At 46.4% G+C, this 60,775-nt stretch overlaps 2 protein-coding genes across 6 annotated transcripts; both read left to right on the top strand.

The window, feature by feature from the left end:
• Positions 1-8,432: 8,432 nt before the first annotated feature.
• On the top strand, positions 8,433-31,730 carry nsmce1 (NSE1 homolog, SMC5-SMC6 complex component). Of its 3 annotated transcripts, XM_023952488.1 has the most exons (8): positions 8,433-8,543; positions 15,183-15,309; positions 15,894-16,015; positions 17,080-17,157; positions 24,899-25,045; positions 30,398-30,514; positions 31,324-31,450; positions 31,633-31,730. In XM_023952488.1, exons 2-8 carry the CDS (start codon positions 15,192-15,194, stop codon positions 31,665-31,667), a joined length of 744 nt encoding a protein of 247 aa, XP_023808256.1. In that variant the 5' UTR covers positions 8,433-8,543; positions 15,183-15,191; the 3' UTR covers positions 31,668-31,730. The 3 variants fall into 3 exon arrangements, with proteins under 3 accessions (XP_023808256.1, XP_023808291.1, XP_023808223.1); XM_023952523.1 differs by lacking the exon at positions 31,324-31,450 and having other exon boundaries at positions 31,633-31,726; XM_023952455.1 differs by having other exon boundaries at positions 31,324-31,726.
• Positions 31,731-37,118: 5,388 nt separating this feature from the next.
• On the top strand, positions 37,119-44,600 carry LOC101155740 (neuronal vesicle trafficking-associated protein 1). Of its 3 annotated transcripts, none has more exons than XM_011492604.3 (5): positions 37,119-37,293; positions 38,086-38,268; positions 40,832-40,936; positions 41,861-41,974; positions 44,028-44,600. In XM_011492604.3, the coding sequence occupies exons 2-5, from the start codon at positions 38,140-38,142 to the stop codon at positions 44,229-44,231; spliced, it is 552 nt and encodes a 183-aa protein (XP_011490906.1). In that variant the 5' UTR covers positions 37,119-37,293; positions 38,086-38,139; the 3' UTR covers positions 44,232-44,600. The 3 variants fall into 3 exon arrangements, with proteins under 3 accessions (XP_011490906.1, XP_011490905.1, XP_004084421.1); XM_011492603.3 differs by having other exon boundaries at positions 37,125-37,293; positions 38,102-38,268; positions 44,025-44,600; XM_004084373.4 differs by having other exon boundaries at positions 37,126-37,293; positions 44,025-44,600.
• Positions 44,601-60,775: the final 16,175 nt, after the last annotated feature.

Here is a 60,775-nt window from a genome sequence, read left to right as displayed (position 1 = left end):
CAAACCAGTTGACAAATCCTTAAAAGTTGTTTCTACAGGAGGTCCAACTTTTTGTGTTGACCTACAGCCCCTTCTGTCTGCATGGAAGCTGGTCTGGAACTGTGGCATCAACCCTTCATGAGCTGCAGCTGAATGTCGTGTCGTTAAGAAGACTGACCGTCATCATGGTGGTCATTCTATCAGAGGAGCTGCAGAGAAGGCGGAGGTGTCTGAGAGTTCTGTCTCTGTCAAGAGGAACTCAGAAATGCAGTCAGAAGGAGGTCTGGCAGACCCAGACTCCCTGACTCAGAGGACATGTTTCTGAGGATAAAGACGCTCACAGGACAGAAGGTTCATGCTCACATTCACTGAGAACAGAGGCAGTCTCCATGGAAACTAGATAGACTGAACTGACGGGTAGACGGGATGATCTGCAGCTGGAAGCCTGAAGAAGGTCGAGACTTTTCTGGACCGTGAAACCCTGGACCACTGAAGACTGGATGAAGGTGACGGACCACTGAAGACTGGATGAAGGTGACGGACCACTGAGGACTGGATGAAGGTGACGGACCACTGAAGACTGGATGAAGGTGACGGACCACTGAGGACTGGATGAAGGTGACGGACCACTGAAGACTGGATGAAGGTGACGGACCACTGAAGACTGGATGAAGGTGACGGACCACTGAAGACTGGATGAAGGTGACGGACCACTGAAGACTGGATGAAGGTGACGGACCACTGAGGACTGGATGAAGGTGACGGACCACTGAGGACTGGATGAAGGTGACGGACCACTGAAGACTGGATGAAGGTGACGGACCACTGAAGACTGGATGAAGGTGACGGACCACTGAGGACTGGATGAAGGTGACGGACCACTGAAGACTGGATGAAGGTGACGGACCACTGAAGGACTGGATGAAGGTGACGGACCACTGAAGACTGGATGAAGGTGACGGACCACTGAGGACTGGATGAAGGTGACGGACCACTGAAGACTGGATGAAGGTGACGGACCACTGAGGACTGGATGAAGGTGACGGACCACTGAAGGACTGGATGAAGGTGACGGACCACTGAAGACTGGATGAAGGTGACGGACCACTGAAGACTGGATGAAGGTGACGGACCACTGAAGACTGGATGAAGGTGACGGACCACTGAAGACTGGATGAAGGTGACGGACCACTGAGGACTGGATGAAGGTGACGGACCACTGAAGACTGGATGAAGGTGACGGACCACTGAGGACTGGATGAAGGTGACGGACCACTGAAGACTGGATGAAGGTGACGGACCACTGAAGACTGGATGAAGGTGACGGACCACTGAGGACTGGATGAAGGTGACGGACCACTGAGGACTGGATGAAGGTGACGGACCACTGAGACTGGATGAAGGTGACGGACCACTGAGGACTGGATGAAGGTGACGGACCACTGAGGACTGGATGAAGGTGACGGACCACTGAGACTGGATGAAGGTGACGGACCACTGAAGACTGGATGAAGGTGACGGACCACTGAAGACTGGATGAAGGTGACGGACCACTGAGGACTGGATGAAGGTGACGGACCACTGAAGACTGGATGAAGGTGACGGACCACTGAGGACTGGATGAAGGTGACGGACCACTGAAGACTGGATGAAGGTGACGGACCACTGAGGACTGGATGAAGGTGACGGACCACTGAGGACTGGATGAAGGTGACGGACCACTGAAGACTGGATGAAGGTGACGGACCACTGAAGACTGGATGAAGGTGACGGACCACTGAAGACTGGATGAAGGTGACGGACCACTGAAGACTGGATGAAGGTGACGGACCACTGAGGACTGGATGAAGGTGACGGACCACTGAAGACTGGATGAAGGTGACGGACCACTGAGACTGGATGAAGGTGACGGACCACTGAAGACTGGATGAAGGTGACGGACCACTGAAGACTGGATGAAGGTGACGGACCACTGAGGACTGGATGAAGGTGACGGACCACTGAAGACTGGATGAAGGTGACGGACCACTGAAGACTGGATGAAGGTGACGGACCACTGAAGACTGGATGAAGGTGACGGACCACTGAAGACTGGATGAAGGTGACGGACCACTGAAGACTGGATGAAGGTGACTGGATGAAGGTGACGGACCACTGAAGACTGGATGAAGGTGACGGACCACTGAAGACTGGATGAAGGTGACGGACCACTGAAGACTGGATGAAGGTGACGGACCACTGAAGACTGGATGAAGGTGACGGACCACTGAAGACTGGATGAAGGTGACGGACCACTGAAGACTGGATGAAGGTGACGGACCACTGAAGACTGGATGAAGGTGACGGACCACTGAAGACTGGATGAAGGTGACGGACCACTGAAGACTGGATGAAGGTGAACGGACCACTGAAGACTGGATGAAGGTGACGGACCACTGAAGACTGGATGAAGGTGACGGACCACTGAAGACTGGATGAAGGTGACGGACCACTGAGGACTGGATGAAGGTGACGGACCACTGAAGACTGGATGAAGGTGACGGACCACTGAAGACTGGATGAAGGTGACGGACCACTGAGGACTGGATGAAGGTGACGGACCACTGGAAGACTGGATGAAGGTGACGGACCACTGAGGACTGGATGAAGGTGACGGACCACTGAAGACTGGATGAAGGTGACGGACCACTGAGGACTGGATGAAGGTGACGGACCACTGAAGACTGGATGAAGGTGACGGACCACTGAGGACTGGATGAAGGTGACGGACCACTGAAGACTGGATGAAGGTGACGGACCACTGAAGACTGGATGAAGGTGACGGACCACTGAAGACTGGATGAAGGTGACGGACCACTGAAGACTGGATGAAGGTGACGGACCACTGAAGACTGGATGAAGGTGACGGACCACTGAAGACTGGATGAAGGTGACGGACCACTGAGGACTGGATGAAGGTGACGGACCACTGAAGACTGGATGAAGGTGACGGACCACTGAAGACTGGATGAAGGTGACGGACCACTGAGGACTGGATGAAGGTGACGGACCACTGAAGACTGGATGAAGGTGACGGACCACTGAGACTGGATGAAGGTGACGGACCACTGAAGACTGGATGAAGGTGACGGACCACTGAAGACTGGATGAAGGTGACGGACCACTGAAGACTGGATGAAGGTGACGGACCACTGAGGACTGGATGAAGGTGACGGACCACTGAAGACTGGATGAAGGTGACGGACCACTGAAGACTGGATGAAGGTGACGGACCACTGAAGACTGGATGAAGGTGACGGACCACTGAAGACTGGATGAAGGTGACGGACCACTGAGGACTGGATGAAGGTGACGGACCACTGAAGACTGGATGAAGGTGACGGACCACTGAAGACTGGATGAAGGTGACGGACCACTGAAGACTGGATGAAGGTGACGGACCACTGAAGACTGGATGAAGGTGACGGACCACTGAGGACTGGATGAAGGTGACGGACCACTGAGGACTGGATGAAAGTGACGGACCACTGAAGACTGGATGAAGGTGACGGACCACTGAGGACTGGATGAAGGTGACGGACCACTGAAGACTGGATGAAGGTGACGGACCACTGAGGACTGGATGAAGGTGACGGACCACTGAAGACTGGATGAAGGTGACGGACCACTGAGGACTGGATGAAGGTGACGGACCACTGAGGACTGGATGAAGGTGACGGACCACTGAAGACTGGATGAAGGTGACGGACCACTGAAGACTGGATGAAGGTGACGGACCACTGAAGACTGGATGAAGGTGACGGACCACTGAGGACTGGATGAAGGTGACGGACCACTGAAGACTGGATGAAGGTGACGGACCACTGAAGACTGGATGAAGGTGACGGACCACTGAAGACTGGATGAAGGTGACGGACCACTGAAGACTGGATGAAGGTGACGGACCACTGAAGACTGGATGAAGGTGACGGACCACTGAGGACTGGATGAAGGTGACGGACCACTGAAGACTGGATGAAGGTGACGGACCACTGAAGACTGGATGAAGGTGAGGGACCACTGAGGACTGGATGAAGGTGACGGACCATTAAAGACTGGATGAAGGTGACGGACCACTGAAGACTGGATGAAGGTGACGGACCACTGAAGACTGGATGAAGGTGACGGACCACTGAAGACTGGATGAAGGTGACGGACCACTGAGGACTGGATGAAGGTGACGGACCACTGATGACTGGATGAAGGTGACGGACCACTGAGGACTGGATGAAGGTGACGGACCACTGAAGACTGGATGAAGGTGACGGACCACTGAAGACTGGATGAAGGTGACGGACCACTGAAGACTGGATGAAGGTGACGGACCACTGGAAGACTGGATGAAGGTGACGGACCACTGAGGACTGGATGAAGGTGACGGACCACTGAGGACTAGATGAAGGTGACTGACCACTGAAGACTGGATGAAGGTGACGGACCACTGAAGACTGGATGAAGGTGACGGACCACTGAAGACTGGATGAAGGTGACGGACCACTGAAGACTGGATGAAGGTGACGGACCACTGAAGACTGGATGAAGGTGACGGACCACTGAAGACTGGATGAAGGTGACGGACCACTGAGGACTGGATGAAGGTGACGGACCACTGATGACTGGATGAAGGTGAACGGACCACTGAGGACTGGATGAAGGTGACGGACCACTGAAGACTGGATGAAGGTGACGGACCACTGAAGACTGGATGAAGGTGACGGACCACTGAAGACTGGATGAAGGTGACGGACCACTGAAGACTGGATGAAGGTGACGGACCACTGAGGACTGGATGAAGGTGACGGACCACTGAGGACTAGATGAAGGTGACTGACCACTGAAGACTGGATGAAGGTGACGGACCACTGAAGACTGGATGAAGGTGACGGACCACTGAAGACTGGATGAAGGTGACGGACCACTGAAGACTGGATGAAGGTGACGGACCACTGAAGACTGGATGAAGGTGACGGACCACTGAAGACTGGATGAAGGTGACGGACCACTGAGGACTGGATGAAGGTGACGGATCACTGAAGACTGGATGAAGGTGAGGACCACTGAAGACTGGATGAAGGTGACGGACCACTGAGGACTGGATGAAGGTGACGGACCACTGAAGACTGGATGAAGGTGACGGACCACTGAGGACTGGATGAAGGTGACGGATCACTGAAGACTGGATGAAGGTGAGGGACCACTGAAGACTGGATGAAGGTGACGGACCACTGAAGACTGGATGAAGGTGAGGGACCACTGAAGACTGGATGAAGGTGACGGACCACTGAAGACTGGATGAAGGTGACGGACCACTGAAGACTGGATGAAGGTGAGGGACCACTGAAGACTGGATGAAGGTGACGGACCACTGAGGACTGGATGAAGGTGACGGACCACTGAAGACTGGATGAAGGTGACGGACCACTGAAGACTGGATGAAGGTGACGGACCACTGAAGACTGGATGAAGGTGAGGGACCACTGAGGACTGGATGAAGGTGACGGACCATTAAAGACTGGATGAAGGTGACGGACCATTAAAGACTGGATGAAGGTGACGGACCACTGAAGACTGGATGAAGGTGACGGACCACTGAAGACTGGATGACGGTGACGGACCACTGAGGACTGGATGAAGGTGACGGACCACTGATGACTGGATGAAGGTGACGGACCACTGAGGACTGGATGAAGGTGACGGACCACTGAAGACTGGATGAAGGTGACGGACCACTGAAGACTGGATGAAGGTGACGGACCACTGAAGACTGGATGAAGGTGACGGACCACTGAGGACTGGATGAAGGTGACGGACCACTGAAGACTGGATGAAGGTGACGGACCACTGAGGACTGGATGAAGGTGACGGACCACTGAGGACTGGATGAAGGTGACGGACCACTGAGGACTGGATGAAGGTGACGGACCACTGAAGACTGGATGAAGGTGACGGACCACTGAAGACTGGATGAAGGTGACGGACCACTGAAGACTAGATGAAGGTGACTGACCACTGAAGACTGGATGAAGGTGACGGACCACTGAAGACTGGATGAAGGTGACGGACCACTGAAGACTGGATGAAGGTGACGGACCACTGAAGACTGGATGAAGGTGACGGACCACTGAGGACTGGATGAAGGTGACGGACCACTGAGGACTGGATGAAGGTGACGGACCACTGAAGACTGGATGAAGGTGACGGACCACTGAGGACTGGATGAAGGTGACGGACCACTGAAGACTGGATGAAGGTGACGGACCACTGAGGACTGGATGAAGGTGACGGACCACTGAAGACTGGATGAAGGTGACGGACCACTGAAGACTGGATGAAGGTGACGGACCACTGAAGACTAGATGAAGGTGACTGACCACTGAAGACTGGATGAAGGTGACGGACCACTGAAGACTAGATGAAGGTGACTGACCACTGAAGACTGGATGAAGGTGACGGACCACTGAAGACTGGATGAAGGTGACGGACCACTGAAGACTGGATGAAGGTGACGGACCACTGAAGACTGGATGAAGGTGACGGACCACTGAAGACTGGATGAAGGTGACGGACCACTGAGGACTGGATGAAGGTGACGGACCACTGAAGACTGGATGAAGGTGACGGACCACTGAAGACTGGATGAAGGTGAGGGACCACTGAGGACTGGATGAAGGTGACGGACCATTAAAGACTGGATGAAGGTGACGGACCATTAAAGACTGGATGAAGGTGACGGACCACTGAAGACTGGATGAAGGTGACGGACCACTGAAGACTGGATGACGGTGACGGACCACTGAGGACTGGATGAAGGTGACGGACCACTGAAGACTGGATGAAGGTGACGGACCACTGAAGACTGGATGACGGTGACGGACCACTGAGGACTGGATGAAGGTGACGGACCACTGAAGACTGGATGAAGGTGACGGACCACTGAAGACTGGATGAAGGTGACGGACCACTGAAGACTGGATGAAGGTGACGGACCACTGAAGACTGGATGAAGGTGACGGACCACTGAGGACTGGATGAAGGTGACGGACCACTGAGGACTGGATGAAGGTGACGGATCACTGAAGACTGGATGAAGGTGACGGACCACTGAAGACTAGATGAAGGTGACGGACCACTGAAGACTGGATGAAGGTGACGGACCACTGAAGACTGGATGAAGGTGACGGACCACTGAGGACTGGATGAAGGTGACGGACCACTGAGGACTGGATGAAGGTGACGGATCACTGAAGACTGGATGAAGGTGACGGACCACTGAAGACTGGATGAAGGTGACGGACCACTGAAGACTGGATGAAGGTGACGGACCACTGAGGACTGGATGAAGGTGACGGACCACTGAAGACTGGATGAAGGTGACGGACCACTGAAGACTGGATGAAGGTGACGGACCACTGAGGACTGGATGAAGGTGACGGACCACTGAGGACTGGATGAAGGTGACGGACCACTGAAGACTGGATGAAGGTGACGGACCACTGAGGACTGGATGAAGGTGACGGACCACTGAAGACTGGATGAAGGTGAGGGACCACTGAAGACTGGATGAAGGTGACGGACCACTGAAGACTGGATGAAGGTGACGGACCACTGAAGACTGGATGAAGGTGACGGACCACTGAAGACTGGATGAAGGTGACGGACCACTGAGGACTGGATGAAGGTGACGGACCACTGAGGACTGGATGAAGGTGACGGACCACTGAGGACTGGATGAAGGTGACGGACCACTGAGGACTGGATGAAGGTGACGGACCACTGAGGACTGGATGAAGGTGACGGACCACTGAAGACTGGATGAAGGTGACGGACCACTGAAGACTGGTTAATGCCACATTCACTCTACAATAGAAAATGAGTGCATGCAGGCAGGACTAGAGCATTTACTTGGACTATTAATATGTATAGCAGGAAATTAGGTTACTGGTATAAGTTATGTAAATAAACAGGTTTTTTTTCATAATAAAATGTTGAGATATAAAGAGAAAATAGTTTTATTTACAATACTATTTTAGACTACTCAAACTTAGTCTTAATAATTCTTCAGTTAATGTATTTTCTGTGTTTTAAATTGTTTATTTTGTACAGTATTTTAAAAAATAATATTTCTATAACTATAGCTAGTATTGTAACAACCCAGATGGTAAGTCACTATAGCCAAGCTGCTTATTAAGTGGCTACATGAGAGAGCTGACCATGTCCCACACACCACACAACCCTGGATAGTTTCAGAGGGGAAGAAAGAGGCTAAGAAGATAAACCCCTAACCCCCAGGTCGCTACAGTATTTATATAAATTATGTATTAATTTTTCTAATAAATTGTTTGTTCATTTAGTGATTATGGTGTTTCTCGTTTTTTCTTGAGCTGTCGGTGAATTTGTGTGTGAAAACAATGTGATCTGCTGTTCTCTTCCCTGACGGCAGGTGGCAGTAATCAATAGCAATAACTCTCTGAAAGGCGGGAAGAAGAAGAACCGACACGGAAGTGCCTCGTGCTGGAGCGGGAAAGGTAAACATCTGTAAACTCTTGTGGATGTATGTTTTTCTGTGTAAATATTGTCAAATGAAGCGAATAGAAAGCAGAAAAGTCGCTCTGCACATTATTTAACAGAGATTAATTACATTTGATTTCAAACCACAAACCCAATAAGTTAGTTAACGGGTTTCCAAACTGCTAAACACATCCCAGTTTTTTTTTATCTTTGACATTTTGCGAGTTTATGCTGTTTGTGAAACCATATTTTACATTTGTATTTAAATAATGGTGATAACATTCAACTCTCGTGCCTTTTTTGTCATGCAAGCGTCTAGCAGTAGCTTTAAAACACTTTCAGAACATTGACATAGAGAACAAAGAGTAAATCCGTTTAACAACGACTTAGGTTACAAAAGTAAAAAACAACAAAAATTAACTTTAGGTTATTCTTTTAAGCTGAGACAAAGGTTTTTTGTTGCAACTGGGACAAATATTGTTTAATGTCTGGTATATATGAGTAATTAATTCAAACATTTTTTATTAAACTTCAGGCTGGTATTTCCTTCAACACATCCAGCTAATAATCACATTGAGCATAGACAGACACGTGTAGATACAATATTTTATTTCAGATGTATGCTATAAGGAAAAATAGATAGGAAAAGAAAGATGAATGTTTGAAGAGGATTGAGAACAAGTAAAACACTTATAAGTGTCACCCCCCCTAAATACTGCACCCACTACCTATGATAGCCCAGGGGGGTATTCCAGAAAGCAGGTTATGCTAGCTCACACAGTAATGTTGTCTCATATTGTCTCATGTTGTCTCATATTGTCTCATGTTGTCTCATATTGTCTCATATTGTCTCATGTTGTCTCATGTTGTCTCGAGTTGTCTCGTGTTGTCTCATATTGTCTCATATTGTCTCATGTTGTCTCATATTGTCTCATGTTGTCTCATGTTGTCTCATATTGTCTCATATTGTCTCGTGTTGTCTCATGTTGTCTGATGTTGTCTCATGTTGTCTCGTGTTGTCTCATGTTGTCTGATGTTGTCTCATGTTGTCTCATGTTGTCTGATGTTGTCTCATGTTGTCTCGTGTTGTCTCGTGTTGTCTCATATTGTCTCGTGTTGTCTCATATTGTCTCATGTTGTCTCATATTGTCTCATATTGTCTCGTGTTGTCTCGTGTTGTCTCATATTGTCTCGTGTTGTCTCATATTGTCTCATGTTGTCTCATATTGTCTCATATTGTCTCGTGTTGTCTCGTGTTGTCTCGTGTTGTCTCATATTGTCTCATATTGTCTCATGTTGTCTCATATTGTCTCATATTGTCTCGTGTTGTCTCATGTTGTCTGATGTTGTCTCATGTTGTCTCATGTTGTCTGATGTTGTCTCATGTTGTCTCGTGTTGTCTCGTGTTGTCTCATATTGTCTCGTGTTGTCTCATATTGTCTCATATTGTCTCATGTTGTCTCATATTGTCTCATATTGTCTCGTGTTGTCTCGTGTTGTCTCATGTTGTCTCGTGTTGTCTCATGTTGTCTCATATTGTCTCATGTTGTCTGATGTTGTCTCATGTTGTCTCATGTTGTCTGATGTTGTCTGATGTTGTCTCGTGTTGTCTCGTGTTGTCTCATATTGTCTCGTGTTGTCTCATATTGTCTCATATTGTCTCATGTTGTCTCATATTGTCTCATATTGTCTCGTGTTGTCTCATGTTGTCTGATGTTGTCTCATGTTGTCTCGTGTTGTCTCGTGTTGTCTCATATTGTCTCGTGTTGTCTCATATTGTCTCATGTTGTCTCATATTGTCTCATATTGTCTCGTGTTGTCTCGTGTTGTCTCATGTTGTCTCGTGTTGTCTCATGTTGTCTGATGTTGTCTCATGTTGTCTCGTGTTGTCTCATGTTGTCTCATATTGTCTCATATTGTCTCATGTTGTCTGATGTTGTCTGATGTTGTCTGATGTTGTCTCATGTTGTCTCGTGTTGTCTCGTGTTGTCTCATATTGTCTCATGTTGTCTCGTGTTGTCTCGAGTTGTCTCATGTTGTCTCATGTTGTCTCATGTTGTCTCATGTTGTCTCGAGTTGTCTCGTGTTGTCTCGTGTTGTCTCGTGTTGTCTCATATTGTCTCGTGTTGTCTCATATTGTCTCATGTTGTCTCATGTTGTCTCATGTTGTCTCGTGTTGTCTCGTATTGTCTCGTGTTGTCTCATATTGTCTCGTGTTGTCTCATGTTGTCTCATGTTGTCTCGTGTTGTCTCATATTGTCTCGAGTTGTCTCATATTGTCTCATATTGTCTCGTGTTGTCTCGTGTTGTCTCATATTGTCTCGTGTTGTCTCATATTGTCTCATGTTGTCTCATATTGTCTCATATTGTCTCGTGTTGTCTCGTGTTGTCTCGTGTTGTCTCGTGTTGTCTCATATTGTCTCATATTGTCTCATGTTGTCTCATATTGTCTCATATTGTCTCGTGTTGTCTCATGTTGTCTGATGTTGTCTCATGTTGTCTCATGTTGTCTGATGTTGTCTCATGTTGTCTCGTGTTGTCTCGTGTTGTCTCATATTGTCTCGTGTTGTCTCATATTGTCTCATGTTGTCTCATATTGTCTCATATTGTCTCGTGTTGTCTCGTGTTGTCTCATGTTGTCTCGTGTTGTCTCATGTTGTCTCATATTGTCTCATGTTGTCTCATGTTGTCTGATGTTGTCTGATGTTGTCTCGTGTTGTCTCGTGTTGTCTGATGTTGTCTCGTGTTGTCTCGTGTTGTCTCATATTGTCTCGTGTTGTCTCATATTGTCTCATATTGTCTCATGTTGTCTCATATTGTCTCATATTGTCTCGTGTTGTCTCATGTTGTCTCATGTTGTCTCATGTTGTCTGATGTTGTCTCATGTTGTCTCGTGTTGTCTCGTGTTGTCTCATATTGTCTCGTGTTGTCTCATATTGTCTCATGTTGTCTCATATTGTCTCATATTGTCTCGTGTTGTCTCGTGTTGTCTCATGTTGTCTCGTGTTGTCTCATGTTGTCTGATGTTGTCTCATGTTGTCTCGTGTTGTCTCGTGTTGTCTCATATTGTCTCATATTGTCTCATGTTGTCTGATGTTGTCTGATGTTGTCTGATGTTGTCTCATGTTGTCTCGAGTTGTCTCGTGTTGTCTCATATTGTCTCGTGTTGTCTCATATTGTCTCATGTTGTCTCGTGTTGTCTCATATTGTCTCGTGTTGTCTCATATTGTCTCATGTTGTCTCATGTTGTCTCATGTTGTCTCATATTGTCTCGTGTTGTCTCGTATTGTCTCGTGTTGTCTCATATTGTCTCGTGTTGTCTCATGTTGTCTCATGTTGTCTCGTGTTGTCTCATATTGTCTCGAGTTGTCTCGTGTTGTCTCATGTTGTCTCGAGTTGTCTCGTGTTGTCTCATATTGTCTCATGTTGTCTCATGTTGTCTCATGTTGTCTCGAGTTGTCTCGTGTTGTCTCATGTTGTCTCGAGTTGTCTCGTGTTGTCTCATATTGTCTCATGTTGTCTCATGTTGTCTCGAGTTGTCTCGTGTTGTCTCGAGTTGTCTCGTGTTGTCTCATATTGTCTCGTGTTGTCTTGTGTTGTCTTGTGTTGTCTCGTGTTGTCTCGTGTTGTCTCATGTTGTCTCGTGTTGTCTCGTGTTGTCTCGTGTTGTCTCATGTTGTCTCATGTTGTCTCATGTTGTCTCGAGTTGTCTCGTGTTGTCTCGTGTTGTCTCGAGTTGTCTCGTGTTGTCTCGTGTTGTCTTGTGTTGTCTCGTGTTGTCTCGTGTTGTCTCATATTGTCTTGTGTTGTCTTGTGTTGTCTCGTGTTGTCTCGTGTTGTCTCATGTTGTCTTATGTTGTCTCATGTTGTGAGTTTTGAACCATGTCATTGGTCACCTTTCAGGGGTTGCTACAACCAATAGTCTTTCAGGGATTCTCACAGGTGGTTTGGCAGATTTTCACGCCGGATGCCCTTCCTGACACAACCCTGTATTTTATCCGGACTGGGGACGGACACAGGGAGACCCACACTTGGGCCCCTTTGTAGCTACCAAGGTTATTATAGTTAACGAAAACGAACGAAAAAACTAAAACTAGAACTGTAAAAACATTTTCGTTAACTAAATAAAAATAAAAACGAGAGTTTTAAAAAAAACGAAAACTAACTAAAACTGTTTGTTGTGTGTATAAAACGAACTGAAACTAAATAATATTAACCCCAAAAAATCCTTCGTTTTCGTCTTTGTTAATACATAAGTCTTTTGGGTCGAAATAAAATCTATTTACTTCACGCTGCTAGTTTTACTATGTATTTGGCCCCTACGGTAGAGGCCTGCATTTGGATTGGGTCCCGCCGGGTCCCGCGGGACCCAATCCAAATCTCGCGGGATTGGGCGGTTTGAAATGTGCTGCGGGCGGGAGCGGGCGGCAAAAAAAAAACCCGCGGGACGAGTGCTGCCATGAATATCTCATGAATATATATTAGCGGACTGCGTTAGGCTGTGCGGCTGTTGGATTCTTATGTACTGAAGCTCGGTGAAGGCACCAGGTAGAGACGCCCAATGGCCACTGTCATCTAACCTGTTGTTGGGGCTGTGCAACGCCCCGCCCCGCCTCTTAGTGTGTTCTTTAAAGCCTGATACCGCGGTCGCGTGTAGGCGGAGCTACCAGCTAAAGTTATGGTCTGATCGCTGCATGGAGCGATGTGTTCATCAATGCATGGTAGACACGAAGAATGTGGAGAGATCAGGTTTATTATTTTGAAGAGTTTTACATGGTAATCATGTTTCCATGTTTGATTTCATAAAATCATCCGAGAAATTCTCTGCTTCAACTCCTGCAGTCAAAACTGCGTCTGAATCTGACGCCATGTTTTCATCCCCTCTGACAGAGTTTGAAACCAAACCCCCCCCCCCACACCTGCTTTTCCTCTCTACCTGTTCACCTGCTCATCCTCTGTAGCTGAGAGTTATTTATCCCCGCCCTCCCAATGTATCCTACACAGAGAGCGCAAAATACGGTCACCGTAGGTTGACACGATAGTCCGGGCGCCACAGCGCAGCACACGGATGACAGAGCTGTCAATCGATCCGGCAACACTGCGCAGGTTTCCTGGCAGGGACATGATGTCAATGGATGAAGTAGAAAAGAACCTCAAACGAGGTTCATCCTGAGTCACGCATGGTTCTCAGATCTGCGAATCAGCAAAACTGGAAAAGGCTGAAGCTAAAAAAAAGTATTTTTCCGTCAGGAAAAAATTAATTCATAAATTTTAAGCTCTGTTGAACCATTACAATGTTTTTCTTCCATCCATAAATTCAAATGACTTTGACCTGCATCTTTACCAGCTGGTTCAGTCTGTCTGCGCGCGCACACACCCACACTTTTAACCGAACAGGATTAGTGAAAATATATTTAATAATTAAGTTGCAAATTACACAAAAGAGGAATGCATGAAAAGATGAGGCTGGAGGAGGGACATGAATCTCTTTAATAATATCAATACAAATATGTGTTTTTTTCCTGCGGGACGGGAGACATTACAAAATCAATGCATCTCTATTACTGTGCGGGAATAAATTCTATGAGTTTTGCGGGTGCGGGCGGGAGTGGACATACATATTGCGGGTGTGGGCGGGAGTGTAACGCATACGTTGCGGGAGCGGGCGGGATTGGTCAGAAATTCAGCGGGCGCGGGATGAAGAAAATAGTCCCGCGCAGGGCTCCACCCTAGGGCATCACGTAGTCTGTGACGTCACATGATGTCTGTCGGACACTGCCGGCTAGCGTGGTCATAGACATTTACATGAGCGTGATGGCTGCAGTAAAAGTTGGGAGAAAGCGGGAGAGTCCTATTTGGGACTTTTTTGAATATAACAGCGTCGAAAACTAAAGTAAGTGCCTTGTACTCGAAGCAGGAGACAAAATTTGTGGAACGCTCCTCAAAGGGAAAAACCCTACGAAAAGTACATTTAAAAAGCGCACACAACAACGCAAATCAACAGTACCTAGACAAGCTAGCCTGTCTCCCGCCCTCCCCCGAAAAAGAGGCGAGAGCAGGTAACGTAATGCTGTTGTATTTTAATTTAAGGATGGTTGTCCTTGTGTCCTCTGAATAATAAGTGTTTCAAAATGGATCTTTGATTGAGTTTTTATTATACAATACTTATTCTGGTGATTTTGAATCATGCACCTGACAAATATCCTAATTTACAAAAAAAAGAGAAAAGACTAAAACTAACACTAAAACTAATAAAAACTAAACTAAAACTAATCAATTTCAAAAAATAAAAACTAATAAAAACTAGTAAAGCTGCCTCTAAAAACTAATTAAAACTAAATAAATTTAAAAACAAAACTTCAAAACGAAATAAAAACTAAAACTAATAAAAAATCCGAAACTATTATAACCTTGATAGCTACATAGTTAGGCAGCAGCATGAAGGGTCTTACCCACGGACCCAGACTGGATGAAGCTTATCACATCTCCAGGGAATCGAACCCTGGTGGTCCTACACACAGCCCACTGGGCTTTCAGCCTCTATTGCGTTTTGAATCATGAATTTGTAGAGTTGAAAGGAATCAGCGTTTAGGGAGAACATGGAAAGAGTTAATTAATAATAATTAAAGATGGGATTGGGCGTGTTTGTTTGTCAGATCAGGAACATGGCGCGGCAGATGGGAGACAGCCATCGGAGGTTCCTCCAGACCATGATGATCAACGGCATCACGGATGAGCATGCAGTGAAGACGCTCCACCAGCACTGCTGTGAAGTCAGCAAGAGTGAGTCTCATTATTCACGGATTTCAGTCTCATTACAGTTATTTAATAGCAGCTTCCCATGTCTTTACCCCCAAGGACCAGATGGAAAAGCATCTCCATCTGGTCCTTGGGATGGATTGGAACCAGACAGGAGGAGAAGTGGGTGTCAGAGGTCTAGGCTAAAGGTGGGATGTTAAATGTAAGACATGATCTAGAGCAGACGAGAGGAGGGCAGGTGGTGGTGGACTGAAGAAGTTCAGGAGTGTTTGTAGAGGACAAAGGTCGGCTAAGAACCAACGGGGACACTGAGAGAAGACTTTAAAGAGGCAGTTAAGAAAGGCCTAACTACATTTTACAGAAGTTTGTTTCACTTTTTTAAAGTCTTTTCCTTCTTTCCTAAGATGAATGACACGTCAAAGGTCGGGCTTTGACAGTGGAAAGAGATCAAAACGGAAACTTTCCATTCTGTTTAAGAGTCTCTAGATAAAGTCAATGTTTGGATGAAGCTTTACCCACTGGTGGTTTTGTTCATGTCGCCCTTTCCAGAGAGGAGTCATAAGCAAGTGTTGGAAACTGATCCCAAGTCTGTTCTCCTTCTGTTGCAGCGCCTCATACTCCTGACAAACTGGATGAATTCATTGATACCATCAACTCAAAGCTACAGCCACTGTTCATGCAGATCAGAAAAGGCATGTCTGAGGTCAACGGTCACCAGTACTATGTCCTGGTCAGTGTCTCTGCCTTCAGTCAGCATGAATGAACTTTCACCAAAACGGAGGGTGGCAAATATCTGTCCAGGGATCAATGCAACAGGAGGAATCTTTGATCATTTTATCCGACCAGTTTCCACCATAGACATGTATACATCACTGGACAAAGCGGGCGAGGCGTCATCCGTAGAAAATGTCTTACTTGTGGATTCAGCAAAATGAAGCCAATTTAGTCGCCCTTTGTCCATGAAACGGGGCCGCCATTTGGAGCAAGACGACACTGATTGGCCCCATTCGGCCAACTGTCTTGTTTCTATGACAACTACTGTCGGCAATTCATGACTAAGCTTGTTGGAAGTCCACACCCCTTTCACTGAAAACGGCACGGGAGAAGCTGTCAATCAAACGTTTGAGGTGGGGCCAGCAGGCTCCACATGCTTTTACTGAGGCATCTGATTGGTCAGTGGAAAACACTTGAATAACACAAGATAAAGAAAAAATATCATGAAATTAAAGAGTATTAGCAAGAACATGTGAAGAAAAAGGAATCAGATCCAGAACGGTTCTTCTGATCAACAGAATGACAGCTGCTTTATTCTCTATTGAGTATATGGGAATTTGACTTCTTGGGACCAGCAGGTACTTCCTGTTTGGAACGCCAGGGGGAGGAGTTAGTATGTCCAGTGAAATTTTCTGTCAAGGGTTTTCACAGAGGGAAGTCTGGCCATGGATGGATGGGTGAGTGATAGATGGACAGACAGATGGTTGGATGGACAGACGGATGAGTGTTTCCACATAGTTTTAGGTTCCTGCTGCTAAGATCCACATCCACAGAAATGGTTCAGTCCATGGAGGTCATTCTAGACTTTACCGTAGTTTTACAGCTGGAATGAAACAGAGGATTCAAACCTTACAGCAGTCAGAAAGCTGCTCCTCCATCATCATGAAGCAAGAACTGCATCTGCAGGCTGTGAGGCCTAACTATGGTGAAAGGTTAAACGGTCAAGCTTAAGCCTCACCTTTTGGTTAGACAAAGCAGATTGTTGACGTCTTCATTAGCGTGCTGCTCTCGTTTGTCCAGGTGAACATGGCTGAGACCGACGTCACAAGGATGTCTTCAGATTATGCCGACAATGAGCTGGAGCTGTTCAGAAGAACCGTAAGGCTGCTTCTCACCTTCTCTCTACAGTATACTGCCCATAGCATTAATACCTGAGCTTTAGCTCCACTGTTGACATCCTTTGATTACCAGAAGTCTTCAACCGTTAACACAGATGACATAAATCCTGAGTGACACTCAATCGGTCAGAGAGCTTCAGTGGTTCTCAGATGTGTGCTATGTAGGTGCTGCCATGCTAAAGGGTCTATATCAGCAGTGCTCAAAACATAGATCGGGGGCCATCAGAGAAAAAAACGTCAGCGAATCACCATCCTCAATGTGAAATATGTCACTTGATTGACATGCAGAACGGCCAATCGAACATCCTCTGAAACACACGTCTCTGTGGTTAACTACACTAAGGTGGGGCCTGCAGGACCGTTTAGAGGCCCGGGCCGGCCCGCGTGCGTCCTTAACCCTTTATAGGGCACTCAATGAAATACTCTAAAATTCAAAAATTCAACCTTAGAGTGTTATTGGAGAACATAACAAGACTTCATATCATTGGTGACGTTTTTCAATTTTTTTTATTTTCATGTAGAAAATCAATGCCAATGAAGTGACCATATTTGGTCACTTGCCCGTGAGTGGGAAAACAAATTCCAATAAGTATACATATATATATAAATATAAGAAAAACACATATTATGTATTTGAACATTTGAACATCACTTTTAGAACATAAACGTGCTAATAACAAAAAGTGCTAATAACAAAAGTGTTGAATAGACCTTCACACAACTGTGTGTGAGGGTCTGGGAATGTCCTGATTGTTGGTGGGTGGGGCGAAGTCGGGGTCTGACACGTCATCATCTTGATCCTCATCAACATCACTAATGTCAGGGTGGAGTGGCACAACAGCAGTCTCCCTCCTCTTGCCATAAAAAATTGATGGAAGTTAAAAATTAAACACATGCAATAAAACAACTTTCATAACATCATAAACTGACAAAAATCACTCTTTATCACTATTCATAAACTAAAAACAGTATTTAAATTCTCCCTGAATCACTGTATAGTGATATAAAACATTTGGCAACATTAAAACATAATATTCTAAGTTGTATTTCTTTATTTGTAAAGAAAATGCACTAATATGGTTTGTTAGATGCATAGGGCATATGTCCAAAAACAGACATACCAAGTAAAATTTTCTTTTTAGTGAATAGGGCGTATGATCAAATATGGTGCCTGCATTTTTCATGCCGTATTTTCACTCATTTCAATAAATTCTCTGCAAACAACTTATATGTCAACACTTAACACAACTATTCAACAATAAAATGTATGAGTTTCATCAACTTACCATGGTTAGTTTTGACGATTCCTTTGAAAATGTCCAGTGAACTGAGCTGCAAAAGCAACTTTTTCTGATTTTGCAGAAAAAGGGAAATTTGATGTGACCCTGCTCTCTGCTGATTGGTCAAGTTGCACAATTGAGTAACCTATAATGTAGGATGATCTTTGCTGAGTCATGGGTAAAGATCCCATGACTCTTGAACTCACTTAGATGGGGGAAGGGCGTGATAAGTAACAGGTGCGGAAATTACCAAAAACAGTCACTTGCCCTATAAAGGGTTAATCAGAAACGAGTCTGAGACGCCCCGTATGACCCAGCTGTCCTGCCACAGCGCCTGCTGCCGGGTCCGCGGTTTGAAACCTGAGAGACCTGAGCCTGCTCAGGCAGCAGTGCAGTCAAGAGTCACGCGCTTCTCAGGCGCTGTCCACAGAGCAGGCGCCGCTGTCCACCTGGCCGCTGCAGTTAATCCAGCCACACTTTAGAAACGTCATGTTTCGGCGGCAGGTATGTGCCGATCTATCAGTCTGGCTTAAGGTTTCAATCACAGCTTCACCGTCACTTTGTGTGCTTGGTGACATGAGTGCCATCGATGTAGAAGGAGGATTAGGCTCCAGGGGTTGACATAGCCCAGAAATTTGCACTGGCCCACAGGGCCAGTAGTTTTTGAAACTTACTGGCCCTGCCTGAAAGTTACTGGCCCGACACCGCGCATAGCGGGACCCGCCGCTCCGCAGGTGCTTGCAACTTTAGGGGGGTCCGGGGGCATGCCCCCCCGGAAAATTTTAATATGGTGCAATTTGGTGCATTCTGGTGACATCACTTATTTCTACACTTTTCAATGACTGAAAATAGACCACATCAAACTTAAATCTGCTCTAGTCTGTTTCAGATGTTTTGAAGAGAGCACTGCAGTGTAGTAGGTAACACTAGTTCAGAAGTTTTCATGCTGCTTCTAACGGCAAATATCGCAATAAATCATAAACCTTAAATGTGTTAAAACAATCTAATGGCAGCTTGAACCATTTAACGAATCAAATAAATCCCTTAATGCATTTGACCAATCGGATGGACGCCTTCACATTGTTGACCAATCAGATGGAGCCCTGTTATGTTAGATGTTTGTAACCTATGTCAACGTGGGTCATTTGGAGTATAATTTTTAAACTGGGAATGGTTATTTGGTTATTTTGCTGTTTGTTTATATACCGCAAATTATATCGTTATCGCAATTTTAATCTCTGATATCGCATATCGCGAGTTTTCCTCATATTGTGCAGGTCTAACTGAGATCATTCAGCTAACTAGAAATACTTACTGCTTACAGTGTTGTAAAGAAAAACAAAATTAAGTAGTTTAACATTCTACTGCATTTGAGTCTGAGATTCAGGTATTTGGAGTTGCCTTTGATTCTTTGACATTCAGCTTAAAGCTTAGTGCATACAGTTTCATCTTCAATGCATTCATTAAATATCTTGCTGTCCATACTACTAATTATACCCACTACTCCATCCAACATATTCCTATCTATTCCTGCCATGTCTTCCACATCTCTGACATGCTTCAGTCTCTCTTCAGTGACGGTGTCGGATTTATAATCAAATGTAATAATAACCCACTGGCTTGTGCCTTCGTTGTTGCTGTTTAACATTGTTTTGTATTGAATTGTTACATTCAATAAAGTTTGAAAAAAAAAAGTAGTGAGCGCGTGCCGCGTGGTGCTCGGCAGTGAATGCCGCGCGCGCGCAGGCAGGAGAGAAGGAGAAGTGATCAAAGGTTTCCCATAGAAACCCTTGAAGTCTGAACACAGGACTAGCAGAAAAACTAAATTATGAAGACGAGGTAAATCTACACGTTTTCGCAAAATTTACTTTATTGAAAAAGGTGAAGAATTTATAAACCGTTAGATATTTTAGTGGCCCGAGCGGACAAGTGAAAAATAAAGTCTTGTGGTCCGCACTGCTCGAAAAACAGGACCGGGCCAGCGGACAAATGGCTATGTCGAGCCCTGGGCTCTATCATTTTCATAACTCTTTGCATTGCTAAAAAAACTATTTTAATAAATTGGAACAGCAAAAAAAATATAAATATAAGTCAACACAGAAATCTGCTGCTTGATCATATCAGCTTGGAAAAAATGTCAGCCCAAAGTTCAAGTAACTTCGAAAGAATTCGGTCTCTCTGGTCTCCCATAGCTAACTCCATGACTTAGGGGGTGGGGGGGGGCTGGTCGTCGCTGCTCCTTGCCCTTCTGCCGTGGGCCGGGGTGGGGGTCGGGGCCTCCGGTGCCTGGCGGGGGTTGTTGGGGGCTCCGTTGGTCGGGGGATCGGGTCCGGCGCCTGGGTGGGGCGGGCTGGGGCGCTGCGTGGTCCTTTGGGCTTGGGTGTGGGGGTGCGTGGTGGGGGGGTGGGTTGGTGGTCTGGCCTGGCTTGAGGGGGTGGTCCCTTTGCCTGTGCTGGGGGGGGTTGGCGGGGGGCGCTGCTCGGGGGGGGTCAGCGGCGCTGGATGGGCTTCCCATCTACGCTTGGGGCTGGGATCGGCCCTTCCCTGGCTCTGGGGCGGGACGGGACAACCCTCTTGGGGCCCCCGGTCTCTCTGGGTGTCCTCCGCTTCGGCTGCGGGGTCTGGGGTGGGGTGGGGGGTCTTGTCGGCCCTGACCTGTGGGGGGGCATTCTGGGGGAGGGGGGGGGGTCCACTATTGGTACGGGGCAGGGGGGTTGACGGGTCGGGGTCTCCGCTGAGGCCATCGGCGGTTTCCCCGGCCGGTTGGCTGCCTCGGTCCCGTCGAGGCCTGACCAGAGCTCTTCTAGGGCCGGCGTTTGGGGGTGGGGGCCTGGGCTTGCTCCGGGGGGGGCGGCGCTTTCTGGCTCCTCTCTCTCTGTGTGGGGGGGGGGGTGCTGGGCCTGGGGTGTCGGCGCCTCCGGGGGTGGGGCCCCTGGGCTGGGTGGGCCTGGCCCCCTTGCTGGGGGGGGGCGGGGGACAGCTGTTTGACCACCGGGGGACAGTCTATCAGCTGTCCCCAACTTACCCCCTTCCTCATATAACCTCATAATAGGGTGAGGGGGTGGGGGGCTTAGCCTGCGATGAGCCTTGGGGGGGGGTTTACGAGGCAGTGGCCCCCCTCCTATGGTTGCCGTATGGAGTGGGCCCCCCCTCTTTCGGTTTTATTTGCACCTTAGACATGTAGAGCCCTTGGTAGGGGGGGTGCTTGGACATCACTGCCAGCAAGCAGCGGATGTCCTCCTAGCACCCTACCCGCCAATTTTAACCGCACCTTAGACATTTAGGGCCCCTTGGTGGGGAGGGTGAGGGGACGTCACTGTGAGTAATCAGGAGATGTCCCCTTAGTGCCCTACCCGCCAATTTTAACTGCACCCCCCTTAGTACACACACCCCTCCCCCCTCAATATATACATCCCAACATAAACACACACACATGCACACACACACCATCTCAAACACACATACACGCACACACATTTTGCAAGGAAGGTGGGACCTGGGTCCATCTGTCCCCTGCCTCTTCCCTGGTGGGGGGTGCGGGCCCCTTTGCAACGGCGGCCGTGTCCCCGGGGTGCCGGCTTCCTGGGCCCGGCGGTGCTCTCTCCGCGCGGTGGGGGAGTTCACATTACATCTGTGCCGGGGGTATCTGGTCCCTGGGGGGTGGGTTCTGGTCCTTGCTCCTGAGTGCTGGGCCCCGCCAAATTTCCAACTGTGGCCGAGCCTGGTCGGGCCATATTTATAACACCCCTTGTGGGCCCTCTTTTTTTCCCCGCGGTTCCCCCCTCCTGGGCGGGGGCGGCGGGCCCCCTGCCTCGCTCCTCCCTGGACCAACCGTGGGCCGGGCGGATGGCTGCCTGGAGTGCGGAGCGGGTCTCCCTTGGGGGGTCCTGGCTCGTACCTGGGGTTGGGGCGGGGGGATGCCCGGAACTCCTGGGTGGTGGTGGGGTGCTTGTTTGGGGCTGTGGGCGTCCTTCTCCGGTGGGGCTCTGCGTTGGGTTCTCCCGGCGCGGCGGGGGGGCTGCTCTCCTGGTTGGGCTGGGGCGGCGCTCTCTTTCCCTCCGTGCTTCCCTGGCCTCTGGCTCTGGGGGCCTTGCGGCGGCCCTGCTGGCCCTGGCCTGGGTGGCGGGCTTGGTCGACCGGGCGGCGGTTGTTCCCTGCCGGTTCCCGTGTGGCGTTGGGGGGATTCCGGCTGCCGCTGCTGCTGCGGTAGGGGTCTTGGGGTGGGGATGGCTGGGCACTCTCCCTCCTTCTTTTCACGTTCCACCATCCATTTTAGAAGAACATAAAACCTCACCTGAGCACTGGTGTTAGCTCACCTTTGCACTAATAGCTTGCATGACTGAATGACTGAAATATTTCACACTAGTTGGTTTTAAGGCATAAGTATGCGTGTGAACACTATCTGTTTTGTGTACATGTCGACAGGTGGACATTTTTGCAGCTAGCAGGTGTGTTTATAACATTTGAGTGTGTGTGTGGACGGGCCCCGCCATTTTTGTACTGCATTTGAACCTTACCATAATGATTAACAACCAGTAAACCTGTCTGCTCTATGCTGCTTCATAGTCTTATCCCCCTTCCCCTCCTATTATCACCCCCTACCGCCCCCTCTCTCTAGCGTCCCTCTCTCTTCTTCCCCTCTTTCCTTTTCCGTCCGGTCCAACACCAAAGATTTTCAGACATGATTGAAATTAATAAAGTTTGGCCTCAATTACAAAAGGGGTTTATTCAGACATACCTTTGGTTTGTCAGAAGATTAATAACCCCTCTTGTTAAAGCAAAATATGTCCAACACAAGAGGCCCTCAGCTCTCGTCTGTCTGCCCAGCTGTTGGACAGGACAAGTTAAAAAAAAAAAAAAAGAAAAAAAAAATTCACAATAAAAGCTGTAAGGTAGAAATTATGTAAATTCAAAGTTGAAGTGCTTATTAACTTCACTTAATGGAACTTATTAAAGTTGTTCAAATGAATGTGCTTCTCACATTTCCTACCTAAATAAAGATTATAAGGAAAAAAAAAATAAAAAAAATAAAGAAACGTCATGTTTCCCCCATGACACGGTTTACAGCAGAGCTGTTTTCAGAACAAAATGCCTTATCTGTTCTAATGATGTGTTACTACAAAAATAAGAATTCACACGACGAAGAAATCTCATCACAAAAATTTGTGTAGTTATTTTGGAGTTATTAGTACATAAACATAGTATTTTAGACTGAAAATACTATACAAGTCTTCAACTTTGAAGTTGGATGGATGAATGGGTGGATGGATGGATGGATGGATGCATGGATGGATTGTTGGATGGATGGATGGATGGGTGGATGGATGATGGATGGATGATTGGTTGGATGGATGGATGGATGCATGGATGGGTGGATGGATGGATGAGGGGTGGATGGATGGATGGATGGATGGATGGATGGATGGATGGATGGATGATGGATAGATGGATGGATGGATGAATGGATGGATGGATGATGGTTGGATGGATGGGTGGATGGATGGAGGGAGGGAGGGATGGATGATGGATGGATGGATGGATGGATGATGGTTGGATGGATGGGTGGATGGATGGAGGAAGGGAGGGATGGATGATGGATGGATGAATGGATGGATGGGTGGATAGGTGGATGGATGGTGGGTGGATGGATGATGGATGATGGATGGATGGATGAATGGATGGATGGATGATGGTTGGATGGATGGGTGGATGGATGGAGGGAGGGAGGGATGGATGATGGATGGATGGATGGATGGATGGATGATGGTTGGATGGATGGGTGGATGGATGGAGGAAGGGAGGGAGGGATGGATGGATGATGGATGGATGGATGGATGGATGATGGATAGATGGATGGATGGATGAATGGATGGATGGGTGGATAGGTGGATGGATGGTGGGTGGATGGATGATGGATGATGGATGGATGGATGAATGGATGGATGGGTGATGGTTGGATGGATGGGTGGATGGATGGAGGGAGGGAGGGATGGATGATGGATGGATGGATGGATGGATGGATGATGGTTGGATGGATGGATGGATGGAGGAAGGGAGGGAGGGATGGATGGATGATGGATGGATGGATGGGTGGATGGATGGATGGATGATGGCTGGATGGGTGGATGGAGGGAGGGAGGGATGGATGATGGATGGATGGATGGGTGGATGATGGATGGATGGATGGATGGGTGGATGGATGGATGGATGGATGATGGATGGATGGGTGGAGGAAGGGAGGGAGGGATGGATGGATGGATGATGGATGGGTGGATGGATGGGTGGAGGGATGGATGGGTGGGTGGATGGATGGGTGGAGGGATGGATAGAGGTTTGACATGACAGACGTCTTTAACAGACCCCCCTCCCTCATCATTTGTGTCCTGGTAGTGTTCAGCTTCTGGTAACCAAGACATTTGCTGGGACTTTGGTTCCATCCAGGTGGATCTGATTGTGTGTTCTGAGAACGGAAAGGCGTCTTCCACCGACATCCTAAACAGTACTGACACCATGACCACCAAAAAGCTGAAGAAGAGCGAGACGGAGCACCTCCTGAGCCGACTCGTGCACGACAAATGGCTGTGTGAGGTAAGCCGACAGGATCTCCACCCGCTCCCAGAAAAGGTGGAGATCTATGGATAGATGTAAGTTGTAGACCCACTCTGATGAAAATCCTGTGTTTGGTGTTTTTTACATGTTCTTTGAACCTTTTTCTGACGATGGAGGACATTTAAGATTGTAACTTCTCCAATGATTTCTAATGAACTCCTGCCACTCTGCAGAAACTATGTCCTAGGTCTGTCTTAGTTTTTTGGATTTTGGCTAAAAACCACATCATCGTTAAAAGACCACTGGGAACACTTTAAACAACAGATCAGGAAATGATCAGTGGAACATTTATCATATCAACAATGATAGAGAATGTGTGCTGACGTCACACATCCATACTTTGAAATAGTCACATGATGCAGATCTGGGGTGTGTCAATCATGATTGCAAAGGAGTTGTGGGTAGATTGCAGGTCAGCCTCTTGGCTGCATCTCTGATCAGTTTTCTCCTTGTTTGAGCTGAAAGTTTAGACGGACGGCCGGGTCTTTGTCGATCTGCAGTGGTCTAATACTCATTCCATTTCTAGATTGTCACTTGCACAGTTCTGCTTGGGATGTTTAAAGCTCGGGAAATCGTTTTGGATCCAAATCCGGCTTTAAACATCTCCAGAACAGAACCTCAGACCTGACGTGTTCCTTGTTCTTCACGATGCTCTCTGCGCTTTAAACAGACCTCTAAGACGATCACGGAGCAGCAGCATTTATAGACTTGATGACATTCAGGTGGATCTATTATCATCATTAATCATTCAGGTCAACATTGGATCATTCAGATCCTCACTGAACATTTGGAGAGAGTTTGTGGCACTGAAAGGAAATGGTTTGAATACATTTGCACGCCTAACATGTCAGTTTTTTTATTGGTTAACAAGTTTGAAATATCCAATAAATTTCTTTTCACTTCATGATTGTCTCCCACTTGTTGATTCTTCACAAAGAAATACAGTTTTGTATCTTTATGTTTGAAGCCTGAAATGTGGCAAAAGGTTGAAAAGTCCAAGGAGGCCAAATACTTTGGCAAGGCACTGTAGATGTAGAGATGCAGGCAGATAGACGTAGGTAGATCGGATAGATGTAGGTAGATCTGGTAGACGTAGGTAGATCTGGTAGATGTAGGTAGATCTGATAGATGTAGGTTGATCTGATAGACGTAGGTAGATCTGATAGATGTTGGTAGATCTGATAGATGTAGGTAGATCTGATAAACGTAGGTAGATCTGATAGATGTGGGTAGATCTGGTAGATGTAGGTAGATCTGATAGATGTAGTGTAGGTAGATCTGGTAGACGTAGGTAGATCTGGTAGAAGTAGGTAGATCTGATGGATGTGGGTAGATCTGATAGATGTGGGTAGATATGGTAGACGTAGGTAGATCTGGTAGATGTAGGTAGATCTGATAGATGTTGGTAAATCTGATAGATGTGGGTAAATCTGATAGATGTAGGTAGATCTGATAGATGTAGGTAGATCTGATAGATGTAGGTAGATCTGATAGATGTGGGTAGATCTGATAGATGTGGGTAGATCTGATAGATGTAGGTAGATCTGGTAGATGTTGGTAGATCTGATAGATGTGGGAAGATCTGATAGATGTGGGTAGATCTGATAGATGTGGGTAGATCTGATAGATGTAGTGTAGGTAGATCTGGTAGACATAGGTAGATCTGGTAGAAGTAGGTAGATCTGATAGATGTAGGTAGATCTGGTAGAAGTAGGTAGATCTGGTAGAAGTAGGTAGATCTGATAGATGTAGGTAGATCTGATAGATGTTGGTAAATCTGATAGATGTGGGTAAATCTGATAGATGTAGGTAGATCTGATAGATGTAGGTAGATCTGATAGATGTAGGTAGATCTGATAGATGTGGGTAGATCTGATAGATGTGGGTAGATCTGATAGATGTAGGTAGATCTGGTAGATGTTGGTAGATCTGATAGATGTGGGAAGATCTGATAGATGTGGGTAGATCTGATAGATGTGGGTAGATCTGATAGATGTAGTGTAGGTAGATCTGGTAGACATAGGTAGATCTGGTAGAAGTAGGTAGATCTGATAGATGTAGGTAGATCTGGTAGAAGTAGGTAGATCTGGTAGAAGTAGGTAGATCTGATAGATGTAGGTAGATCTGATAGATGTAGTGTAGGTAGATCTGGTAGACATAGGTAGATCTGGTAGATGTTGGTAGATCTGATAGATGTGGGTAGATCTGGTAGAAGTAGGTAGATCTGGTAGAAGTAGGTAGATCTGATAGATGTAGGTAGATCTGATAGATGTAGGTAAATCTGGTAGACGTAGGTAGATCTGGTAGAAGTAGGTAGATCTGGTAGATGTTGGTAGATCTGATAGATGTGGGTAGATCTGATAGATGTGGGTAGATCTGATAGATGTAGGTAGATCTGATGGACGTGGGTAGATCTGATAGATGTGGGTACATCTGATAGATGTAGTGTAGGTAGATCTGGTAGACATAGGTAGATCTGGTAGAAGTAGGTAGATCTGATAGATGTAGGTAGATCTGGTAGAAGTAGGTAGATCTGGTAGAAGTAGGTAGATCTGGTAGAAGTAGGTACATCTGATAGATGTAGGTAGATCTGATAGATGTAGTGTAGGTAGATCTGGTAGACATAGGTAGATCTGGTAGATGTGGGTAGATCTGATAGATGTGGGTAGATCTGATAGATGTAGGTAGATCTGATAGATGTGGGTATATCTGATAGATGTAGGTAGGTCTGATAGATGTAGGTAAATCTGGTAGACGTAGGTAGATCTGGTAGAAGTAGGTAGATCTGGTAGATGTTGGTAGATCTGATGGATGTGGGTAGATTTGATAGATGTAAGTAGGTCTGATAGATGTTGGTAGATCTGATAGATGTGGGTAGATCTGATAGAAGTAGTGTAGGTAGATCTGGTAGACATAGGTAGATCTGGTAGAAGTAGGTAGATCTGATAGATGTAGGTAGATCTGGTAGAAGTAGGTAGATCTGATAGATGAAGGTAGATCTGATAGATGTAGTGTAGGTAGATCTGGTAGACATAGGTAGATCTGGTAGATGTGGGTAGATCTGAACGATGTAGGTAGATCTGATAGATGTTGGTAGATCTGATAGATGTAGGTAGATCTGGTAGACGTAGGTAGATCTAGTAGACGTAGGTAGATCTGGTAGAAGTAGGTAGATCTGGTAGATGTTGATAGATGTGGGTAGGTCTGATAGATGTAGGTAGATCTGATAGACGTAGGTAGATCTGATATATGTAGGTAGATCTGATAGATGTGGGTAAATCTGATAGATGTAGGCAGATCTGATAGATGTAGGTAGATCTGATAGATGTAGGTAGATCTGATAGATGTGGGTAGATCTGATAGATGTAGGTAGATCTGATAGATGTGGGTAGATCTGATAGATGTTGGTAGATCTGATAGATGTAGGTAGATCTGGTAGACGTAGGTAGATCTAGTAGACGTAGGTAGATCTGGTAGAAGTAGGTAGATCTGGTAGATGTTGATAGATGTGGGTAGATATGGTAGACGTAGGTAGATCTGGTAGATGTAGGTAGATCTGATAGATGTTGGTAAATCTGATAGATGTGGGTATATCTGGTAGAAGTAGGTAGATCTGATAGATGTGGGTAGATCTGGTAGATGTGGGTAGATCTGGTAGATGTTGGTAGATCTGACAGATGTAGGTAGATCTGATAGATGTGGGTAAATCTGATAGATGTAGGTAGATCTGATAGATGTAGGTAGATCTGATAGATGTAGGTAGATCTGATAGATGTGGGTAGATCTGATAGATGTAGGTAGATCTGATAGATGTTGGTAAATCTGATAGATGTGGGTATATCTGGTAGAAGTAGGTAGATCTGATAGATGTGGGTAGATCTGGTAGATGTGGGTAGATCTGGTAGATGTTGGTAGATCTGACAGATGTAGGTAGATCTGATAGATGTGGGTAAATCTGATAGATGTAGGTAGATCTGATAGATTTAGGTAGATCTGATAGATGTAGGTAGATCTGATAGATGTGGGTAGATCTGATAGATGTGGGTAGATCTGATAGATGTAGGTAGATCTGGTAGATGTTGGTAGATCTTATAGATGTGGGTAGATCTGATAGATGTGGGTAGATCTGATAGATGTGGGTAGATCTGATAGATTTAGGTAGATCTGATAGATGTAGGTAGATCTGATAGATGTGGGTAGATCTGATAGATGTGGGTAGATCTGATAGATGTAGGTAGATCTGGTAGATGTTGGTAGATCTTATAGATGTGGGTAGATCTGATAGATGTGGGTAGATCTGATAGATGTGGGTAGATCTGATAGATGTGGGTAGATCTGATAGATGTGGGTAGATCTGATAGATGTAGGTAGATCTGATAGATGTTGGTAGATCTGATAGATGTAGGTAGATCTGGTAGACGTAGGTAGATCTAGTAGACGTAGGTAGATCTGGTAGAAGTAGGTAGATCTGGTAGATGTTGATAGATGTGGGTAGGTCTGATAGATGTAGGTAGATCTGATAGATGTAGGTAGATCTGATATATGTAGGTAGATCTGATAGATGTGGGTAAATCTGATAGATGTAGGCAGATCTGATAGATGTAGGTAGATCTGATAGATGTAGGTAGATCTGATAGATGTGGGTAGATCTGATAGATGTAGGTATATCTGATAGATGTGGGTAGATATGGTAGACGTAGGTAGATCTGGTAGATGTAGGTAGATCTGATAGATGTTGGTAAATCTGATAGATGTGGGTATATCTGGTAGAAGTAGGTAGATCTGATAGATGTGGGTAGATCTGGTAGATGTGGGTAGATCTGGTAGATGTTGGTAGATCTGACAGATGTAGGTAGATCTGATAGATGTGGGTAAATCTGATAGATGTAGGTAGATCTGATAGATGTAGGTAGATCTGATAGATGTAGGTAGATCTGATAGATGTAGGTAGATCTGATAGATGTGGGTAGATCTGATAGATGTAGGTAGATCTGATAGATGTAGGTAGATCTGATAGATGTAGGTAGATCTGATAGATGTAGGTAGATCTGATAGATGTAGGTAGATCTGATAGATGTGGGTAGATCTGATAGATGTGGGTAGATCTGATAGATGTAGGTAGATCTGATAGATGTAGGTAGATCTGATAGATGTTGGTAGATCTGATAGATGTGGGTAGATTTGATAGATGTAGGTAGATCTGGTATATATTTTGGAGCTTGTTGACATTAACCCCCCCCCCCCCGGCTGTAGATCATCAGATGCAGTTCAGTTGCAAATGTGTTTCGGCGTTGAAAGACGACTAGGTTTCAGGTTTCTTGTCTTTCTCAGAAACGTGGGGAATACACGCTGTCCACTCGGTGTATCATAGAGATGGAGCCGTATATTCGTAGCATGTATCAGGAGCACCTGAAAGTCTGTCACATCTGCCACAGCGTTGCCTTCCAGGTAAACCCGAACCTTCTGACTCACACCTGAAAGTCAAAGACGTGTTTGTTTGTGAGTGTGTCTGATTTCTGCTTATTATTTCTTCACAATACAATGTTCTTTACCAAATATGTTTTCACATCTTCTCTGCAAAAACTGAATCTTTGGGAAGTTAAAAGAACAAAAATATTCTGAGAAGGTTTTTCAATAGAAAAACACTCTTAGTTTGAGAAAACGCATGAGTGACAGGACTGTTTTACTTTAAATAAGAATTCTTGGTGAAACCATTTTTCTGGCAGATGTTTTTTGCTCATTTGAAGAGAATCAGGTCAGAAGTTGTGACTGATTTCTACAGGAAGTGTTTTTCTAGTGCAGGACTGGAAAGGAGCTGAATTTCTCATTTTAGTTCTGCCTTTCCCAAAGCCTGCCGGCAAACCCAACTCTGACCACACAGACAGACGGTTTCTTCTTTACAAATGTTGTCCTAAAAACATTTATTAAACCAGCTTTTCAGAACTTTTACCCCAACAACCCTAACTTGAAACTTACATTTTCTTCTGCTGAAGTGAAAACAAAAACTTTCTGAATCTCGTTCTAAACTGTTCCACTGAATCTACAGCGGAAACAGAAAAAGGCATTTCTGTGTCTTCCTATGCAGTGAAGTGAAGACGACTAACATGCTTTCATATCTGTAACCCAACATCATGCAGGATTATAGAAACATGCAGTATTCTCAGCACACAACAGAGTAGATAATACTGATAGTTTAGCCACTTTCCTTTGAATATGTGATGAACGAGGCTTTCAGGACCAAACTCTTTTTTCCTCAGTGTCAGATCTGTGAGAATCCCACATGTGGAATCAAAATTCATAATCCGTGTGTGGCGAGATACTTCAAAGGCCGGACGGAGCCTCGCTGTCCAGCCTGTGATGACTTCTGGCCTCATGAGATCCCAGGTCCTGTTGCTTCCTGCAGACGTCGTCTGCATCCTTCTTCTGTCACATTTATGTCAGCAGACGATTCAGTTCCACAGCTGAAGCCAGCAGCAGTGCATCTGGACAACCCCATTGTGTGTTTGTGTAGTTGGTGTGTGGTGTGTTGGCTGGAGGTTGAACTCTGCATTCTCTCTCTTTCACAGAAGTGAGACGACTTCATTCTCAGTCTAAGAGATGAGGATCACATCAGCGCTTTCAGACTGTTTTATTTGTCTTTTAATAAACTACATTTCTACAGTGACGTCTCTTAGATGTTCTTTTGGGTTCTGGTTCTGCAGGAGACCCTGTAGACCAGCGTGGGGTTTGGGTTTACATGACATTTGCCTGAGAGAGTTCTGCTTCAGGATCTGCAGAGTGATGATCAGAGAGACGGCTTTCCTGAACCAGGGGGAGAAAAAGGCATAGATGAGTGGATTCAGAGCCCAGTTCAGACACAGCAGCCAGGACCCCACGGCCCAGGACGAAAGACTGTTGGACATGTCCTTCCCTGCTAGAGACAGACAGTAGTATGGAAGGAAGGTGAGGAAAAACATGACTATGCCCAGAGTGCTGGCTGCTTTCCTCTCAGACCTCTTTGCTGTGATCTTCACTCTGCCGCTGTGCCAGACTGCATGGAGTGAGCCTGGGACACGGCCACAACCAAAACCCTGACGTAGAGAACCAGGATGACCGTGCACTGCCCCACAAAGGTACAGGCCAGATCCACGGCCCCCCCAGACACTCCCCGTAGCAGGCGCTGTGCCTGCCGGAGGTGCTCCTTCAGGATGAGTCCGTTAGAGAGCAGGGAGCAGAACCAGCAGAGGCTGACGGACGCCTCCGCCCTGCTGGGCGTCACGCTGCTGCGGTACCGCAGAGGAAAACAGATGTTACGATCCACGGAGATGAGCACCATGCTGCCCACCGAGGTGGAGGTCAGGGTGAAGCCGGTGATGTCGGACAGAGCACACATGACATCAGCCAGCAGGGTTGAATGAAGCGCACCGTCTCCACCGGCATCAGCTGCAGACCCACCAGGAGGTGGGCGATGGCCGGAGAGAGCAGGAGCTGGTGGGGCTTTGGAGCTGTTTGAGGTAAGAGATGGAGATGATGAGCAGCAGGTCCAGAGCTACGGTGAGGAAGGACACCGAGAAGAACAGTGTAGAGGAAGAGGGCCTGCAAGGGACGATGCATCCGCCCCCGGCAGGACAAGTTCAGCAGAGCTCTGCTCCCCCACAACCTCCGTCTCCCAAAGCGGGGGCAGCTCAACTCTGGACCCCATATTTATCTGTGATGGTGCATCCCGTCCATTTCCCTCCACCCCACAATCTCCCAAACTTGCTCTCCTCCTCAGTTTTTGCCTTTGTTGTTGAGTTAGGATGATGCAACATCAGCTGTTTGTTTCAGGCTTCACGTCCCCGAGTACCGGTGAGTTCAGAGTTCAACGGTTTGATCCCAAATGAGCTGAGGTCAGGCACACGACCAGCAGGTTACCAGTACAGGTTAGTTGTTTTCCTCTGAGCCTCTGATGAAAGGAATTCTTCTCATCAGTCCTCTGAAACCCTTTTTCCAAAAACTTCCCAGGTTTCATTTAGGCAATCCTACCTAACAGCTGCAGTGAAACAAAATGAAATCTGTTTAATGGAGGGAAACGTATAAAAGCAGGTTGGAACAGCGGGAGCCAAAGGAAAAGGTGTACAGCTCCTTCCACATGATGCTGTTTTCACTAGGATTGTTCTAAATCCTCAGTCAGCATCATTTCCACGTCACTAACCATTAGAGTTTATATTAAATGTTGTAGAACAAACCTCCTAAAGACAACAGTTTCTTCTAAACTAGAAACCTTCAAAGTCTCTGTTCCACATTATTTCAGATTGTAAAGAAGTGAAAATGGTCTTTTGTTGGATTTGCTGCATTAGGAGGTCAGATTTACTGAAATCCAAAGCTTTTCTGATCAAAAACATCTTCAGAGTTCAGGTTCCATTTGAACAGAGGACTTCCTTATTTGGAGCAATAATTCTGGCATCCACTGAACTCCTGAGTTTCTGCTGGCATTTCTTTCAGGGTGTCAGAATAGCCTCCCAGAGGGAGGTCTATGTGCCCCCCACCCTGCTCCAGAGGTTCTCAATAGGGTGGAGGTCAGAGGATGCTGGGGGCCACAGCATCAGTTTATCCCCAGAGGATTCCTGCAGCAGGAGACGGTGCATCGTCATGCATGAAGATGATTGGTCATGGAAAGCACGCTTCCTCTTTTTGGACCACGGTGGTACAAAAAGGCCATTTTCTCACCTTCGGGGGACCAGCTCTCCCCATGGTCCTGGCCCAAACCATGACCCTGCCTCCTCCTTTCTGACGTCACAGCCTTGTTGGGACATGGTGGGCATCCAACCCCCACTGCTCCATCCATCTGGACCATCCAGGGTTCCACTCATCAGAGAACCAGACTGTTTGAAACGGAGTCTCCATGTGCGTCTGGAGCCACTGCAGCCGTTTCTGCTTGTTTGGGGGGTAAATAGAAGGTCTGGATAGAACCGCAGGCCTCTGGAGGATCCTAAACATTGATGTTGGTGGGACTCCAGAGACTCCAGCAGCTTCAGATCTGTGCTTTCTGCTCTGTGGTGGTCTTTCAGCAGCTGCTCTCTCAATGGGATGGATTTGTCTGTCAGAGTTCTTCCTCATTCCACCTTCATCTCCTCCAACCCGTGTCTCTGAATCAGACACAGATCTCTTCACGATGATCACGCTTGTCCTGAAATATCCACGGTCTTCATACATCGTCCAAAGCGTTGAACTATTTCAGGCTTTTCAGCAGCAGAGATCCTTTTTCTTACCCATATTGATTGAAAATGTCTGCTTAATAATGTGGAACTTCCTTCTTCAGTAGTTTTACCTTTACCTGAACTCACCTGGAAACTAATGATCACAGGTGTCTGAGATGGATGTCAGAGATCCAAAGAGCCCAGAGACACAATGTCATCCAAGAGTTTCATTGAAAGACAAAGAATTTGATCTTTTTGACACTTTAATACGTTTACATGATCATTTGGAACCCCCTGTAGCAGACTGTGGTGAGAGCAGCCATGATGCTGGAGGCAGAGATGAAGATGCTGAGCTTCTCTGAGGGACCAGGATGGATCCTTGAATCCACCAGAGGAGCAGATCATGGATGTTCTGGATCCACGCAGGGAAGCAGAGGGAGACGTTTGGACACGAGGAGAGGAGGAGCAGTGATGATGATGGTAGAAGGATGCTGAGGGTGGAGCTACAGGAAAGAGGAGGACCAAAGAGGATGTAGAGGTGGATGGTGTGAGGACTACTTCATCCAAAAAGAAGAAACATGAACTCCTGATCCACTTCAGAGTACTGAAGCCTAAAGTTCTGGATGATGTTTTCTGAGAATCCTCCATAAATCCAGTTTAAAATGATCACTGACTGATCCTTCACCAAAACCACAGGAGCTCCTGGGGTCAAGACGCCGTCCTCTGCTGTCAGCCGTCCCTGCAGAACCTGCCGGAGCAGACGCATGCAGACGGTCTGCTCTCTGTGGCTGCGTCTGCCATGGCAGTCGGTCTGTGGGACCAGAATGCTGCTGCTGGTCCTCAGAGGGTGGGGGGACAGGCCCCCCCAGAGGAAAGGTCGCAGCATTGACCTTTGTTAGGATCCCATCTAGTGACATAAACGTGAGGAGAGAACGTAGTTGTTCTGAATGTTCACATGTAAATAAAGACGTCTAGTTAAGTTTCATTTAAACTATCAGCCACTTCAGAACATCAAAGAATTATCAAATATCTCTGAAAACTAAAGGATTAGGAATTAATGTAGCAACAAAATGTAGAAAAATGTGAGTTCTTATAAAGTGATCAACCAATGATCTTAAAATTGATCATTGAAACAGAACATTTAAGACATTTGTGACCAGAACCTCTGGACGAAACAAGAACAACAGAAGCTAAACAACAGGAGTCTTTAAGAGAAATCCTGAGAATCTTCTCACTGGAGCAGAAAATAGAATTAGTTTAATACGTCATTCTGCATAAACGCACAAATAAAATGCGTAACAATATACAGCATGAAAACTTAAGCCTAGTTTACCCCTTTTGTTATCCTAGGCACTTTAACGTTGGGAGTGGGGTCATCTAGACCCACTAGACAGAGCTCTGAACCTTTTTTCTTCAATGATTTGTGATCTTCACTGGTGTCCATGGATTACATGAAATCTTTCCACCTTTATCCACCTTTGTCATGGTAGGGAGAACATCTAAGACAGCACACGGGTTACCCAGAAACATTCATTTAGCTGTGATTTAATATAACCAAATCTAAACTGCTAAAGGTGTCTTTGTTTTTCAGCAAAGGTGTTTTATATTTACAACAAATGCATTTGATGAGGTTAGATCATGAATGTTGATGTTGAAACTCTGCTCATCATCTTGTCTTGATCTCTGTGAATGGAGGCGTCTCCATGCAGCTGCAGCTCAGACAGGATAGACATGCTTTCGCTCTTTCCAGCTGCTGCTTTTCCAGCTGCTCTTTCCTTCAGCCAAAATGCAGTGAGACACTAGAGGGCGCTGTTGGAAAAGCGTCTTCTAGAGCTGCAGAGGTTTCAGAACCAGCATCATGGAAGCTCTCCTGGCTGCTGCAAGGAGAATGAACTTTTTCCTCAGCTCAGACAAAACAAAGAGAAGAAAAGGATGGGTCCGGAGGTTCTTGTCTGTGACCTTCAGTCAGAGAGGAACAGGTCTGGGCTTTCTGCTTCAACCTGGACCTCATGTTCAGACGCTCAGTCTTAGGTCATAATGTGAACTTTGTAGAAAACACCAGTGCTTGTTACAGTTGAGTCAGTGATGTCCCATCACTCCCTTCAGCTTCAGCTCAAATCCTCCACCTGCAGAGGAGCAGAACCACGTGGTGCTGGTCCAATGGGAGCAGAAGGTCAGTTGTGGAGCAGTGAGCTGAAGGGGGGCAAGCTTTGGTGGGTGATCCCTAAAAGGCCATGGAGATGGCGTATACTTGTATAGTGCGTTTCTACCTACAAGGTCTTCCTGCAGTCACACACACATTCACACACTGGTGGCCGCTCCGCTGCCAAACACAGGCGCCCGCCTACCACCAGAGGTAAGGTGGGGTCCAGTGTCTTTCCCAAGGACACTTCGACTCATGGGCGTGCAAGGCGGGAATCAAACCTGCAACCACCGCCCTGCCGCTGCACCACGGCCGCCCCCCAGAAGGCCATGGTGACTTCCTTTAGGGCAGAAAGATGCAGATGAAGGCGGCCTCCTTCACTCATGGTGTGACAGTGGGCTCCAGGCCGCGGTTCCATTCCTGGTTCTGAATCTTTGAGCATTTGAACTTTGATGTGAGAAGCCGACCCAAAGCTCCACTGAGCTCCGGTTCTTCTTCACAGCCAGGCGTCTTTGAAGGCAGACTCATTGATCCAAACCCTGAAGCTGTGAAGACTCACCGGGTCATCGGGGTCAGGAAATGTGTGTCAGTGGGTCAAAGGAGATCAAAGCTCAGCAGCTGTCAATCATCTTCTGCACAGGAAGCTGCATTCTACTTTACTTTATTCATTCAAAAACGAAACGACTTTATTTTTTAATGTTTTACCGGGACAGGCTCCAGCGGCCCCGTGACGGTTGTTGACGTTCGCTTTGATCTGCTGACGGTTCCCGCGCAGAGCGGAGCAGCTCCGAACTGCAGTGCGCTGCGCGCGCAGTCCTGCGCTGACTCACGCGTCACCACGGCAACCGGCGCGAGGAACTGAGTCCCGTCAGCATCCGTGAGACCCGATTCCGTCCGCAGACAGCCGGAGACCCCGCAGGACCACGGTAAGTTTGATTTAATGCCCCCCTCATCCCGCGCGGTGGTGGGGGTGGGGTCAGTAATCGATAGATGCTTTAATAAATTAAACCATCGAATAATTTTGTCAACAATTTGTCGCATTTGCCGTTAAGCGCGTTAATGAGTCAAGGAAGTCTAGTGGAACCGTGTGTGTGTGTGTGTGCGCGCGTGCGTGTGTATCCTTAGGCTGCACATGTGTTTCTTATATCGTTGACCACAGAAGCATCTTAATTGTATTTACTCTAAATATCTGCTGTCATGAGACAAACGGCTCAAATCCTGGAAACTGAAAAAGATCCATGAAGGTTTTCTGACTGTTGGTGAAGCAGCTGCTGCAGCCGCAGCCGCAGCTGCAGCAGTCTGTCTCTGCACCTCAGTACAGGGAAACAGAAGTTTCATGAAGAAAACTGAAAATGTCTTGCCTGATATTTTCCTCCCTTCATAATCTCCTTCAGCCTTTTCCTGGTCAGACGCTCCTCCTTTCAGAACATTTCTTCCTGTTCCTGTTGTGAATTCTCCAGAATGTCGATGCTGCATTTCTATACACTATTCTCTCTACAGATCAACATCAAGCAGACATAAAGTGAAGAACAGCAGCCGCTTGCAGTGATCTGTTTCCATCTTTGCCACAGATTTACATTTTCTGGATTGTTTCAGTCTCCATGAGTTTAAGAGTTTTAGTATTTTTTTCCAAAGACGTTGTTGACTTAAAGTAAATGTTAAAGTATCACCGCTACTCCTCATGGAGTCGATTCTGATCCCATTTTCCCTCATCGCAGATATCATCAAACTCAGTTTCAGCCCCCCCCCCAGGCCTTTCCAGACATTCAGCGATGGTGAAGCTGGGCTCCAATCTGTCTGATAAACTGGAGAAGCAACAATCAGCAGAGGACGGCTTTGATAACGTTCCCCTGATCACCCCGCTGGAGGTCAGCCAGCTACAGCAGAAGTTTGCAGAAAAGGTCTGAAAACGCGTTCTTTGTTTGGCTTCACCTGTTTGTGCTACAATTTGGTCAGAGAAGTAAAATCTACAAAGTTCCAGCTGTTTAACGAGAGTGACACACAGCTGCTCTGATTGGTCCAAACACTGACGTCCATTTGTCCTCACAGGACAAAGTTTTGAAAGAATCAAATAAAAAACAGTTTTACCAAAGAGAACAAAGTCTTCCAGAGGTTCTAGACCGGGGGTCGGCAACCCGCGGCTCCGGAGCCGCATGCGGCTCTTTAGCGCTGCCCTAGTGGCTCCCTGGAGCATTTTCAAAAATGTTTGAAAATGTAAATAGATGGGCGAGAGAAATATATTTATTGTTTTAAAATGGATTCTGTAGGAGGAAAAACATGACACAAACATTCTTAACGTTTTCCAATGCTGTAATGATTGTGTAGAATAAATATTGTAGCGCTCGGCAAATACGTCACTTGCAGCGGGAAATACAGGAGCCAAGCTGTCATAATCAACTGGCTGCGCTGGAGAACTGTCCGTGTTCCAAACAACACACGACTGCATCAGTCTCAGAGAGAAGGAGGCAGATAGAGAAGCTGAGAGTGCAGCCTCCTGTCCAACATATCAAGCCCATACAATTTGAACACACATCTCATTGAACGTTGCACAGGGGTCATCAACCTCTCCCCCTCCCACACTCATGGTGCAACATAAAGAAACAGCACAACAGGAAGAATAAACTAAGGTGGAACAACAAAACTGCCATATGAAAAGAAACGTGGGCAAACAGTTACGCTCCTTCTGAGCCTTAATTAGATCAGGGGACCACATCCCACAATCCCCTGCTGCTAACAGACCTAAAATGCACATGACCGCCACAACAATATTACAACATTTCTGTCAACGAAAATTTGCGTCATAGCCTGCGACACACGTTTCTACCAGCAGGGCTTTTTTTCTTTCTTTCTTACTTTTAGCGGACCGCTACAACTACTCGACCGCTAGGCAGGTGGCTGACGGAAATCGAACCACCGTCAGTTCTGAGCATTGCTTGATGAAGTTGAAAGGAAATATTCTGATCTCCTGCTACACAACACAGTCTGATGGATGTCCAGGGGGGACGTTTAGCGTCACTTTGTCGTCTGTTTAGAACACGTGAAAACATTCCTGAAAGGCAAAGACCTGAACTACCCGCAACTGGAAGATGCTGAGTGGCTGGAAAAGCTGCACGTTTTGGTGGATATGACTGTGACAAACACCTAAAGGAGCTGAATGAAAGTCTGCAGGCGCCACAAATGCTTGAAGCTGTTCTGTCATTAGAGCCAAGCTGACTGTCATGGGGAACGTCGTCACGCACCTTCCATTTTATTGGTTTGTGTTCGAATCCTCAGAATAAAAATGACACCAAAAATCGGATTTCTTTACAGTAAACCCTTGTTTTTCGCGGGGGTTACGTTCCAGAAAGAACCTGTGATAGGCAAAATCCGTGAAGTAGAAACCTCTATTTTTTTTCAATTATTATACAATTAAATACTCTATTATACATTGAAAAGACAGAACAAACCATTTTACAGGCTCAAGCATTTGTTTCACAAATAAAAGTACTTTAGAAACTTTTTTTTTTCAACAAATAACTCTGTACTGTACTGTCAAATAATAATTTGAATCATCAATGTGAACAGTCAGAAGGCTTCAAATTGCGGAGATTAGCCCCGCCCACCACGACCCGAGTAATTGGATTAAACGGGAGAAAATTTAAAAAACAATTATGAAAAAAATACAAAGTACAGTAGGACAAATAGTAACTCAGGTGTATTTCACTGCTCTACAGACTGAGCCGCTGCATCCTGACTCCGCTCTGCAGTGTTTTCTTCTTTTGAAGCCCGCAGTGCAGCTGTTTGTTCAGGAGAAGAAACATAGTGATTGGCAGTTGTTGCTCTTTTTTCTATGGGTTTTAGAGAAACTCGAAATTGCAAGAGAATTTGCACATACATGCTGTTAATTTAGCAAGCTGTTTTACGTACGTGTAGATATTAAACTGCAGCGTTATTGACACACAGGTAGAGAAGAAGCGGAGTGACTTTTTAGCCAATCAGAATGCAGAACACAATGCAAATCCGTGAAGTAGCGAAACCATGATAAGTAAACCGCATTGTAGCAAGGGATCACATTATTACATTTCTTTAATTCTATCAAAGCAATGAAACATAATTCACTGATATTGTAATGAAGTTAAACCTCCACAACAGAGCAGTCACATGACGCGTCGTTCTCCCAGAATGCACTGCAGGGCAAATAAACATTTAATCGTTAATAATAAATATAGCTAATATAGATACACATCGCATGTGTTGCCTTCATTATAAGGCTTAAATAGGGCTGTTAATATTTTGCGGCTCCAGACATTTTTGTTTTTTGTTTTTTTCGTCCAATTTGGCTCTTTCAACGTTTTGGGTTGCCGACCCCTGATCTAGATGAACGTCAGAGCTTGCTCTGTCGGTTTGGAACCACTGAAGACGGAGCTAAAGACAAACTCCTCTGGAAGTTCTGGTGGGAACATTAGAACATTGTTCTTTCTGCAGGTCATGGTCAGAACCTCAGCCCAGTTTCAGCTGCAACAGAAGAGAAAGACCAGGCGGAAGAAGCTGAACATCAATTTCTACCGCAGTGTCTCGGATAAAGCCAAGGTTTGATTTACATAAAACCTGTTCGTCTCATGGATGGTCTGAGGGATCAGGTCAGCTTCTGATTGGCTCAAAGCTGATTCCCACCCAGAGCGCAGACAGACGCAGACGAACCACAGACAGACAGACAGCAGACAGACCGCAGACAGACCGCAGACAGACCGCAGACAGACAGCAGACAGACCGCAGACAGACCGCAGACAGTCCGCAGACAGACCGCAGACAGACCGCAGACAAACCGCAGACAAACCGTAAACAGACCGCAGACAGACCGCAGACAGACCGCAGACGAACCACAGACAGACTGCAGAAAGACTGCAGACAGACCACAGAAAGACAGCAGACAGATCGCAGACCGACTGCAGAAAGACTGCAGACAGACCGCAGAAAGACAGCAGACAGACCGCAGACAGACTGCAGAAAGACTGCAGACAGACCACAGAAAGACAGCAGACAGACCGCAGACCGACTGCAGAAAGACTGCAGACAGACCACAGAAAGACAGCAGACAGACTGCAGAAAGACTGCAGAAAGACTGCAGACAGACCACAGAAAGACAGCAGACAGACCACAGAAAGACAGCAGACAGATCGCAGACCGACTGCAGAAAGACTGCAGACAGACCGCAGAAAGACAGCAGACAGACCGCAGACAGACTGCAGAAAGACTGCAGACAGACCACAGAAAGACAGCAGACAGACCGCAGACCGACTGCAGAAAGACAGCAGACAGACTGCAGAAAGACAAAAGACAGACCACAGAAAGACAGCAGACAGATCGCAGACAGACTGCAGACAGACTGCAGACAGACTTGTGGTCAGATAGCTTAGACACTGCTGGAAAACCTTCCAAAAAGAAGCTTCCTTCTTTGTGTATTTTGGGTTTTCCATCTGAATCCAACTCATGCATGAACTTTGTTTTGCACAGATCACAGGTCTGATCCTCATCTCTTTGGCCTTCATGACCGGCCTCCTTCTTCTGCTAATGTACAAAGCCATGTGGTACGATCAGCTGACCTGCCCAGAGGGTTTTGTCCTGAAGGTGGGAACCGATCAACAACACAGTCACACTTCCTCACATGTGATGCAAATGTAGAAACAGGGAGATGAGTGAATGCCTGAATGGTATCAGTGGGCATCAGGTCTGAACACTAGAAAAACACAAGCCTGAAGGAAATAGAACTTTGTTTTCAGAAAAATTGTCTTTTTCTATCTTGCAAGAAATTTTTTAACAACAAAATAACCTTAATTTGAGAAAACTTTAAATTGTCTTAGTGACTAGAATTTTTCTCCTAAAATAAGAAATCTTGGTGAGACCATTCTTCTGGTCCTGGTGTCAGATTTTCTTTTCTTTTTTTGTTTATTTAAAGAAAATCCACCAATGGGGTCAGAATGTAAGACTTGATTCTACGGGGCCTGTTTTGCAGTGTATTGTGTCTGTGAATGACATGTTTTGGCCGAGCGGACTGCCTACAGCTTATTGGCTGCTCTTGTCTCTCATCACACCCTCACCTCCGTGAGAGTCCATGAAAACTGGAGCTGGGGGCCGAATCCCAGTACCACCTTAAAGGAAGTGTCTGCAGGACAAATGCTGCAGCCTGTCCCACTGTGGAAATGCAGGGGGGGGGCTGAAAGAAAAGATGCTGCTTCCTGGTCTGGCAGAGACTGGGACACTGGCCTGTGAACCCAAAGGGTCTTTAATTATGGCTCAGCGTGACTAAACTGCCATTAAAGGCTTAACAGCACTGGGTGAGCAGCGTGGGGGGAGGGGGGGCAGACCTTCTGGCAATGCGTTTGAAGTCTCTTTGCAGGTTCCAGATCAGAACCTCATCTTCCTACATGTCAGGGAAACAGAGCTCCACCAGAGTCAAGAAACGTGGTTAAGGTTTAAAAAAGTCTGTCCTGAAGCTCTTCCATCTATTCCATCCACATCTTTTCCTACTGCTGAGGTTTTCTTCTGCTGCTTTAACACCAGAGAACCACAGACAAACTGTTCCTCATCTTCACTTCTTCATCACGTCAGAGAACAGTAACCCTCTTGTGTCAGGAGGGTCGTGTTTGTGTGGCTGAACGCTGCTGAAAAAACGTGATGAAACCATCTTCTGATGTCACACTGCAGCTCCTGGGATTCCCACTGTCACTGGAGACTCTTTATTTTACATGAATGCAGTAACCAGAGTCCTTTCTGCATCCGGACCTTTCATTTGAATTCACCTCCCACATTTCCAAGCATGAGGAGGGTAAGTAAGCAAGGAACGATGCCTAAAGATGGCAAACATCAGAGAAATCCGCTACACTAGACTGCTGTAGCCCTTGTGTTATCCTAGGCACTTTAACGTTGGGAGTGGGGTCATCTAGACCCACTAGACAGTGCTCTGAACCTTTTTTCTTCAATGATTTGTGATCTTCACTGGTGTCCATGGATTCCATGAAATCTTTCCACCTTTATCCACCTTTGTCATGGTAGGGAGAACACCTCAATGGAAGGGGGGGGTCATCTGGACCCCATAGGATAGCACAAGGGATAATCTCACACGTTGCCACTTGGCTACATAAACTAGAGGTGAAGCCTAGCTTTTCCTTCAGAAATAAATCCTGCTTTTCACTCAGAGCTCATTAAGGTCTGGCAGCAGCAGCTTTTTAAAGCTCTGATAGATTATGGAGATGTTCTGGACATGAACGCCTCGTCCACTTGTCTTCAGAGCCGAGTGGATCTCTGAAGTCCTGGAGGACTCTGGTCCATGAGGCGCTGCTTGCTTTGGTCGCCTCGTATCTCTGTTCTCCTCTGTAAAGAACCACCAGAGACTGTAGCAACGTATGTCCTCATGTTTGGACTGAATTTAGGAAACCAGCCTTCAGCTTTTCTCTGACTGGAACAGCCTTCAATCTCAGCTGAAATGGTCAGAACCTGCTTCCCTCAGATGGTTCTGCTCCGTTCTGAGTCTCTGAAGGATCCATACTTCATTGTCTTGACTACCAATGTGTACCGTACGTCTATTGTCCTTCATTCATGTCGTGCTGCTCCCAACTTGAATATCTTCTCATCTCAAATCACTAAAACCAGGAGCGGCTTTGCTTTTGTCCTCTACCAGCAGAACCACTGCAGCCCAAAAGTCCTGGAGATGTTCTACACAGAGCAGCAGGAGCCCAGCACCCCCAGCAGGACCAGCGCCGGGCTGATCGCCGCTCTCAGCCACATCGACCAGCTGAAGAGGACCGGCCCGGAGCCGCCGGCCTACGGCGTGCTGAAGGAGTCCAGCAGCGAGCCCCCACAGAGGGTCCTGAGGGGGGAGGCCTGAGGGGGCCGGTTCTATTCCCTAAGTCCATCCATCCAGTGTTTTCATCTCATGTCTGGACTGCGATCCACCAATCACCTTCAAGTGTGAACGTGAGCGCCGTCCCTGCTGTCTGCAGTGGGCAGACAGGTCAAAGGTCACGGTTTCTGTTTTAGCACAGAATGTGTGAAATGCTTAATGCATCAAACTTATTTTCATTTCTCTGCAGTGAACAGAGTTTGTGTTTAAAAAAAGCTTAAACTGTTGATCTTTAAAAATGTCCATTTTTTTCTTAATTCTGCTGCATTTATCTTCATGATGATGATGATGATGATTTAGAAACATCTGTGTGAGAATAATAAAATAATCAGCCACAGAGCATTTTTAACGGTCCTTCTTCCACTTTTCTTCTGATGACAGCCAGTGACCGTCATGACAGACAGACGTTTCCATGGAAACAGCCTTGATTCGTTGTTGTCTCCATGAAGTCCTTGCAAGCCTCCAGTTTGTTTCTGGTTGTTTGATGCAGCGGCTCTGTTCCTTTATGGTCAGTACAGCTTCAGAGTCGACAGATTTCTGTGATTATTAAGCTGCTGAACGTTAGAAGACGAGTCGGATGTTTGAACAATTCAACAGGAGACATGAGCATACGTTTGATTTCATATTTAATACTAATATCTGCCAATGAACTACTGTGATAGTAACTGTTCCTGTCAAGTTACAACTTTTTACAAGTCCAAACACACAAACCTGAAATACTGATCTGCCTGAACTTTGGTTCAAAAAGAGGAAAAGACGAAGTGAGAAACCTCAGAAAGGTTTGTCTGCTGAGCTGTGACCCTTGTGCTATCCTAGACACTTTAACGTTGGGAGTTGGGTCATCTAGAACAGTGTTTTTCAACCAGTGTGCCGCGGGAAATGTCCCTCATTCACTGATCTAAAAACATTTCCATCTCCAGGATATCAGCTCTCTGTTCATCCAAACAGGCCCTGATAAAACACTGAGGAGTTAGGAATATAAAAGATCGTAAAATACTTTTTTTGTGTTTATTTTATTTTATTAAAGACATTTTGATAAGAATGACGGTACAGCGATTTAGCCGTAGCTTCAGCTGTATTTTGGAAAAGTCCCGCCCCTTTAACTGTCTCCACCAATCATTCTTGGAGGCTCAATCACATGTCATCAGTCTGACCAATCAGAAGTGGTTAAAGTCTTCACTTCCTTGTTCTGATTCTGCTCATAAAGTCTCTCAGTTCCAACAGAAATACCAGCTAAAGCTCGTCTTTAGCGGTGTAGCTTTCCACAGAATCTGGTGTCAGACCGTGGAACAAGTGAACAAAACCATGAAGCTCAGAGAAGAGAGTCTGTCTGACATCACTACATCTCCCATGATGCATTGGGTTGTGAGAGTGACAGCGCACAAGGAGATCTGTTGTTAAACATCTTGAAACAACGAACACACATCAAACTGTTTTTAAATCTTCTAACTTAACTTTTATTGCATCTTTCAGAAAAAAACAGCTGCAGCTTCCAGCTTTTTCTGACACAATTATCACTAAAATGTATGTGAGATCATGGAGGAGCTGTAGATCAATACAGACTATGAGTTTCTCCTTTTTTTTTTTGGATGCTGGCGTGCCGCGGGATTTTCTTTAAGGTTAAAGTGTGCCGTGGCTCAGAAAAGGTTGAAAAACACTGATCAGGAACGTTCTGCAGAATTCCAGGTCTGAGCAGGTCAAAGCCGACCGCATCCACCGCTCTTCACGCCACCGGCAGCCAGTCTGCGTCTCGTTTGCGCTGACATTTCTTCCCCCCGCTGCTGTAAGCCCAGAGATGTGTCTCTGGAAGTGTTTTTCTGTTACATGGACCCTTTGGGAGCTGAATTTGATCCCTGTCCTGATGTGTGAGGCCGTCCTGAGCTCGTTCATGAAGGTCTGCATGCCTCCCCGCTCAGCCAAAGACCTTTTTCCTCCCCGTCTTCACAGGTTGACATGCTTCAGATGGTGTTGGCCCACGGCGTGGAATTAAATAAAGTGCTGAAAAGTATTTATTGAGGCTTTAACGGTTCCCGTGCTGAGTGAAAGCATGGCAAGTCCAGCCAAAAAGCTGTAGCTATGATGCCGGAGGAAAACTGTGTAAAAGCAGTGGAGTAGTCACATAAAGGCAGCCAAGCCCATTTTCCTTCTTTATAGCATCAACAGATCCAACAATAAAATAGCGGGTTGGCTTTTTCATTTGTCCTGACCGTTGGGAGTCTTCCTCCTCCTCCTCCTCCTCCTCCTCTCATTACAGAATTACTTTACATTCCATGAAAACGATGCTGCAGACCTGAGGATCTGGGTTGTGCACATCAATCTGAGGCACAAACAATGGACTTCAATGAAATCCCTCTTTGGTGCAGCTCCACTGAAACGTCCTGTCAGCAGATGGAGAAGTGTGCGTGCCGCATCCAGCATGGATCGATGGAGGAGCTGAAGGGTGGAGGTGACCTTCAGGTCTGAAAAGACTCTGCACAGTGACGTCTTCAATGTTCCTGTCTCAAAGAATCCGTGGGAGGAGTTTCTCTGCACGAACGGAGCATTTCATGGCTTCACCAACATTCCTAAACCCTGTTTTCAGTTCAAAGCATGTATGGTGTGTTTCCATGGCAACAGTTTGATGGCTTCCTGTTTTTTCTTGAACCCTAAAGGAAGCTTGTGCTTGCCTTAACTATCCTGTAGGCCATGGACCCGTTTGGAGTTCCTCACAGGTATGACGTCCAGGTGATGCTGTCCTCACGCCACGCTGTAGTCCTTAGTGAGGTGTGACTTCTGGCTCCTTACTGACCGCACGCATGCTGCACGCACGGGGTGTGCACGTGATCCGGAAGTGCACGTGGGATGTTCACACAAACTGCACTCTGATTGGCTCATCGTCTCACAGTCAGGCAGCGACGTGCGGTCAGGTGAGGCAAGTGAGGCTCGGCTCACCTGATAGAAAACGTACATTAAGTCCAGAGTTTTCCACTGATCCGTGTTACACTTTCAGTGACTCGACACGTTTTCACAGTTTGTGAGGTTCAAATCGCTGAACTTAATTGTTGTGACGGAGCAGGAACTCCAGGTGAGGCTTCGGAGCTTCGCCTCACGTCTGACTGCAGGACTCGGTTTACCAGAGACGTGCTGTCAGAGCGCCGCTGTGAGGGCGGAGAAAAGGCTGCTGGGGGGGGCGAGCCTCGCCAGCAGGGGGCAGAAGTGAGCTGACAGCTGCTTTGTAGTAGAAACAGACCAGACAGAGGAAGTCTGTCTCCATTGAGGAGAGACTCACTGAACTAAAGGGAATAAGGAAGACTTTCCCACAGATCATAGAGCTTTTAGTGGAGAAGGATCGACGCACGGACTCAAACAGTACGACCAAATATGGTTTGTTTTGGAAAAAAATGGTTTGAAAACTAAATTTTAGGCCTAAAAGAATTATTTGTATGATCATTTTCACAGACAACATTTGATAAAACTAAAACTCCAGAATTAGAAGTTGGAAAAAAAACAGAAATAGTTCCTGAGGGTCAAATGTGTGCTGAACACATCTGTACACTTTAATTAGTTTACAGTATATGAATAATTTCTACACAGGAAGAGAGTTCTATCCATGTCTATGACAGAAATGTTCTCTGAGGACAAACATGTTGTGTATCTTTATGCTGTTGGATGGATGCTGAAACGTTCAGTCCTTGTAGATCTCCAGAGGAGGCAGTGCCTCACCAGCCATGTCAGGCTGCAGCGAGGAGCGTGCATGTGTCATGTGAGAGTGTGCACGTGAACAGCACTAATTGTTGGTGGGGAAGACTTTCTTCAGGAGGTGATGGGAAGAAAAACAGGCTTTCAGTGTGAGAGCCCATCTTTAGCAGGGAAATTACTCAATAATTTCAAATTATTTGACACTTCACCCCAAAATTTGTGTATAAAAAAGCTGACAAAAGGGATGAGCTGATAATGTCGAGCTGAAAAGCAGAAATGAAGACGGCTGTGGATGATTGACATGAACCTGGAATGATTGACAGGACCAAAAACTGAACAACTGCAGAATCCTCACAGCAACAGCATGAAAACATGAATTTTGTTAGGATGTCTGTGTTTAGAATCTGACCATCTGAATGAAACTGATTCCTGTTGATTCTGCCTGCAGCACATCGTGTCGACATGAGAGGCTGCAGTGTTTAACTGTCCTCCAAATCTGTGGTAAAGTGAACAAACTCATGTTGACAATCATTTATTTACATAGAAAAATGACTATTGTATCACTTTCACCTACAGTGGCTGAATATTTATCTATTAGTAGTTTATTTTAACATTTTACCAAATGTCTGTTTTGTTTCAAGGAGAAAAACCTTTTTTGCTGCTCTTTTGGATGTTTAGCCCCGCCCCTCATAAATCCTGTGCACGTCCCTGAATGTCGGAGTCTGCTGGAGTCCAGAACCTCCAGGACCGTTTGTGCTCATTGATTGCAGGTAAACGAGTCACAGGTGAGGATGGTTTCCTTCAGCTGTCAATCAAACCCTTCTGGATCAGGCTGTGTTCATGTTTTCAGAACAAAGTCATCAGTAAACTTTAGAACAGGGTCATTTGGGAAGTTTCTGTTGTCATTAGGATTTAAAACAGACTTTTTGGACGGTAAAGGTTTCATCCAACCACTAACTATGATTGGAAACTATTTGTTTTTTTTATTCATATTTTGAAAATCCTCGTTTCTTCCAGGGCCTGTGAAGCTTTCAGCACAACTGTTGGCTATTTAATCCTCTAATGTCCTCAAATGAACAGAACCAAAAATTGACAGAGTGAAATATTTCTATTTGTTCATAACAATAGTAGGATTTTATATGTGCAGCATAGAGATTTGTTCATCAGATCAGCAAAATGATTTGAAGCCTTTTCAGTGTAAAACTCTGATCTGTGTGTCAACACGGTTGGAATGAGTTTAGATCAGAGGTGAGTGCACGCACACGTATGTTTAAAGGTTGGACCATCCTTGGATCTGTGTCACGGAACAGCTGGTGGAGGTTCAGCTCTAGGTTTTCAACCTGCAGGTCCACAGAAATCCGTTTCCCACCGTTTCTCCATGGAAGACAGACGTGTGGAATGAGATGCAGAGAGTCAATAGTTGTGTTTAAATGATGAGGAACAACTGAAGGTGAGGAACGGTTAGAAAAACTCAAAGCTGATGATGAAGGTTGAACGTTCAGGTGACATCAGGCGAGACTTCAGGTCGGATCAGAAACACAGGTTTGTATTTCTACTGACAATTTGATTTAATCAGCATTTTTTATTGGCAACAACAGTTGAACAAAGTGAAGTGCAAGAAAAAGAACACAAAATAAATCACAAACAATGAAGATTACTGCTTCAACATCCAGATGCTTGATTTCTGCTTCAAGAAGACAGAAACCCCACAGAACCCCCCCATCCTGGCTGGGGGCTCTGGAAGGTCTCCGTCCTCTGAGCTGAGCTTTCCATCTTTATCTGTCGGCTCCGTTCTTTCACGACTTCTGAGGAGAAAGCGGAGAGGAATCCAAAACAGGAAAGAGGAGGGGCCGGGCCTGTGGGAAGCGAAGGTGAAGGGAGGGGGGTTCAAGCAAAAGAAAAGGAGGCCAGGAGCCTCTGAGGAGGTGGAGGAGGGCGGGTCCCAGCTGACCCCTGTGTCTGTGAGTGTTGTGCGTCTCAGTGGGTCTCCTCCGCCCTGGCGCCAGCTGGAAGGCCTCCACCAGGAAGAAGCGGCACACACCATCCTCCATTCAGCGCCATCCCGTCTCCTTTGATGGCAGTAACACTAAACTCGCTCAGCAAGCCTCCCAGATCCGTCTGAGGGGCAGGAGGCAGAGCTGGGTAGGTATCTGGCCATCATTTACCCAGAGCTCGGGCACGCTGTCATCCACGTTCTTTGCCCCACAACAGAGGAGCTTTTCCATTGGAGCCATGGCTTCAAAGGGAGCCGCTTTTCAGCAGAGACACCGCCACCAAGAGGCCGTGTGGCCTCACTGCAGAGACACTTCTGCTTCTTCTGGTCCTTAAAGTGCCTTTAACAGACCTTCTGGTTCTCTGGTTGGACGTTTCTGTCCTGAGTTGCTGTTTGATGTTTGTTGGTGAAGCTTTTTAAAGGGACTCAGCAGCCGTGAAATTCGTCATCCCTTTGTTATCCTGCCGTGATGTTTTCCTCATGCAACGAAGCTCTGCCAGTAAACGATTATCCAACCAGCGTGGCTCTGAAGCTGCTGCCCAGACATGCAGTCAGGAGGAAAAACGGGCGGGAAATGTTCCTTACTCACCAACCGAACCCTTTCATGACATCCTGCACTTCAAACTTACATTATTAGACAAACACATGGCAAAGGGGGTTTCTGTTGGTGACAGCAGAGCAGGCCTGAATGCCCCCCCAATGCGATGATGCTTCAGTGGTCTTCTTGGACGGGCAGAGGGTCCACTGGATCCATGGCGTTCGGTTCCGTCCCGTCTCTGAAACCTTTCAGATGTGGTTTGATCGCAGATCAAAGCTCAGATCAGTTGGAGACCATCAGGGTTTGGTGGTGGTGACCCACAGAATCCACCATCATTTAAAGAATGCTGAAAGGATTTGTTCTGGTAGTTTTCTTGGTTCCTGTAAGGTTCCGGTTCCCTCGTCACCGTCTCACCTGGTTTCCTTTGCTGGTCCCCAGCTGTCCTGTTCCGCTCTCGTTTCTCCCTTTATGCCGTATCTTTATCACGCTGACTTCATTTACGTCGGTTCAGTTCCTGCCACCGAGGCTGCCCTGCTGTGACGCACTTGGTCGTTTTTACCTTCCGGTCAGAAAAACCTACCGTACCTCAGTCCAGATGGTAGATCCATTCATTTCATTTAAAAACCATTTTCAATGGTTTGGTCCTATTTGATTGACAACTGTCACATGAAGCTACAAGGCCCTGCTCCCTCTGCTGGGGGGGTGTCCCGCCCCTCAGATTATTTCATCCACTTCTCCTGGCTGTCCTGCAAACATCCTGACAACAACTAACCTCAGACGCATGGATCTGGTTGGATCGTAGGAACAGAAATCAATGACGTTGATCAATTGTTACGCCCCTGTATTTTACTCTATTCCTCCAAATGAATGCTCGGCTTGTTTCCCATCTGGATTTGTACTCACTCAGACTTGAATGTATTTCTTAAGGGAAACATTTAAAACCAAAAACGTTTGATGATGCCACATCTCATTTATGTCTTGAATGTCCTTATCTCCTCTCTGTGTGGTTTCTGTTGGCCGGTTCAAATCCAACCACACGACCCGCTTTTCCCACGTGTCTCTGTCCTCACCTGGTTCTGTAACAACACTTTAGGTTTGACCCCCGCTAAATACTGGATGACCATCTGCCATCCGTGAGGCATTTGCTGCACATGTGCTGTACCTGTCATGAGTGTGTAGCACCTCAGATGCCGGACGTGTGCCGCCGCTGGGAAGATTCCCACCATTCCAGAGGATCTGGCTGTGGACAGTGGACGTCTCTGGAGTTCCACTGACATTAGAACTGGAGAAGTCACGTCATTTCCCTCAGAGCTGACAGGTTTCCAACCCTCACTGCGTGTCACAGCGGCCAGAATGTACAGAACACACAGACATTCTTTCAGGGAAACACTTTGGGTGGACGATAAACAACTGTCAACAAATAATGACACTCACTGTTACAAACCCGAGCGACGCTCTTCCCACAGGCCTCGATGGAGGAAGATGAGGGAAGCCAAGAATAAATTGCCTGTCTGTAGTCATTTGACTGCAACATTTAGCTGTGATTTATGCCGATGCAGAAAAGCATTATGAGCAAACGGTTTCCAAGTCCTGCAGCTTGCAACAATTTAAATTGTATGGGGAGAAAACCGCAGAAACAAATATTTGAGCGGCCTTCCATAACGGAATGGATATATTTATCCCCGCTGAACTGAGGGCTTCACCAAACAAGCCCTCCTCACTCTGTAGTAAACATTTTACTGATGCTTCAGGAAAGTTATGAGGGGGCATCATCCTTCCAGCTGCATGAGGGACACATGGAGGAGACGTGCAGGCAGGAAATCAATGCTGTTTGTTCTGATCCAGAGAGACGGAGGGATCCACAAACCTGATTTGGTTTCTTCTAATTAGTGCTATACTTTGATGCTTTCTGGGGGGAAATAAGTCCTGTCGGTTCCTTTAACATCAGTCCTACAATTATACAGACGTCTGTCAGAGCTGTCCGCCTTCAGACAACGTTGGGGGGAAAAACCTAAGATTCTGAAGAATAATTGTTGTTGGACATCAAGAAGCCGTGGCCCAGGACATCTGAATCAGAAAACCGGCTTGAGAAAGGCGGAGTCAACGTTTGATTGAAGGGGAATCCATTTAAAGCTGAGTTTCCACTGAAGGGACGGGCTGACGGGAAGTCCTTCTTTAGCTCTGTGTGACCCTCTGCAGTTCTTATAGAACGGTCTCAAAAGAGAGATGGAGCCAGACGACAGGTTTCCACTCTAAAAGAATCATTTCTGTTTGTGATTTAAAACCGCTGTCGCCAAAGTTCCACTCCCATCATCTGCTGAGTCCCAGTGCTCTTCTAATCAGGACGCCGTTTTCAGACCTGTGTGGTTTTCTATAGTTTCTGCAGAGCGGCAGGAGTTCATCAGGAGTTGTGGGCGGGACCATTGGATGGAGTAAGCCTGCCGACTTCCCATGATCCCTTTATTTACACTCTCTCCTGCTGGCTTACAGCCTCCAAGCTAACATTAGCGGTGCAACAAAAATGTTGACATTTCAATCAATTCCATATGAGTTTACTTTCTAATTAAATTAAATTAAATTATGTATACTTTATTTATCCCTCAATGGGGAAATTCTTCTCCGCCATTTGACCCATCCCCTGGGGGAGCTGTGAGCTGCAACTGAACTGCGCTCGGGGGCAGTAGCGTTAAGGGTCTTGCCTAAGGACCCTCACTGAGTGATGTTAACTGCTCGTCATTGATATGGTAATTGCCCCCAGTACCATTGTTTCTTCCCCTCCGGGAATCGAACCCTGGATTCCTGCATGGTAGCCGCTCACCTTACCAACCGAGCTACTCAGCCGGTTGTGAAGTGATATTCATTTGGTCATAAAAATAACAGTAATTTATGCTGAACAGAGGAAACTTTTGGTATATTCCAATGAACTAGTTTATAAAAAGTAATTCCATGAAATTTGTTTCAATGGAAAATCAATTTATTTACAATTTTCCTTTGAAAACCCAGTAAATGTAGTCAGAAAAATGTATTTTCATGTTAATAGTAATATTTACTGAACAAAGAGGAAACTTGTGAAAGTAAAATTGTTACAATAAAAACCAACTAAGTGTTTAATTTTGCCTCCAAAAATACAATGTGTGTGCCACTTTCGGCTTCTCCCATCAGGGGTCGCCACAGCGAACGAGTCGCATGGTAAACTTGGCAATGTTTTACGCCGGATGCCCTTCCTGATGCAACCCTATCAAAGCAACCAGGCTTGGGACCGGCACAGAGGTAGAGAAGGGAACAGGGAGCAGCCCGGATTTGAACCCAGGTTTCACGGACGGAAGGTGCCGCAAACCAGCACGAGCTGAACCGGCTCCTACGCCTCAAACAAAACAATAAATGACGTTACAGAAAAATCAATTGATAGATTCAATCAATTATAGCTTTGAAAACCTCCGAACTGAACCACGTTTTGGTAACTTTCCTTGAAACTGAAGAAACGGCCGATCTACAGTGAGACAAACATTCCCTAAAAACATCTGCTTTGGTTTTTAGAGGAGGGACTTTTTCAACGCTGTCCGTCCAGAAGCAAACACGCCAACGTGTTCTGATCACTTCAGCTTTCTTCACACACGTTCCAAACGACCAATCACCAAAAGAACGCTGTAATTAATGTGTCACTGAAAAACTATTTTAATGGCTTACAAATGGGGGCTGCTCACTGCTGTTTCCTCCCAGTGAGGTTGAGACTTCCTGGCATGAGGCAGCACATCCAGCAAATTCTTAGACATCCAAATGAAAGGGGGTCTCGAGTGTCGTGGCTTCGTATACATGCGTGTAACCTCTGCGGTCCCCAAACCACGTCTTCTCTAATCGGCCCCACATGCATGTGTGCGTCTCAGAGAGGAAGGAAGTCATTGTTGTCAATGGGAGCCTTCCATTTTTTATTTCCACCACACACCTTCCACATAAACACTTCTTTCATGTGTGGCAGTCGGAGGGCCGATGGCTCCTAATTAAGAGGGGGGGGTTCTTTCTGCACATGGCCGTTAGTGGCACAAAAACATGCAGCAACACATTTCTGCTGTTTCTGGCAGACATGCCAGGCTTTGAGAAATCTGCTTTTGCATCATTTCTGGGTTTGTTAGCAGAAAATTGTTGTTGTTTTAGGAAAAGCCGTAGTTTGGATCCTAATTGCTATAAATGCCAGAGAAAAGAAAGAATCCACACTTCATCCAGCATGTGCTAGTCATTATTAATTAGTGTTTTGCCTGCATTTTAATGAGGGCAAAAGCCTGTAAAATTGTTCCCCCTCATGCCAAAGGCAAATGCAGATGCAATTAAAATTTACTATGTGTTTGTTTTTCAATGGGCTTTTAATGTCCAGCTGATGCAAGGACTTGGCAAACAAACACTCGGCGGCGCAGCCACGAGTCCCGGCACGAGAAAGCTTCCAGTCATCTGATGATAAAGTCAGCAAGACCGAAGCACAAGACAAACGTCACTGAGAAAACAACGTGGGCCTTTGAAAATAGTCCTGAAAAAGACATTATTCTATGCAGAAATTAAAAATATATTTCAAAAATACTTGCATCGGTTGGTTTTTAGAGACCCTCTGTTTTGGGGTTTTAACATGTTCTTGTGGCATTTTCCTGATGATGGAGGGCATAGATAAAGGAAAAGGGAATAAACCTGCATGTCTGAGTCTTTTTTGATCATCCACCTGCAGACCAACAGATCCATGAACGTCTCTGTTTTCCTGGTCTGAGCTGGAATCTGGATCAGAACTGGACGGATGGATGGATCTGATGCTGCTGCTGTTTTTGTTGCACCGCTAATGTTAGCTTGGAGGCTGTAAGCTAGCCGAACAGGGTAGAAAGAGATGGATGATGGGAAAGGAGGGCCAGGCTTACTCCACTCCAACAGACCACCTCCAACTCAGAGGTGAATTTCTGATGAACTCCTGCCGCTCTGCAGAAACTATGTCCTAGAAAACCAGGCAGGTTTGAGCTTTTGTCTGAAAACGGCGTTTCAGATCACTGAAACACTTTGAAAACAGATCTGAAGATGATCGTCGGGGGACTTTAAATGTTCTTTTAGAAGAATCTTTTGAACACAAAACTCTTTAAAAGCTCAAATAAAATCCAGGTTTTTTTTAGGTCAAAGGCTTTTCCTGAAGTCAAACCTGCACAATAAAAACTCCACTACCCAAAAAAGTAAATGTGTCCCAGACATGAATAAATCAAGGGGGGGGCCTTAAGTGAGACTGAACTCCTTCATCCACGTCTTTGATCTTCACTTGGTGCAGCGGGCCGAGGTGGGAAGACGAGCAAATGTGTCAGAGAAGGCGAAGCAATACTATGAATGAATCCAGGAAAAGTAGCCGTCCAATCACGTCCAATCACGTCCAATCACGTCCAATCACGTACTCCAGTAAGAGCGAACCAGTAAATGTTGAAGGAACCCCCTTTAGGATGTATTTCCTTCCATTTTAGCCATTATGCTCCAATTTACAGCTCCTGTTCTGTTAAGGTTTTTACAAACATAGAAAGAAAAAAAAACATCCAACTGAGCAAAAGAAGTTTAAATTTATGTCTATATAATCCAGATTATTAAAGTCTCATTTAATCTCAGTCAATTCAGTAAAGATTTCTGAAGCCAAAAAACAAAAATGAATGTGAAAGTTTGGTAGTTTGTAAATAAAAGTCCTCAGTAAAGTGACTAAAGTGGAACAAGCCGTCGTGGGAATACCTATCTGATGTTTGGAAGAAAACATTTAGAAGCAGCTGTTAGAGTGACAGTTTGACATCATAAATGAAGTTAAGCAAAAAGGAAACCGTGAAAGTTTCCACCTCTAAAATGTCTTTGCTGCTAGTTGGGAACACTCTTTTGGTTTTGGTTTTTCTGCCTTCAGATTTCCTCCCATTGTGTGGCCAATGTGCCAAAAGGCCAGTTTAAACACTATTTGGACCATAAAAAGAGTCAAAGCGTGTGAGTGTAGACGAGCCAGTCTCTCTGTGGACATCAGAGGCGTTCTGTTTATGGTTAATGATGGCGTGGCCGGCCTCTGATCCCATGGGTCACTGTAGGAACATGAATCAACTGTTATATTTTTCAGAGGACATCTGATGTCTCACTGCGTTTGAATCAGATCGGATCAAAGCTTGTAGTGATGGTATGTTGTCCACTAGGTGGCGTCGTGTCACGGTCAGGCGGTATTTAGCCACCGAAGAAGAACTGTGTACCGGAGGGGGGACCGGAGGGTGTGTTCCAACTACAGGGGAATTACACTCCTCAGTCTCCCTGGGAAAGTCTATGCCAGGGTACTGGAGAGGAGAGTCCGTCCGATAGTCGAACCTCAGATTCAGGAACAACAGTGTGGTCTCCGTCCTGGTCGTGGAACAGAGGACCAGCTCTACACCCTATCCAGGGTGCTGGAGGGATTGTGGGAGTTCGCCTACCCAGTCCAAATGTGTTTTGTGGATTTGGAGAGGGCGTTCGACCGGGTCCCCGTGATATCCAGTGGAGGGTGCTCTGGGAGTTGTTGGATTTAAACCTAATCCAAACATTTCTCAACTATATGTATGCCGAAAGAAAGGACGCGGACTCGAGGAATTCCTTTCACGTGGAGAGCAAAGTAAAAGCTTGTACTCAGACAACGCACTAGTTTGCTCTGAGTTTTGCAAAGCTCTGCTCCCACCTTAATTAGAATCAGGGCGTGTCCTAGCGTACAACATGTGACTTTTGTTTCTAAAGGGTAAGGGGTACAAACATACACACACACACAGTTTAAGGGATGTTTCGATTAGCTTCCTGACGATGTCAAGAAGAGGAGTATGTGGTCCGGAGAGCCTTACTGAGGGCTGTCCAGTCTTTGTATGACCAGGGTAGGAGCTTGGTTCACATAGTCGGCAGTAAGTCAGATCTGTTCCCGGTCCACGTTGGACTCTGGCAGGGCTGCCCTTTGTCACCGGTTCTGTTCATAGTTTTTATGGACAGAATTTCTAGGCGCAGCCAGGGGGCGGAGGAGGTCTGGTTTGGGGACCACAGGATTTCCTCTCTGCTTTTTGCAGATGATGTTGTCCTGTTGGCTTCATCAAGCCAGGACCTCCAGCGGGCATTGGGGCAGTTTGCAGCTGAGTGTGAAGCGGCTGGGATGAGGGTTAGCACCGCTAAATCTGAGGCCATGTTTCTCGACTGGAGAAAGATAGTTTGCCATCTCTCAGTGGGTGGAGTGTCCCTCCCCCAGGTGGAGGAGTTTAAATACCTTGGGGTCTTGTTCACGAGTGAGGGAAGATCGGAGCGTAAGATTGACAGGCGGATCGGAGCGGCGTCCGTAGTTCTGCGGTCGCTCTATCGGTCTGTTGTGGTGAAAAGAGAGCTGAGCCAAATAGCAAAGCTCTCAATTTACCAGTCGACCTTCGTTCCAATACTCACCCATGGTCAGGAGTTCTGGGTCATGACCGAAAGAACAAGGTCACGAATACAAGCGGTTGAAATGAGCTTCCTCCACAGGGGGGCTGGACGCTCCCTTAGAGATGGGGGGGAGAAGCTCGGTCACCCGTGGAGAGCTCGGAGTAGAACCGCTTCTCCTCCACATCGAAAGGAGCCAGCTGAGGTGGCTCGGGCATTTAGTCCGGATGCCTCCTGGACGCCTCCCTGGAGAGGTGTTTAGGCATGTCCCACTGGGCGGATGCCCCGGGGAAGACCCAGGACACGCTGGAGAGACTACGTCTCTCGGCTGGCCTGGGAACGCCTCGGGGTTCCCCCAGAGGAGCTGGAGGAAATGGCTGTGGCGAGGGAAGTCTGGGCATCTCTGCTTAGACTGCTGCCCCCGCGACCCGGTCCCTGATAAGCGGAGGAAGATGGATGGATGGATTGATGGACTTCAGAGTAGAGTGTGGCATAAGGACGGCGTACGATAGCATCACACGTACGTCAGACGTGTGTGTAACTTCCTTTATCCTTACCAATACTTCATGGTACACTTACCGCACGCACGAAAATGGTACTTTCCATTTTCCTGACGTCCCTTGAGGTGGCGAATGAACCTTAAGGGAACTCCCGACATACCTGTGCTCACCTTAAGAGGCGGCCGTGGTGCAGCCCATGTGTCGAAATGTCATGGCTGTGGTGGGAGGTTGGCGCCAGAGTTGGGCAGCGGAGCCGCCATCAGTGTGTGAACGGGTGATTGGGACTGTGACTGAAAGGGCTTTGGGCCTTTAAGGGACGTAGAAAGTGCTTTACAAGTATTCACCATTTACCATTTAAAAACCCACAGAACCCTTACAGGGGTCGGCCCATATGTATGGGACTAAGGCTCTAACTTAAGACCCCCTAATTACTGACAGTGAGGAGTATTATCTTCTTTGGGCAACCACTTCAGTGCCTGTAACTGACATTCCCGATAAAGACCCTTCAGTTTGGAGACGGCAGCAGGAACCACAATGAACAATATCACAACTTGGTCTTGTGGAGCATCAACTTGAAGTTGTTCTGTCGCACAGGAACCATCCACACTAGTCAAAGGTTTCCCGGTAAATCCAGGTATACCTACTGAGCATCATAGCAAGGTTACTACACCTGCTACCAATCAGGTTCCAATAGGTCACCAAGAGAAAATGACTGATGTAAGTCAGAGTCTTTTTTTGAAGTTTGATTTAAAACATCACTGCAGCTTCCACAGTTTCCATGGAGATCAGTCTTTGCTATGTTTTGAGCTGATTTATGGCTACACACACACACACACACACACACACACACCCTGGGTGTGTAAATCTGCTCCCTGTCAGGGCCCCAGGCAGCCTTACATGAAAGACCGTTGATGGAAACGTGGAAGCTGTGTGGATGAAGAGCAGAAGTGAATCGGGCTGCGACACACAAAGCTGTGGTGTCGTTGGCACATTTAATAAATAACATTTGATTATTGCATTGTCTGTTAAAGTTATCTTATTGTCTCAGAAACAGCCATTATGTAACTGAGACATCAATCCTTCTATTATTTATTTACGTTGAACACGGCATGCTACACATTCTATGCAGAAGATTCAGTTGTATTCAAACTGTCAACCTCTTCTCTTCCTCTTGGAGCCTTTTGTACCATGAGGGGGGTGAAAACCACAGGAGCCTGGCCCCAAGGTGAACGCCGTTTACCTTCATTCCCACAGATCTGCTAGCGATGTCAAACACAACATGCGTACAGGTTTCTTCCTCTCATTTCAGTCACAGCCTGTAAATCACTGCTGTGCCCCCCCCCCCCTTCACCCCCCACCCTTGCTGACTAATTGATAGCGTTACTTTGCTGAGCTTTAAAAGGCTCTAAATTGAAACCATCACAGGAGGAAGACAGTCTGGAAGTGGCTGTAAGGCTGCAGACGGAAAGCAGAGGCTGGGAATGACGGAGACGTCAGTGGAAGGAGGAGCGCCGCAGACCAGAGGAGGAAATGTAAGAAAAAGGACAACAAAGACGCAGAGGAGAAGGAAACCTTTATGAGTTGTTACCAAAAATGAACCCTTAGTTTGGACAACAGCAAAACTAATTTACCTTAAGAGAAATGACTTTCCAGGTGAAAACAGCATTTGTATTCATTTGTGTTTCTGAATGTGTGCTTGGAGCAACAGTGCATCTGTTAAAACATCAGATCACGGTGGACTGAGGGAACCATGAGAACAGGTCTTTAAATGGATGAGGGTTTGGGGTGTAACGCTTCATCGATTTCTCTTCCTTTAATGCCAGATCGATCAGTCTGAGGCAAGCTGTTCCTCAAATCAAATCGACCAAAACCAATAAAAATGGTTTCGAAATCAGATAAATCATAAATCCAGCATCTGTGTGGGGAGACCAGGCGTGATGCTCCAGGTGAACAGAGCTGAGCACACGCGTCTTTAGCAATGAACGTAATGTTTGATGCTGTGATCTCCCTTCTTCCTCCACAGGAAGGCATCTGCACTGAAAACTTAACTAATCAACTGCACAGTTAGCTCTGGACTGTGGTTCAGGTACAGGCCTGGGACAGCCTACCAGAACACTGATGCCTCATCTTGACCTCTTTGACCTGAAACGCGGGTAGTGGGAGGGCCTTGCTCAGAAAAAAAGCTTCTTGATGTCATTTCAAAGACATCTGCCACTCCCCTGTTTCAACTCTCCGTGGAGAAGCAGGACCGTCATCGACCAGCTGATGTGCTGAAGTGAGAACTTTGATTGGTCAAAGATGTTACCCCTCACTGCCAGTAGGTTGGATAATGTTCCCTTGACTATGGATGCATTCAGTTCATCAGTAACCAGCAGCATGAGAGCTGAACCTTTTAACGCCACAGCTTTAGCGCAAATATGGTGAT

Source organism: Oryzias latipes, chromosome 1, assembly GCF_002234675.1.
Source record: "Oryzias latipes chromosome 1, ASM223467v1".
Lineage (NCBI taxonomy): Eukaryota > Metazoa > Chordata > Actinopteri > Beloniformes > Adrianichthyidae > Oryzias > Oryzias latipes.
Note: the sequence above shows the minus strand (reverse complement) of the source record. Positions and strands in the feature narration are given on the sequence as shown.

What these genes read in the sequence shown, in the direction of transcription:
- nsmce1 (XM_023952455.1), top strand. Translation starts at nt 15,192, where the DNA reads ATGGCGCGGCAGATGGGAGACAGCCATCGGAGGTTCCTCCAGACCATG. An exon ending in GTCACCAGTACTATGTCCTG is followed by an intron (nt 16,016 to 17,079) that starts GTCAGTGTCTCT and finishes TCGTTTGTCCAG; the next exon opens with GTGAACATGGCTGAGACCGA. An exon ending in ACGACAAATGGCTGTGTGAG is followed by an intron (nt 25,046 to 30,397) that starts GTAAGCCGACAG and finishes TGTCTTTCTCAG; the next exon opens with AAACGTGGGGAATACACGCT.
- LOC101155740 (XM_011492603.3), top strand. Translation starts at nt 38,140, where the DNA reads ATGGTGAAGCTGGGCTCCAATCTGTCTGATAAACTGGAGAAGCAACAA. An exon ending in AGCAGAAGTTTGCAGAAAAG is followed by an intron (nt 38,269 to 40,831) that starts GTCTGAAAACGC and finishes TTCTTTCTGCAG; the next exon opens with GTCATGGTCAGAACCTCAGC. An exon ending in CAGAGGGTTTTGTCCTGAAG is followed by an intron (nt 41,975 to 44,024) that starts GTGGGAACCGAT and finishes GTCCTCTACCAG; the next exon opens with CAGAACCACTGCAGCCCAAA.